Source organism: Amphiura filiformis, chromosome 17, assembly GCF_039555335.1.
Source record: "Amphiura filiformis chromosome 17, Afil_fr2py, whole genome shotgun sequence".
NCBI lineage: Eukaryota > Metazoa > Echinodermata > Ophiuroidea > Amphilepidida > Amphiuridae > Amphiura > Amphiura filiformis.
The window spans coordinates 21248016-21320104 of record NC_092644.1 but is presented as its reverse complement, the minus strand read 5'-3'; the positions used below and the strand labels follow the sequence as shown (position 1 = coordinate 21320104).

General features: G+C 38.8%; 3 protein-coding genes across 3 annotated transcripts; all 3 read left to right on the top strand.

Annotated features, from left to right (window-relative positions):
• The first annotated feature begins 249 nt into the window (after positions 1-249).
• LOC140137464 (uncharacterized) lies at positions 250-20247 on the top strand. The gene is made up of 5 exons (XM_072159156.1): positions 250-471; positions 12061-12723; positions 13253-13354; positions 14814-14972; positions 16821-20247. Exons 2-5 carry the CDS (start codon positions 12355-12357, stop codon positions 17442-17444), a joined length of 1254 nt encoding a protein of 417 aa, XP_072015257.1. The 5' UTR covers positions 250-471; positions 12061-12354; the 3' UTR covers positions 17445-20247.
• Positions 20248-38157: 17910 nt separating this feature from the next.
• LOC140137463 (G-protein coupled receptor moody-like) lies at positions 38158-41606 on the top strand. The gene is given in 2 exon segments (XM_072159155.1): positions 38158-39404; positions 39407-41606. Coding segments are annotated over 2 exon segments (1143 nt in total). The 5' UTR covers positions 38158-38497; the 3' UTR covers positions 39643-41606.
• Positions 41607-56331: 14725 nt separating this feature from the next.
• Positions 56332-67771, top strand: LOC140137469 (uncharacterized). Its single transcript, XM_072159165.1, has 4 exons — positions 56332-56498; positions 64093-64278; positions 66309-66459; positions 67280-67771. The coding sequence occupies exons 1-4, from the start codon at positions 56417-56419 to the stop codon at positions 67356-67358; spliced, it is 498 nt and encodes a 165-aa protein (XP_072015266.1). The 5' UTR covers positions 56332-56416; the 3' UTR covers positions 67359-67771.
• The last annotated feature ends 4318 nt before the right edge of the window (positions 67772-72089 follow it).

The window sequence follows — 72089 nt, the reverse complement described above, 5'->3', positions numbered from 1 at the left end:
GACCTAGATGTATGTTGCGAGCGCAGTGAGCAGGAAAATTAGCATATTTAAGCGTTTCCAGTATCATTTTCCTAAGGCTTTTAGAGCGTTTTATTAAAAAGCGCCCCATGAATGTGTGCCAATTGCTTGCCCCCCCCTCTCGGCTGGCCAAAATTGCTTGCCCCCCCCCTTTCGGCCAATTTTACCCGCCCCCAGGGCTCATAATTATTGCACAGCCCCTTATGATAATTTATTTATAATCATCTCCAGTTTAAACTCCGCAGGAGTATTTAGGAGGTTATATCAATCAAGATCCAAGATCATCATTTTTTGAGCCTTGTGAAATCTCGCCGAAAAATATTTAGTGGTGTGCGCCCGTAAAGGGCTCATTTCATACAGCTGTGAATAGCAGTGTCCACAGGCGAATAATTTTTATCTGTGTGGAAAAAACGGGGGAAAGCAGTATATTTTAACAGATTTGTTCCATATATTGTAAGTAAGAAGTAATTAAAATTGAAAATGAAATCTTACTTCATAGGAAATCAATGGTTTCATGGATAATGTGCAATTAAGAGTACAGGAACTTGCAAGTTGCATGCTTGAGCATGTTGAGTAAGCTTAAAAATGGAACATGTACTACAGCCACAGTGACGACTGACAGTCTGTGCATTTATAAAGACTTTATAAGTGGTGCATATTTTTCTGTTTCTGTAAGGACACTACACAACACTCCTAATTAGTTGGAGCCAAACGTATAGGATTATATATATACATATAATTGTTTTGTCAAAATCCGAGATTTTGAATAAAAATAAAACGCAGGAACCGTCGTTTTATTTCCGGGAAGGGGGGGGGGGTAGGGTGCATCTATAGCCCCCCTATTTTTAAAATGTTAACCCTGATTTTTGTCCATAGTATAAATGTGTTCCACTATTAAAATAAATACCTCACACAAAATTTCATTGAAATCGGACCTCGTCCTAGGGGGCTATGGGGCCACCGGCCATCAGAACATTTATGATAAGCTATATCACAATTTCATAAGGCAGCTATTTTGCTTCATATACTTTGTGTGGCTAATTATAGCTGTCATATTCTCAATACTGTAAAGTGCATCAATTTAAAGATTTTAGACCATTTCCAAAACATTTGCATATTTTGTTTGTAAATGGCAGCTATGTTTGCAGTCTTGATTGCTGTATCAAGTAATAGCTGCCTTATGTAAAAGAGTTTTTCAATCCTAAAATGCTATTTTCAGCACTCACTATTACATTCATTAAGAAGTTCAGTGCTTCTTGAGGAGTCTGGTTTAATCATCAGTGTTAGATTTGTGCTTTCGGAGATTTGGTTCGTTCTTGTGGCTTAATTCAACAACTTGTAGTGTATTTTGGTAGTGCTTTTCCGTTCTTGCTGCATCCAAGAAGTCCGCTAAGCTTTACACGCGTTCTGCACAGTCGTTGATAACATTGATGGCTCCAATGTTGGCAAAGGATTCTTGATATGCTGGAGAATTTGCCATGTATTAACATCTTCAGTGAGAAAGTGTTTATTTGCAGGATGTGGATAGTGAACCATGAGTCCTCATTGACCAAGTCTCCAAGAGATGTTGCAGCGATGATGTTGGTTGGACACTCAGGCTTTCCAAAGGCTAATCCAATCCGCTTCTAATCTTAGGTGCTAAGATGTCTATTGCAGGTTTAACTGCAAGGAGTTTATCAGCGAGTGCACGTCGCTCATCTGTGGGCACTCTATCACTAAACAGTGCAAGGGGCACCATCTCTCCTGTCAAGTACCATAAGTGACGCTTCAAAGCTTTAATTGCACTTGAAGAAATGACTGGATTCACAGCCTCATAGTCATACATAAGCAACTTGTGAAACAGATTGAGGTCATGCCATATGGGGCATCAGCACCTGAAGTGCAGGTCAACCACCATAAACTTTAGATCAGAGTGGCGAAGATAACAAATTCTCTCACTTTCGGCACTTGATGGGTGGCTGTTATGGTACCTTGTGGCAGCTGTGAAATTTGGGCTTCAAGCAAACAGATCTTTACTGAGTAGAATAGCTTTGCCATCCACCTGGCTTTGTGGAGATCTCCAGGTTGCTTGGATTTATTTGACATTACTGCATCATCGCTTCCTAAGAAGAGGATGTACAGCTCGACAAACTCAAGATAATCATCTCTCTGCTCTGAATGTCATTTATATGTTTGTTGACCTTTGACCTTATTTGGTTGACCTTTGACCTTTGTTGACATTGAACTCTGTTGACCTTTGACCCTCATCTGAATATCCAAGAAACAAATCCCACAGCAGAGTGTTAAAGTTAAGTTTCATATGGCCCTCATCTTTCCATTTATACATTACATGCATTATATAGGGTGTTTTTAGAGTGCAAAGTTCACTTTACTACACGTTTCAATGGACAAGCCCATTTTCGGACTTCAAGTCTGTGGTGGCCCCATAAGACAAACTCGAATTCAATCAAATTTGGTAGGGATTAGTTTTAGGACAAGTGGAACATGTTAAGGCTATGGACAAATATAATGCAAACTATGGGGGCTATAGATGCACCCTAGGGGGGGGGCACTCCCACTCATGTTGGAGGTGACATTTATGTAGGGCTGTTAAGACCCCTTTTTTCAGCATCGCTGTCACCCAAAAACCCCATATTTTTTTACGAACACATGCTCTGTCACCCGAAGAGCACCTATTTTTCCATTTGATCTGTCACCCAAAGACCATTACTTGTTGAGTTCAAATTGAACAGCAACTTTCATCACTGATTTTGTTACTTATTTTGAAAAACAAAGATATTTGAAGCCATTTAGAATTAGAAATTTGATGTTCAAGGTTTCTGTGGCGATGTTTCGGCTCTCACCCAAAAGTTCCATTTAAAAGAAGGTCATGTTCTCACCCAATGAACGACCCCATTTTAGGCGAACACATACGCGATGTTCATAACACAGTATGTACATGGCGTGCAGGATGGTGATCTACACAACAAAGGATTGAACTGTAACACGACCGAAGGAGATACGTATTGGCGACATTGGAGCTGTTGGTAAATTCTTCTGTTCAGGGTTCGCAGGTTTTTGCCGCAGGTGGAAAAAACCGCGGTTTTAACCGTGGTTTTAACCACTTGGCAAAAACAGTTTTTGCCGGCAAAAATGGCAAAAACTAAAAAAGTGATTTAGTTCAGTTTTTTCATCTCAAAACAAATAATTAAGTTACAAAAATAAGTTCCCGAGTGTAACAAGGCCAGATTTTGTAATTATAAGCAATCAAGAAATTAAAGGCATGCGTTTTCATTGTTCAAGTGCAGTTAACCGAAATGTGGCATGTATCAAATTATAAAACTTTTTCATTTTAAGGACTTAAATGAGACAAAAAATATGTTGAATGATTCGTTAAAAGTTGTGTGTTACTGTTTATGAGCTTTCTGTGTCACTTTTTAATATTTGGGTGACTATATGTGAGTTTTTGCCATTTTTGCCGGTTTAAACCAGGCAAAAACTGGCAAAAACAGTTTTTGCCAGGTTTTTGCCACTTCGCCGTCAAAAACAGGTTTTTGCCGGCAAAAACCGAACCCTGCTTCTGTGCTTTGCATTTGTTGTTCGGCTTAAAATTAAAAGGGGATATTTCTGACAGTAAAAGTAGGGATGACCAATGAACCATCAACTTGATTTAGAACACTCCCATAGACATGCAGGGAGCTCAGCTTGCACAAATATTTCTAAATTGAGCTCATTCTTTTATTTTTCAATATTTTTCTGTAAAAATTGGGGAAGTTAATGCCAATTATATTTTGCAAATTACAGCAACATAACTTATTTCGTTTTCCTGTAAGTGCGAGTCAAAATTGGTTCATCGCCACAATGCGCTTAATTGCCAGTGGCTGAGTTCAGCACTGCTCAAGAATGGCACAAAATATTCAGATCAATAAGATCAGATGAATCCCCTCTCAGAAGTGAGAGGGACATACACAAGCGCACGATACTTACCTCCCACGACCTGATCTATGCACAAAACGAAGTTTGGGACCACAAGAAACCCCTGTACCACAGAAAAGGTTTTGGCACCCCGGGAGAACGGGGATGACAACGCCCAGGTGTTGGTATCGCCCAACACTAACGAGATATCGCCCTCACCAACACACGCTTTCTTGCGACCCTCTCACGTGAGAACACATGACTTTCTTGAGGGGTGGAACGCATAAAATGCGGGAAGGGCTCAGGTCGTGGGAGGTAAGTATCGTGCGCTTGTGTATGTCCCTCTCACTTCTGAGAGGGGAATACACTGCGCACCCTCTACTTACCTCCCACGACCTGATCTATGCACAGAATACCACTGAGAGCTAGGAGGTGGAAGAAAGTCGTGAGAGGTAAGGAGGGCACGCAGTGCCAACTCCGCTCAACCACAACAAAAAAACACCAACCCAAGGCTCGCCTAACGTCCTCAACCCGATCCCTGGCAGCCTGCAAGCAGTGCTGAAGTACCTACAGCTGAACGACTTGCGAGGACGTCCTCAAGGTAGGACGACTGGAAGGTGGTGGGGCTCTTCCAGCCTGCTGCGCCGAGCACCTCCCTTAAGGACGCCCCAGAATGGAAGGCCCAAGAGGCCGCTTGGGAACGAGTGTTGTGACACCTGACTGTGACAGTGTCTGGGGACCCGTCATCCGTTAAAGATGTTTTTGATGGGCGGAACGGATGACGGAGGCAACCCAGTGGCAAATGGTGCTTTTAGTGGCCGGCCTAAATAGCCTGGCCGGTGTGATAAAAAGCTGCCTGATGCCCCTCCCCCCTGATCTGCTCGGTACGCTTTAGGTACGATCTAAGGGCCCTAACGGGGCATGACGGTTTCTGCGCCTGTCCCGCGACCAGGACCAGATCAGGGAGGAACACCGGGGTAGAGAAGGACATGATCTGGTTCTTAACCAAAAATCCGGTCCTAGGCAGAATAGAGACAACCCCGTAGGTGAAGCGTAGATGGGGCTCGTCGATCGACAGAGCATGAATATCAGAGCAACGACGGCCGCAGGCCACTGCCACTAAGAACACTGTCTTTAGTGTCAGGTCCTGCAGCGAGAGATTCTCGAAGGGCTCAAAAATCTCCGCTAGATATCGCAACACCCACGGGAGGTCCCACTCCGGAACCAGGAGTGGACTGGGCCTCTCCGCGAATATGCCCTTAATGAGGGCGGAGAGGGCTGGACCCGAGGAGATGGTCATGCCTCCCCAAAGCCGTGATGGACCGTGGCTATGACCGTCCTGTACGCTTGGGCGGTCCGAGACATACAACCGCCGTGGAAAACTTCTGTAAGGAAGTTCGCGTCTTAGTCTACAGGGACAGAATGGGGGTCGATTTCTCGACCGGCCCACCTCCTGTAGAACCGGCAAAGTCGCGAATCGTAAGACTCTCGAGTCATCTGTCGCCTTGCCTTCGCGGGGAGCGTGGCAGCTGACTCAGAAAATCCCGCCGCCTGATACGCCAGACAGTGAGATGGAGGTTGTTGATCACTTCCATCTGACCTGTTGGCGTGGCGGAACGGACAGAAGATCCCTACGGCGAGGGAGGCTGACTGGCTCCCCCACTAGGAGGTGCAGGAGGCGGGGGAACCACCACTGCTTGGGCCAGAGAGGAGCGATTAGGAGGAAACAGCCTGCAGTGCGGGCTACCTTCTCCAGCACCAGAGGAGTCCGAGCAATGGGAGGAAAGGCGTGAACCGAATCGCCCTCCCAGCTCTCCCCCGCATGGCGTCTCTGCCTTTATCGCCTGGGGTCTTGACCCCAGGAGAAGTAGGTCGGAAGTTGATGGTTCCGATGAGACGCAAACAGGTCGACATGCGGGCGATCTGGAAGATGGAACGGCAGACTGCTGGATGAAGATGCCAATCTTCTGACGCTCCTCTCTGGGCTAAGCGCGTGGAGGACTGAAGTCCCCCTCGGGACAGTGATTCGCCAGGGTGTTGTCTACCCCGGCCAGATGCTCCGCACGGAGGGAAATATCCCTCCGTTGACACCACAGGAGGAGGGACACCGTCTCCATGCAAAGGCTGAGACTTCTGGTGCCTTCCACCCTGTTGATGTAGGACACAACTGTCATGCTGTCGCATCTGACCAGGATGAACAGGCCGTGAATCCGCCGGCCCAGCTGGCGGAGGGCGAGGAAAATGGCCCACAGCTCTAGGAGATTGATGTGTCTCCGAGCTTGAGTCCTCGACCACCGCCCGGAGGCTCAAAGGATGGTGCCACGTTCGATACCGCCCGAGGAAGTACACCTGTATCTTCCTCGTGCGTAGCCGGCAGCCTGGAACCAGATCTATAAGGCTGGCTATCAGCCCTAGAAGGCGAAGCCACGACCGAGCCTGGACCGATGCTGCCTGCCTGATCTGCAGAGTGCAGAGCCGAACGTCGGCGATCCTCGAGCCAATAGGAGAAACCCGGCCCCTGGCGAAGTCCATAGTCGCCCCCAGGAACTGAGGCGACTTGGATGGGGAGAAGACTTCTGGTGGTTTATGATAACCCCAGTGACTCGACCAGCCTGTACACCCCCCGAACATCATGGCGCAGACACTGCAGAGATGGGACTACCAACAACCAGTCGTCTAGGTAGACGAAGATCGTGATCCCCTTCATCCGGAGAAACTCTGCCACCGACTTGACCAGTCGAGTGAATGTCCGGGGGCCGTGGAGAGGTCAAAGGGGAGGACCCGGAACTGAAAGGCGGTACCGTCGAACACAAAGCGAAACCATTTCTGGTCTGACTCACAGATTGGTACGTGGAGGTATGCATCTTTCAGATCTAGGATGACTCCCCACCAGCCTGGCTGAAGGACAGATAACACCGCCCGCAGCATCTCCATCCGGAAACGCGGGGCCTTGATGTAGGCATTCAGGGGCTTCAAGCTGAGGATTGGGCACCACTCTCCGGATTTCGGTGTGGTAAGGAAGAACGTGGAGTAGTGGCCTGGGAAGAGGTCTGATGGCTCTTTTTGTTGGGATAGCTTCGATCTCCTCCACCAAGGCCTCCCTCTGTAAGGGATCCAGCGGAGACAGGGTGACTCGAACCCCCCGGAACCGAGGGGCGGAAGGTGAACTCGATCTGGTAGCCTAGGGACACTGTATCTAGGACCCATCGGTCTGCGGTCACCCCCGCCAAGCCCTGGCAAATGCCAGGAGACGACCGCGAACAGTGAACGGTCGGGTCCCGGAAGGGAGTCAGAACCGGTGTCCCCGACCACGTCCGCCATAGGCGGATGGGTCGTCACGACCGGCACCGTCACTCTTGCCTCGCCCTCCCTTGCGAGCCGTGGAACCATTGAGGTCGACCGCACAGGGGAGGACACCTGAGCAGGGCTTCGCCCGGGCACTCAACCCGACCGCAACAGGGGCCGTCGAGGAGTGGCCGCTCGGGCGCGAGCCAGCCCATTGCTCAGGGGGTGCCGGGGCTGCACACCCACCTACGGCACTCGATCCGGACGCCGTAGCGCTCAGGGAGCCGCCGTGAGGGTATGAGCAACCAGCTGCTGTTGAGGCACCTGGATATAGGTCGGGTTGGCTGTCAGAATTTTGGGCCGAAACTGCTTGGGCGCTAATGTGGCCGATGCCTTTGGTTAGCTGGCCTCCTTAGCCGCCTTCCGTTTGGTACGCTCATCCTCGGCCAGCCTGGGCAAGGCGCCGCCGAATAGATCGGTACCAAACGGAACAGACCTCAGCTCTCTTTTATCAGAAAAGTTGAGCGCATGGGCAACCAAGGCTCGGCGCGCCAAGACAGAACGGGTCGAGATAGGAGCGAAGTGCTCTGCCGAGAGATGATTGAGGTCTGCCAACACATGGACTGCCCTCAGTGTCGCCTCAAGAGACAAAGACATTTCCAGCAAGCTCCGTGCTAGATGAGCGCTGGCGAGCTGTTGGCCATTGGAAATGCGGAGCCCGTCCCTGGCGAGAGACGCCAGTGACCGTAGCTCCTCATCCCGAGCCCTATCCCAGGGAGGCACCGTGTCTTTGGTCCAGCCTGCCTGGGGGCTCCCTCAACTCCTGAGGGGAGGGAGCTCTCCGGGCGACACTTGGTCCCCTTATCCCGCTCCATCTGGTGATAGGCCGCCTCCGGACAGAGGGGGGTTTCTAAGACCGCCACATCCTCTGTAACGTGGGGGAACGCCCGTGCCAGCCACGGGAGGCGGTCTACCTCACCCTTATCCTGTATGGACGTGGTGAGTGATTTGATGTCACGTGATAAAGGGATGAAGGGCATTGACTGGGGGTTGATGGCTTAGTTGGCTTTGCCGCATACCTTAAGTCGGAAGCCAGTTGCGGGGGCGTCTCAAACCCCAATCGCATCTTAGCGTCCGATAGGACGTCTGCGAGAAAAGGAGCCGAGACGCAGGCGTAAGGAGCCTCTACCGCAACTGGTCCTCCTCGGAGCCCTGAGTCGGTGCTGGGAATGAGTAAGGGTCCCCAGCCTCGACACTGATCATAACTCCACTGGTACCGTCCAGGTGGAGCCGGATCGGGCTGAGGAACCCCTCCCCACCGAGTTGGCTCCTGAGTGGGGCCACGCTCAGGAATGTAAGGAGAAAGCTTGAGTTTCTGCAGCGAACGCCGAGCCAGCTAAGCTCGGGGGAAGATGTAGGATCTGAGCCTCGAGCCTGATGGAAGGAAGGACCGGGTCATACTGCCGGGCGGAGGAAAGCGACGAGGGCCTGAGATCAAACGCGAGAGAGAGAGTAGGATCGACCCTGTTAGTCGGCCACGGTGAACGTGTCTGGCCAAGGTGCTTGGCTCTGCAAGGATTAACCGACCGAGTAGGGTTGCTGGGAAGCTCCGAGAGAGACCGAGAAGGACGCTGAGTGACTGACAGGGTTGTGATGAACCCCAACGGGGATATCAGAACCGTCAGTCTGTCCTGGGGGAGTTGAAAAATCCCGAGAAGGCTCTACCTCTGTCTGAGAACCATCCTGAAAGCTCATCATAGCTAGCATCTATGCTAATCGCATCGGACTGCGGATCCGGGCCCGTTGAGGGCAAACCTGGACCCACTGGTCGGGTTACCGCCGAGGGCACCTGGCCGGGATATTTGCCTAACAAACCAATAAGTTGGTTCATGCGGTATAACGCTGACGGGTCCGGAAGCGATGAGATGAGTGTTGACAGGGCCTCAGCCTGAGATGCCGAGCACTGACTGCTCTGGGATCTCGAATGCTCAACCATCGGGGAGCAGCTAGGACAGAGGAGAGATCCGATACCCGCTCTGGCCAGGAGCCGAAGCGTAAGGAATCTGAGCGGCTGACCGGTGGACCGTAGCTGCCACCGGAGGTCGCTCTACCGTCCTGGACGGACGGGAGGCCTTCCGACGGTCGAGCCATGGAACCATTGAGGTCGACCGCACACGGGGAGGAGGCCTGAGCAGCGCCCACGCCCGGGGCACTCAACCCGACCGCAACAGGTGCAGTCGAGGAGTGGCCGCTCAGGCGCGCGCCAGGCCATTACTCAGGGGTGCCGGGCTGCACACCCACAGACGGCACTCGACCCGGACGCCAGTGGCGCTCAGGGAGGACGCCTGAGTGGCGTCCACGCCTGGGCACTCAACCCGACCGCAACAGGTGCAGTCGAGGTGGCCGCTGGGCGCGAGCCAGGCCATTGCTCAGGGGTGCCGGGCTGTACTACATCCACCTACGGCAATCGACCCGGACGCCCGTGAGCGCTCAGGGAGCCGTGAGGTACGAGCCACCCAGCAACAGAGAGAGAGAGACCGTCTCTCTCATACCTGGTCTCCTGGAGCTACCTGCAATGGAGAAAGGATAAGAAAACATGTTAACCCCTCTCGTCTCCGAAGAGACTGAAGGGAGGGAGCCCCGGCGTAAGAGGAGAGGGCTAAGCAAGAGGGCCAACCTGCAATGGGGCCACAGTCTCCCCAAAGGGGAGGACCCCCTCCTCAACCGCCAGAGAACCCAAAACATGAGAAAGCGCACGGGATCCAAAAAAAAAGTGAACACAAGATCCCCTACTACTGAAAGGTGCGCATGGGAACAGTTTTGACATATGCCCCCGCACTATTAAGCGAAAAAAAACGCGAATTTTAAGCTTACTGCATGTGTGAAGAAAAATGAGTCAAAACACCGACTACGAAAGCCAAAGTAGCCGGGACAGAAGGGGAAATCGCCAAGAAAAAATCCCGGCGACCTCCCTGTGGAATTACCAGGGGAGCCGAGTGAGAACCTATGATTATTTTACTGGGGCGGTCTCACGTCGGCCACAGAGACTACGAGAAACTAGCAAGAAAAAAACATCACAAAATTAATGGGAAAAAATCTTGCTAAAGTTACAGAAAATACCACCGAAGTGATAACTGATACTTGCGTAACCGTTACTCGGAAATAAGCCTCACGCTGCTACGATATTTCTCAACAGAAATTGGAGCTCTTCGTAAACACGTCCTTGTTGGTCGCAAGAAACGAATTGGTGAGGGCGATATCTCGTTAGTGTTGGGCGATACCAACACCTGGGCGTTGTCGTCCCCGTTCTCCGGGGTGCCAAAACCTTTTCTGTGGTACAGGGGTTTCTTGTGGTCCCAAACTTCGTTTTGTGCATAGATCAGGTCGTGGGAGGTAAGTAGTGGGTGCGCAGTGTATAACCTTGGCCTAATTTGGCATACCTCTATCATACCCTCTACCTCTGTAAAAAGGTTAAAAAAATTGAACAAGTACATCTCGAGTTACAAATTAAATCACCAGCTTCCCTTTGGAATTTTCATACTCCTTTCGAATCATGTTTTAAGAAGACACCTTTCTGAACATAAATGTGAAGTTTCGTGCTCATTCGATGTATTTTTTCACCTGATCTCAACCCTAAACGTTTTCTTATATTTAGGCCTATACCATCTACAACTTACTGCTGGCTATACCTTGTCTAGGACTTTCAAAAGAAGTACCTAAATGTGCAACCATAACTGTTTCAAAATAGCCCACGAAAGTCATGCAGGTAACTCCGAGGTCATGCATTGAATTGGTTTGAATGAGGAATACTACGGGAACCAGCCCCTTTTGTTAGAAGTCACACATGAGTGAAGTGGATAACCTCTAATGACATTGTGAATGAGTCAATGAGCTTCAATCAATGGCACTTAAGATTTTGTTTGCATTTATATACCTACTAATTGGTCATATTAAACCCAATAACAATTAACATTGAAATTTTTGGCTGTGAAAAAAAAGTTCACCTGGACTTAGTGCAATTTTGATTTTGATATAAAATTGGATCGGTTGAGCCCATATTTATTGTTTCGAGCTATGAGTTTTAAAATATTGGGCGAGACGTGAGTCGAGTCCAATATTTTACAACTCATAGCGAGACCAATAAATATTGGGCGTAAGACAGCCAATTTTATCATTATTATGTTTTGGATCCAATATTATCACAACTTGGATCCATCAAAACATAATAATGTGCCATATCGGCCATCTTGGATGATTTTTGGCAAATATGTTCTCTAAATGCATGATTTCAATGCATGATTTCAATGCCTTGGTTTGAAAAAATAATTTATGACATTGACTAGTAAAGTGCCATTTCATAAGAAACCCTTTGATACTTTCACAATATGCTTGTTTCATGTTTGCATATATGTTAAAATAAAGAAATATATAAAGGTAAATATATGCTTATGCCAATTTTGCTCCAAATTGCTATTTTTGGACTTTGTCATTTTATTTTGTTCCAATGACCGGTCAGAATGGGAAACTTTGAAAATTCATAATTCGAAAAAAGTTTTCGACAGATTTTGACCATTTAACCACCAAAATACTTCTGTTGATGAGTTCTATCCGGGTTCTATCCATAAAACAATCTCTTGTAGCAATAGGAGCAACATGAAATTTTGATGGTTATCCCTAGTAAAAGCTAACATTTTATGTCAAGGAAATCCTAATCTATTTTGTATGAAAATGTTATAATAATAATAATGGCTTTAATATTTATTGTGATTATATTTTAATAAATATTAAAGCCATGATCATTAATTTCTATTTCATTTCAAAGTGTAGTAATTTATATTTTATTTAAACTTTTATTCCATGCAGATTATGCTCATTCAGTAAATTAACTTCGTCAAGTTCGCCCAGGGATCCTCTGCCATGCAGATTAATCTATTTTGACCTTAAGGTATATTGCCTCAGCGATATTATAAAGTGCATACGGATTGGATTGATCATGGATAAAAAATTTATTGGCTTAACTTTGTTGGACAATAGAATAACTATTGCAACACATTGAGGTTACCAGTATCACTACAAGTTTAATGTATCCACTTTGTGAAGTCAAATTAATCATCTTCCTTCAGTGTTATTAGTCGCCGAGTAAATTACGAGCACATCATGCCCTTGTGCCGGGTTTATGGCTGTGATGTACAGAGCGGCAAGGGCATTACCTTGCATAGATTCCCATATCTAACTGATCTAGAGCGGGCAAGGCATTGGCTTGTTTTGTGTAAGATAGAAGTCGGAGACATAAGGAAGTACAATTTCAAGAACCGTGTGATTTGTGGCAGACACTTTGCTGATGATGCATATAAGAATGATATGCAGAGCAGACTCCTTCATGAGCAGTATCCAGACAGGTACGATGGACGGCCGAGAAAGATTCTGAAACCGGATGCAATGCCAACATTGTTTTTGCCAGGTCATGATCAGCCAAAAGAACGGCTTTCATCAATAAATAGACAGCGCCGTAATGAAAGAAAGAGGGTGAGTGTGCTTGGCAAAATATTCCATAAACCATATTATCATACCACTAAGGGAAACATCAAAGAATACCAAAATGCACATAGTTTGGTATATGCAGGAATTTAATGATGACCCCCAAAAAAAAAAAAAATCTACCAAACTTAACCAAGTTTTTTTAGCTTCCTTTTATGGTCCTATAACACATTCAAAATGTTAACAAAAAATAATTCCCGGCACTCAAGCCATATTCAAGGTCAAAGGTTATGGAAAATCAAATTTCAAAGTTGCTCAAATCTGGTTTTAAAACAAGCACACCTTATTATTCCTCTCATTTCAAGGATTCAGAAAAAGTATAGTTTGACATACCTGCGACATACCGTTCTTGAGTTATAAACAAAAAGGTAAAATCGTGGGGGTGGTCAGTTTTTTTTGTCATAGTCTACAAGGGCCAAAAATTAAAAGTGTCCCAATTTCAACAAAATTGCTCTCAAATTGCTTGTTGCATTTTACAAAAGTAATTAGGATTGTCTATTTTTCCTAATTGTTACAGCTTCTTGCTGAGGCCACAGGACCAATCAGTGGAGATGACAGTGACCTCACAAAGGATCAGTCATTACCAAAGAAAACAAGCAGTCATAGACATCATGGAAAGGTAAATATTATTTGTGTGCTCAACTAAACCCTACAAAATGTACTGCATTTATGTAATTGTAATGTATAAAAATCTAAATGTGTTGATGATGTGTTTTATTTGCATACATGATCAATGCATCAAGAGGAGAAAAGGGTCTGGTATGTTCGTTGTACATGTACAGCAATTAAGTTCCAGTCATATTTTTCTTGGTAATAGAACGAATATACATGTAACAGAAGTGTGTATACATGTGATTGTGTAAAGTTTGTCATGCCTGGAACATGCTTACATATTGAATTCAGTATTTTGGATGTCTCAGAGTACCCACACACGGTAAACCAACAATCAACATTTGGTGCATCCATACCACCGAGCAACACTAGTAATACCAAGATGCACAATGCGCATGAAACCATGGTGCTGTGTACTTGCACTCTGATAAATAAGACCGCCTGTTGGCACTAATTTATTCCAAAAATACCTAAATTCTAAAAAAATATTATTAACCTCTCACAATTCGTGACAAATAACATGCCCTATATTGAAGTACGTCATACTAAATTGAGGAAATGTTCCAATTTTAGATTTCATAATGGCATGGTCTCAGTGACGGAGGGAGACAACATTTTTTCACACCTTCCTTTTATTTATATTGATTTCTGGTTGTTACAATACAAAGATGTATTGTTTTCTTTTCATACACTCTTAGATAGCGAGAACCAATCAGAGGAAGCGTTAGAAAAATCCAAACCATGCATTGATTGTGTATATTGTGCACTTGCACGCGCGTTCGCGTCGTGTAGGCTTGATTCATTTTTCGGGTGGGTTGATACATTTATATTTGGTTCTCTTCCAATATTTTTAGTGATAATTTCGTTATAAAAACATCAAAAATCACATGTTTTTTTATTCTCGTGTATGAAATAGGTTAATGAACGCGTATTACTTGTTGCTCGAGAAATTAGACAAAATAATGCAGTTGCGCTGATGTTGATGCGTCTAATGTACTCCCCCCTTCGGGGCTCGTGTATTAGACGCATCAACATCAGCGCGCGTGCATTATTTCTGTCTAATATCTCTCTCAACAAGTAATACGCGTTCATTAACCTATAATTGGCATATATATTACGTTTGACAGTGACTGTATAAACAGGTATTGTTGGTTTTAATATTTCCCTGTGCTTCAAGTTCATATACAACCCACTGGCTGGGGAGGATTTGCAGTTACGAAGTGCTGCATAAGTTGCTCATGTCATTTGTACAGGAGTGTAAATCTTCAGGAAATTTCCTGATTTCAGGAAATTATGCTTGGATCTTCCCTGTACAAAGTACAAATTTTCAGGAAATGTTAAAGCAGTTTCAGGAAATTATGTCAATGCTTGTTTTCATCCCTGATTTGTAACACTAGCAATATCAGCATAATTTAATCCCTAAAAAAATTGGTTGACATGAGACATTTTCCCCCGTTATTTTACAGCTACCTGCATCAGCATCAAATCACCACAGTCCTAGTCACTCCCATGATGGTGAATCATCAAGCAGTTCTCTTCATGATCAGCAACCAAGTCCTATTCATGCTGTTGATATTGATGCCACATCAAGTGTACAATCCTTTGCATCTGTGTCTGCCGTTGAGGTGATTATCATTACTTTTTTCTTTTCTAAATGAACAGTTGCTTTTGTTTAGTTTGTTCTCAGTTTACTTGGATTTTATACAGTCAAAGTTAAAATTTTGCTTCGAAATTTTTTGGAAGCCGCCATATTGGATTCATTACTTCCGGGGTCACATTGCATTGTGGGAGATCTCCCAGTGCGTGGCACCGGGAGATTTTGCTATATTGCAGGCACGTTGTTGGAAACTTTAAAAAAATCGCATCACAATATTGACAATTACATTGTGATATCATCGTTCATGATAACGCACATACTTACCGCCCGCATGCTTCAGAACCTACCGTATGAAGTTTTTATTATTTATACAAAACATGAATCTAAAACTAAAATTTCAAGTTCTGAACTATTCCAATTGAAGCTGTAGTGTACAAAGCAGAAATTTGATGATCCTCAACATCATTCAAGCAGCACGACCTTTGTATCGAGCTGCTCATTAAGCATTCATGAATCAAATCAGGTGGTCTTATTTTGTCGGAATGTATAAACAGGTAAACAGGTTCTAGAACACTATGCATAATGTATAAATAAGATTGCGTATACGGCAAATATGTGTCTTACACAGAAATTAAGTATTTCGTAGGGGTCATTTTGTAATTCAACTGAGAAATTGTAGAAATGCAAAACCTTTAATTTTGCTTTCAGAGACATGCTGAAAATAATTGAACCATTTGTAAATTATGCAAAGAAGGCACATCTTCACATGAACGTCTCTTATATGAAACAAATCTACATGCATTTTTTAAAAATTCTGCTCCAAAATTTATGATTTTAACTTTTGGGCATCCTTCTTGAGACATTTTACCCGGTACGCCACTGAATGTACAAAATATCACCATTTTTATCCCCGTGGCTTTAGCCATGAGGGGGATATTGCGATAGTGTATTCCTTCTCTATGTATGTATTGTGTATGTTCCATTTTGGTTAGGTTTTGCTTTTTGCCTATTTTCTCAGAGACTAGATGTCGCACATTCCTCAAACTTGGTGGGTGGGTGCATCTTGACCTGAGACAGAACAAGTTTGTATTGGTTAGTGGGTCAAGGTCACCTGAGGTCATCCAGCTGTCATCTGAGGTTAAATTAGTAAAAATTGTCATATGGGCATGAAACTTGGTGGGTATAGTCAACATTTAAAGCCAAATTTTTGGAAGGTCATTTTGGGGTCACCAGGGTTCATCAGGGGTCATCTGAGGTCAAATTAGTAAAAACTGTCGGATGGGCATGACACTTGGTGGGTACAGTCAACATTTAGTGCCAAATTTTTGGAAGGTCATTTCAGGGTCAACAGGGGTCATCTGAGGGCAAATTAGTAAAAACTGTCGGATGGCCATGAAACTTGGTGGGTACAGTCAACATTTAGTGCCAAATTTGTGGAAGGTCATTTCAGGGTCAACAGGGATCATCTGAGGTCAAATTAGTAAAAAACTGTCGGATGGCCATGAAACTTGGTGGGTACAGTCTACATTTAGAGCTAAATTTTTGTAAGGTCATTTCAGGGTCACCAGGGGTCATCTGAGGTCAAATTAGTAAAAACTGTTGGATGGGCATGAAACTTGGTTGGTATAGTCAGGGTACAATTTACATTTAGAGCCAAATTTGTTTTTAGTTTGTATGGGAGATGTTCAAAGTTAGTCCAGGGTGGGTGTGGGTGTAGTCCAACTGGTGGTGGGTGGGTGGAGTAGGTATGGGTACTAATTGGTTGCATTTTACTGACCACCCAGGGGGATCGTGTGGTTCGTGAACCGCTACTTTTTTTTTATAATGGAGAATACTTACATTAAAGCATTCATCTCTTTTCCTTTTCTGATTACAGGTTGAATTATATACTGTAAAAGCCACCCCCGGGAGAGCCACAATGAAGAATTTAAATACGTTTCGATGTCTATACTGCCACCGCTACTTTCATGACTGGGACTACTTCCAGAGACATAAACAAAGACACAAGTCTGTGTTCCCCAAAGGAGCACTATCGTTAAACAAAAAGCAAAAACATCCAAAGCAAGTAGAGACATCTAAACATATATGCTCATATTGCCCAGTTAGTCTTGATGATGAGCATAGCTTGCAGATTCATCTGAACTCTGAGCATTACTGCATGTTTTGTCAGTTTCATCTTCCAAGTGATGAACTGAAGTCCCATATGAATGAGCACCATAGATGTAAATTCTGTCAGAATCTATTCAGAATTTCAAGTTTGAGAAATCACATATTGTCTGAACACAAATGTAAGTGTTGTAAGCTCCATGTTGATACATGGATACCGAACATGCCAATACATTTTGCATCTAAACATAAACAACGCTATGATTATGCCTACAATGCACGTCAATGTTCAACATGCAAAATGGTGTTTTCCACCAAATGTACCCGAAATTTGCACCATGTGAAATGGCATAATGCTGATTTTAAGCATACCAAGATTGCAACATTGAAATAAGTAATATAAAAGATCTGTTGGATTATGAGTTGCAATCTTTGCATTGCGTGCTGTGTGGAGCAAAATTTAAATCACAGGAACAGGTCAAAACACATTGGATAGAGAGGGAGAAATCAGGTGGTGTGCCAGAATATAATGGTGCAATTGCTTTCACAGATTTGAAAAGCCATGTCAGATTAAACCATTTTATGGATATAAAGCAGTTGTATTGTTCAGAGAGCCAGATGCCGCATCTTAGCACTACTACATGTAAAAATTGCAATTGTCAGTTGAACACTAGTGCACTATCAAAGACTCACAGGTCCAGCAAAGTCCGTTGTCCTTATTGCAGAGACACTTTTGATTGTAATTTTTCCTTATTCCAGCACATTGAATTGGAACACTCATGCAAGATTTGCCACATGCGTATTTCCACGGAAGCCACGACATACCACCTTGAATCGGAACACTATTGTTCACTTTGTGGAATCTCTTACAATAAATTGCAATGTCACATGACTACACAACACCAGTGCCCATTCTGTATTGAACAAGATGAGGTTTTTGCTGACTATGAAACTTTATTTGATCATGTCAAAATATCACACAGGTGTACCTACTGCTCAAAATTGTTTCCGTCAGACACATTAAAACATCACCTTGAGTTTGACCATTGCTGCAGGTTTTGTAATCAGTATTTTTCCATCAAAGACTTTGAGACTCATCGCGCTACAGTGCATCCATGCCCGTATTGCAGTGAAAAACGTTGCATATGAGAAATTATCGGCTCATTTAGAATTGGCTCACAAGTGCTCTTACTGCAGTGAAATGTACAATGCAGAACAGATGAAATTGCATGTCGCTGAAGTGCATACATGTAAATGTAAAATCTGTCTTTGTCATTTTAGCAAAGATGAATTTAGGGAGCACATTAATTCAAAGCATAAATGCCCATGCTGCGACAATCTCCTCAAATACAATGACTTTGAACAGCATGTTAACTCAAAACACAGGTGCGCTTATTGTCAGTTATTCTTTCAAAATGTGTCTGGCCATATTGCAAAGTGTCACAAGTGCCCAGTGTGTGAGAATATGTTTATTGAAAAAAGACATGTAATAGCACATGTCAATAGTACGCATGAGCAAGATTTTCGAGGTGAAGGTGCTATTAATATGATGGAGAAGATCCGAAGACTCCAAGCACGCCAATGCAAAGACTGCTTTAGAGTATTCGATTCTGAGTGCAAATGAACTTCCATCGCCTGACGTTGCATAGGTACATACGCTCCATAGATCTATTGGGATCATGGAAATGTGCAACTTGTGAAACCGTTTTTGAAATGGAGGCAAAATATCTTGCATTAAACGAAATCAAACGTCATGAGTGCATGAAAGGACACTGTGCTTTCAGCAAGACTTGTAAATTAGTAGCTTCAGATCCAGTTCAACATCTATCAGAAAGAGAGTCAGCAAGAGAGCCTCTTCCAAAGCCAGCAATGTTAATCAAGTGCAAGCACTGCCAACATGATTTCTTAGACATAGCATCCCATCTAAAGCAGAAGCATGCATGGCCATGTCCACATTGTCATTTGACTTTCCCGGTGGCTCAAGAATTGAAGCAACACAAAGATATTACTCACATGTGTATAATTTGTGACAAGGAAGTGTCTTGCAAAGAGGAGCATATGCAAAAGGGGCACAAATCTATGATTGATCATAGAGAGAACACACTATCTCTCAGGTGCAGCTTTTGTAACAAATGTTTTTCAAATGAAGCCTTTATGGACCACTTTTTGTCAAACCACAAGTGTCATTTCTGCAACAGTTACCATACATCTGAGATGTTACCAGTACATGTGATGTCCAAACATCAATGTGTCTTCTGTGAGCGTGCATTTGAGGATTTGTTTATGCACTTGGCCTCTGAACACAAATGTTGGTATTGTACTCAATACTTCCAGACTAAAGAACTTCTCTTAGCTCATGTGAATTCAGATCACATGTGCTATTACTGTTGTTTAAATCTTACAGGCAAAAATGAGAGCATTAATGTAACAGTGGAGGACTCGGAAGCATTATACAAGTGTTCACATTGTCATTCTTATTTTCCGAACCCTGATCAGTTCTATGAACTCAACAACATCAGTATGTGCCTTTTGTGTTGAAATGCTCGGTCATTTTCCATCACATCCTCAGGTAGGTAGGAGTAAATGTGTGGAAAGAAGTGAATTTTACCTACAAGAAAAAGGCAAAAGAAACAGTCCAAACAAAGAAACAGCTCAGGATCTTAATTGTAAGATGTCAGTACAGCTATCATTCAGTCAATATCCACTAGGAGGACTCTTGATTCATGATCCAGCATTCCAATCAGTCAATGAGCAACCTGTAATAGCCAGAACTCTTGAGACTTCACACCAGTCAGTCACATTAGTTCTTGAGAATTCTGTGAACCAATAATTGAATCTGCAACCAGCAGGCAGGTTTTTAATGATGTCCAAGAAAGAAGCACAGTCTCCAATTCACCAAGTTCTTCAAAACCAAAAGCAAAGTTTGTCCAGAGAAAATCCAGAATAACCCCAGTTCAACAAACTCCAGTGTATCAAACAGTCACAATTAGCAGATGAGTTCTTCCAGAAGGCTAATCAGCAAACTAGATTGTAGGTTCATACCTACAATGCCCAAGAGAGAAGCTCAAGCAATTAATTAGCAGTCTCCAATTGTTCTTCAAAACCAACAGCAGAGTCTAAAGCAGCAATCAGTCTGTCAGGAACAACAGAATCAACAAGCATTCAAAGAGAAGACAGCAGGGGGAGTAGCAAGTGCCTAGGGGGCCCAAATCAGCCCTTATTTCATTTTCGCTTTTGCTCGGCCCCTGAACCCTCAGGGCCCATGGACTTCATCTACCTAATAGCTACATCCTGGAAGACAGCAGCAGTGAATCCATTGCACCAAACAGTAGATCAGAAACAGGGAGTGGACAATGTGAGGGAAAGCGTCAAAAATGTTCAGGATTGCAAACGAATAATAATTTAACAAATTATTGTTTATTGCAAAGAGTCCTTCACATTGAGATGGGATCATTGGAGTTGCTGGCCCATTGGGAAATTGGGCAAAATATTATGTCATGTAAATAGAGTATAACGAGCGATGGAGAGGAGACAAGTGATGATGATGACAATTGATGATCTGACAAAGTACATTTTTAAAAGAGACAAATTAACAACCCATCCTCAATAAACAAAGAAAAGTAATTCAAAATTCAAGACTGTGGTAGTTCTTTTTGGAAGATTATTGCTTGGGTCCTATGCTCCTGAATGATGTTTGTTTGTTCGTTTGAAACCTTCCCTGTGGAATGATACACTTCGGTCCTGATTTGAAAGGCTCAAGTTATTATGCTCAAGCCAGTCCTAAAAACCTGTACAGTTATACAGAATGGGTTGTAAGTATTGTGCATTTTTACAGAAAAGCATCCAAATTTGGCCCAAATGTAGCTTTTGAATCTTCTTGAGTTATAAACGAAAAGGTCAAAAGCCATATTTTCGGCTCCACAGGGGTTATCATCACGTCACAAAATTATTCTTGAGTTTTTCTAAAATGGTCTTAAGGGGTGGCGTATGAACGTTTGGACAGTACTTTTTTTGTGAGACATGAGAGCATATCGGACATATCGAATTCTGCATACGAAGAATGTCCTGATATCAAATGATTTTGGTCTTTTGTAATTCGCGTCAAAAAATACTGTCGAAACTTTCATACCAGAGCCCTTATTTTCTTGTAAAACATTTCAAATTCAAAATTTATTATTACATCTTGGCTTGGCTGTTTCATTACCTATGTAAGGGGAAGAAGGTAGTCAACGCCGTTATATAGACATATTTTACTATCTTTCCTATGACTCAAGTGTGAACATTTGTGTTAAATTTTTAAGTTATGCCTTTTCCAGATTTCCAATTTTCAGTCTTCATAATACTTTTACCTTCAATATGTTTAAGTTTGTTTGATTTCATAATGTATGCAAACTGCTGAAGTATTTTAAATTCTGTAAAATGTAAGAACTATTTTTTAACACTTGAGTACTACTTCTACTGCACACTTCAATTAAATAAAATTTATATGGTACTTTAAATTTGACTTGCTATTTTAATATAAACTGGTCCCAAAAAGTAACTTACCAGGTAAGAAATTCGTCTGTCAAGTTCAAACGACAAATCGTATTATACTGAATAGCATATGAGTGGAAGCGGTGTACATTTACGCCGAGTTTGACACCTCATTTGTCGCAAACAGATCAAAACTTTTGAAGTTATGCTCATTTGAACAAGCCTACTATCAAATTTGAAAGTTGCAGGTCCGCCCCAATGAATTCACACAATAAACAGACACATGAAAGGATGATTGAATAAGGACAATTGTCATTGAACTTTGATCATTCTTCATCCTCACAAGAAGCAATAGGAAAGTTAGTCATGCAAAGAAGAAGAGGAGAGCACTGATTACACCTGTATACTGCCAACCATCTCAAGTGGTATGAGTGCAACTTTCATTCCAGTGGATAGGTTCGGTTAAATAAGCATAACTTCAAAAATACTCATCCGTTTGCAACAAATGAGGTGTCAAAATTCGCGTAAATTAACACTGCTTCCACTCATATCCCATTTAGTGTAACACAATTTGTCGTTTGAATTTGACAGACAAATTTCTTACCTGGTAAGTTTCTTTTTTGGAGCAGTTTACCAAGCTGTAATGATGTCATTGGGTCATAAAAAATAAAACAATATTGCGTATGAAATATGACATTTCTGGTTTTATCTTTTTACTTGTTTAATGTTTATGCACGTTCTATAAAGTTCTACTGTAATGTTACTGGTTTCGCGATAAGTTGTTTTTTGACCAAGTACATGAGAATTTCCCGTAAGTAAAGTATACAAGCATTATAAAGTATAGGAGTTTTTCAACAGACTAACTGTTTTGTTGAAATCATTCGTACAATTTTTACACACAAAATGGTAGATATATAGATAGATAACAATCTTTATTCAGGGTATTTCATTCAGTTTACAAAAACTGGTCTCCCATGAGACCCTGATAATTAATTAAATAATACAAGATCTTAACAGTTTTACATATCAAGAGATAAATTACATAATACAAAAAAGCAAAATTTAAAAATGTTTACATACATGTACATGTAGGTAATATTTACAAATGAAGATGATAATATGTATTTTATAAGACATGAATCTTAACAAACAGGTAGTGAAATTTAGCACTAACAGAGGTGGAAAGGTGTGAATTACACCAGGCACAAAAAGAAACTTGTCAGTTATATTCATCCTTGCTGTTCAATAACTTGATAATTTTGGATTATTCTGAAATATACATTTTGTTAATTGGACTTTTCATTCTCATTTGACACCCTGTTCGTGAATATTGAGCAAGAATTGACCAAGATATGCGCCTCCAAACTCTCAAACCCCAAAATGAAAAGTTGCAACTTTTATAGGTGCATGATCATCACAAATTTTTCATACTTAATTCGATACTTAATTGTTGTTGAAAGAGCTTTTTTTTTTTAATTTTTCCGTACCAAGTATATTAAAGACCCGTTCAGTGATCCCAGCACAAGTGTATAAAAATTAAAATTGTTTATAAATTGCTTAAAAGTGACGGATAAGTTATTCAAATTGGCATTTGGTATTTTTGAAATGACAAATTTGGCAAAACACAAAGAAAACAGCAGTACTGACGAAGTTGAAGCCCCATTGAAATACATGTAGCTAATTTAGATACTGTCAGTATCTATGCTCTGTGCATCTTATGCACTAAATGAGCATTAGACATAACAGTAAAATTTGGATGCTGGTGTAATTTTGTCAAGTTAAGATGCATTTTTATTACCGGTCATCTTGCTGTTTGGTTATGTATTTCATCTTTTTATACCCGCATGCGAAGCATGGACGGGTATATTGCCATTCTGTGGTTTCTTCTCCTTCTCCTCCTCCTCCTCCTTCTCCTATCAAACACATCATTCTGTCACGGCTAGCGCTAAAACTACAAGGGCCCTACCGCGTAGATGTGCCTTTTGCCCATCTCGACCCCAGAGGTCAAAGGTCACGGGCCCCAGGGGCCCAAATGTAAAAACACAAACCATGCTGTTTCTTATCAGATGAAGCAGCCTCAGGGCCGTGTGTTGGTACACTGATAGCCCTAGGGGTACTATATAAATACAAGTATACATGAGCCCCATATGTTATATATTATGGGCCCCAGGGCCCCAAATGTTAAAAATAAGGGGCAACAGATTGACAAGGCTAGCTCTAAAGCTACAAGGGCACTAGGGCTCATATGTGGCACACGTATAAACCCTAAATTGTAGATGTGCCTTTTGCCCATTTTGGCCCCATATGTACAAGGCTAGAGGCCCCAGGGGCCTAAATGTTAAAACAAAGGGCCGGCCGTTTCTCAGCAAATAAAGTAGCTACATGGTTCAGATTTGGTACACAGATAGGTCTTTAGTATTATATTGTCATATATAACCCCCATATGTCACATAATATGGGCCCCAGGGCCCCAAAAGCTAAAACATAGGGCGGCCGTTACTCAGTAAATAAAGCAGCTACAATGCCCAGCTTGAGTTTTCTGATAGTACTTGAGAATTATACTTCAACATATGTACATGAGCCCCATAAGTCAAATATTATGGGCCCCAGGGCCCCAAATGTTAAAACAAAGGGCCGGCCGTTTCTCATCAAATAAAGCAACTTCAGGGCTCAGAGTTTGTACACAGATTGCACCTGAGAATTATATAGTACATATGAGCCCCATATGTCACATAATATGGGTCCAGGGCCCCAAACACTAAAACATAGGTCCGGCCGTTACTCAGTAAATAAAGCAGCTACAGTGCCCAGCTTGAGTCTACTGATAGCACTTGAGAATTATATGTACATGGGCCTCATAAGTCAAATATTATGAGCCCCAGGGCCCCAAATGTTAAAACAAAGTTTCTCATCAAAGAAAGCAGCTTCCGGGCTCAGAATTTGTACACAGATAGCACCTGAGAATTATATTGTCACTAACACCCACACACTCATCCACCCCACACACGTAGGACTAAACAGACAGATCGTATTATATGTGACCGTACAGCACGAATGAGCCGTAAATGTCCTCAATTGTATTCTGAGTTACAGTGTAAAATGGGCATGAAGGTCATATTCATAGGTATTTCAATTTGGTGCTACGTGTATCTCATTAAATGAGGTACACGTAGCACCAAATTGAGGTACCTATGAATACGACCTTCATGCCCATTTTACACTGTAACTCAGAATACAATTGAGGACATTTACGGCTCATTCGTGCTGTACGGTCACATATCATAATTGGAAATACCAGCATGAAGCGTTAAGGCTGTTCCAGTTAAATTACATACCCATTGACTGTTCCATTTAATTTACATACTCCCTCTGAAATGTCCCCAAAAAAGGCTGTTCCGTTTAATTTACATACTCCCTCTGAAAATGGCTGTTCCATTTAATTTACAGACTCCCTCTGGAATAGTTTCCCCTAATCATATTGCATAGCCTCACTGTGAGTAAGAGAGACTGACAACAGCAACCTATGGAGAGAAAGAGAGACGACTCCCCTGGGAGGGGACTTTTTACAATTTCTTTATTTTAAGTGCTACGACAGTGCAACCTACATTCAATTAAAGCTTGTGACTTGGACTTTTTACACATTTTCTTCCCAATTGGGCGACTTTTTACAATTTCTTTATTTTAAGTCCTCAGCAAATAAGGACTGTAAGTTTGGGTACACCGATAACATGCGGGTATAGCCGTATTTGTGTACAAATATATAGCCTTCTAGTTGTGTACCTCCTTCTCCATCAAACACATCATTCTGTCAAGGCTAGCTCTAAAACTACAAAGGCCCTGGGGCCCATATGTGGTACACTTATGGGCCCTACCCCGTAGAAGTGCCTTTTGCCCATCTTGGCCCCAGAGGTCAAAGGTCACGGGCCCCAGGGGCCCAAATGTGAAAATACAAAGCACCATTTCTCATCAAATCACTGTGAGTAAGAGAGACTGACAACAGCAACCTATGGGGAGTAAGAGAGACGACTCCCTGGGAGGGACTTTTTACAATTTCTTTATTTTAAGTGCTACGACAGTGCAACCTACATTCAATTAAAGCTTGTGACTTGGACTTTCACTTTTTACACATACAATTTCTTTATTTTAAGTCCTCGGCAAATAAGGACTGTAAGTTTGGGTACACCGATAACATGCGGGTATAGCCGTATTTGTGTACAAATATATAGCCTTCTAGTTTCCTCTCTCTCTCCTTTTTCCCTTTTTTTCCTTCGCTAGGGGGCGGGGGCCCAAATAGCGCTAGGGGGCGCAGGGTCTGAGGGGCGGGGCCCAAATAGGCAATTTTGCCAGGGGGCAATGCCCCCTGCCCCCGGCAGCTATGCCACTGGAAATGCAAAATGGATGAAGAGTCATGTGTTCTGTGTTTCTATGGAATAGGGAGTAGACCATGTCAGAAGCAGAGGCAGGCAATATACGTGTTTCTACTGGGGAACGGTTCGCGGGTAATGTGGTTTAGTTTAGAGTGTTACCGGTTAATGTGCTCAGGGGACACAGATCGGTTCAGAGTGATGCGGTGTGGACACCCGGCAACCGTGATCCACCTCATGAGGTAGACCATGTGGTGTGACACCCGGTATTTTTATCAGTGGAAACACAACGGTTAACGGTTGCTGGGTGTTGAATATGTACATTTTATGTGTCACATCGTGGGGTCAGGACAATATTTTCAGTACTTCCGGTACACACCACAACCCTTATTTTAAGCATCAGCAGAAACGTGCAGGTTGTTGCCTGAGTCGGATTGTGGGTTACCAGGTAATACCGGGTAAAAGTACAGAGTGCTCAGTGCACGCAGAATGTAGACGATGGATGAATGGCATCAGAGGATATGATAGCGTTATGTAGTAGAGGATAGCGCAGGATAGAGTGAAATGAAAAATGGATGAAGAGGCATGTGTTCTGTTTATTGGAATAGGGAGTAATGTAGACGATGGATAGATGACATCAGATGATAGGATAGCGTTACGTAGAAGAGGACAGCACAGGATAGAATAAATGGAAAATGGATGATTAAACCTTCCTTCTGCAGTGGAGTGAAATATAACCAAATAGGGAAACCTACTGCTTTCATGACTGTAAGATGCTATATATATGCTGTAGATATTTCAGTTGAAACTACTTATGCTAATTATATGATTGCATACACTCTCGGAAAAAAATGTTCCAGTAGAAAAAGTTTTTTAAGCTGTCCTGTATGTAGATCCCTATATAGCTCTACAAATAACTAAAAATGTTCTGCAAAGGCAAGAAAGAACCATTGTCATGACTTATGTAGATAATGATAGACATAAAATAGTTTTGTATGGCCGTGTGTCCTGAACTCGCCACCCTTAGCGTTACATGACAAATATTATGAATTTTTACACCAACCGGGTTTCTAATTTAGATTATCTCGACAATCATCAACCCTAAACTAGCAAAAGTATACATTTTTGGAAAGCTGAAGGCATAAGCAATTCAAATATATACATTTCAACTCATTATACAGGGTGACCTGCAAGATATACAGGGTGGAATAAAAAAGATTTTGATAAAAATGGGTCGCTCAATGCATTGCTTATTACCAACTTACAGTAATAAACTGGAAGTAAACAACATTCATTTGGTTAGAGGATATGGAGAGCCAACTGACTTTGGAAGAAACCAAAATCACAGCTGTTTGGTAATCTCGGAATATAGGGTGTCCCAAAGTATGTTAGATTTTTTACAATTCAACATATTTTGAACCTAAACATTTTCCCCCTAACCCATACAGAAAAAATATGTCCATATTTAGATCCCTCGTTAAATTTCCCTTCAGAAAATCTATACTTTGACTATGATAGGATAAGTAATTAAAATTTTACAGTAACTTTTAGATTTTGAAGACATCTGCATTACTTACTACAGTGTTTAATATGACAACGGGTAGTTTTGTATGGAAAAGTTTGTATTTTCTAGACTAAACCAATCATAAATGATTAAAAACAATTAGTAGAATTGTTTAGCTGTAAGGCCATGAGTCTTTTAGATGCTAAATAGAGTCCAAATCCAATTTACAGCCTTTACAGAAGCAGATTACGCACTAAAAATACCAATCCCATAGAGTTTGTGTGTACCACATCCCCCACCACCGCCACCCTGCCCATTCTGAATTCTATAAAGCACAGTGTCAGTATTAAAAAAGTTCAAGTATTTCTTTTTACAGAGTTGAAAGTGCATTTTATTTAGCAATAAATGAGACCACAAGCATGACAATAACTTCTTGCTTGACAGAGATATCATCATTTGTTTGGAGTCGACTTTGGCAAAATGTAACGTCGCCACCTTTGTTTGGTGGCGAGCTCAAGACACACGACCGTATGGCTTTTGCCATAGAACGTTTCTAAGAGTGTATTGTAGATAGTTCAGTCAATGTTACATAGGTATTGATTAGACCACTTGACATCATTGTTTATCAACAAAGATGAGGGACTGGTCTATCGAAATGATAGAACGAACCACTAAACTGAGCGATTTAAAATGCACGTGCCCTGAGCAAACTACGATGCGTACGCACACTGCAGGGCAAAGAACAATGGAAATTGCCATAATTCGCAATACTGCCGGGCAATGACGTCACATGTCTTACATACAATTACGCATACTTAATCCTTATCAGATGCTATTTTTTCTAGAGAGTTCAGCCGTTTGTATCTTTGTTTAATACTATACGCGACGGGGGCCGATACAAGTTACCCAGAGTGTACGACCGGGTTTTGGGGTCAAGTGTCCAAAAGGTCACTGATCCCAAACTTGGGTTGCCAGTCTCCAGATGAAGGTCAAAGTTGTGACCGAAAATTTGAGGTACGTCTTAAATTTGTGTTGAGATCATAAGTTTAAATTTACAATTATACTATACAAGATGTTATCAACTGTAGATATTCCAATAAATATTTAATCATACCTGATGAATGACAACCTTCACAAATGCAGACAATTCAGTAAAAGTTTATTTAACGCAAGATGCTAAACTATAGATAGATCGACGAACGTTACATGTTTTAGTCGCTAACCTTAGAAAATTCTTGCTAACCTTAAAGAAATTGACATTATTGGTTGACTACAAATTCCAAGTTATTATTTCCAAGATATTTCTGTGAATGTCAAATTAATGAATCTTTATTAAGCACAATAATTATGTTATCTACAGTCACTGAAAACTTAAACTAGTCAGGCAGTTGATTGACTAACTTAAAGCTAGTCAAACAGGTTAGTCCAGCCCGCCTGACCAACCTAACATTAGTCAAGCCCGTAGCTCAAGCTAGTCCAGCCTGCTGGACTAGCTTGCAATTTTGATAAGCTAGTCAAGCCTGCTTGACTAACATGTAATGCGGTGCTTGACTAGCTTACAATATCGATGGCTTGACTAACTTGAAGAATACAAGCAGGAAATTGCTTTGAAATGGCTACCCCATTATACGTAGTTGTCTAGAAATAGTTAAATAATATTATCGGAATGGAAAGTTTAGGATTGACAACTTGACATTGTTAACAACACTACTGTTTATATTTGTAAAAGCTTTTTAATGTAATTTAGTGATATTTTGGATATTCACATGCGATTACAGAGTTTAAAATCTAAACATCTAAACATGATAAGTACTAATATTATGTTCCATGATTTGAAAGTGCCTCCGTGGTCTAGTGGTGAGTGTATAGGGTTTGTAATCTCCAGGTCCGAGTTCAATTCCCAATGAAACGCAAAACTATGACAATAAATCCCACCAGACAAGATATACATCCACATTTGTCTCTTTTTTTTTCAATTTTTTACCAGTAATGTGGTTTGCAGCACGCTAGTCAAGCAAGCTAGTCAAGCAGCTACCTGACTAGCTTAGAACTGCTTGACTAACGTTAGGTTAGTCAAGATGGACACCATCTGGACTAACTTAAAGTTAGTCATAAACTAGTCGAGCGACTAACCTAACGTTAGTCAAGCAGGCTTGACTAACGTCCAAGCTAGTCAAGCAAGTTAGTCGAGCCGACTCGACTAACGTCAAGTTGGTCAAGCACGTTAGTCAAGCAGGCTTGACTAACCTTACGTTAGTCCAGATGGGCACCATCTGGACTACCTTTACGTTAGTCAAGCTGACCAATTAAAGTTTTCAGTGTAGGTACTTCATAGCAAAGGCTGCATCTTTATTGACAAATTAGGAATAGTAGCTAATCGTTTGCACCATCTAGGAAAACTTTGCCGGCGGCATCATCTAGGATGTGTGTGGTTGCCTTTGAAGCACAGAATGTTGTGCATCTTCAAATGCCTTGCTGTTTGGGCCCCGGGTTTGGGCCCAGCCAATCTAATCTTGCTTGATATTGTACCCGGGCATTGTACACCTTAGTACGTGAAAGCTGCGATACGCCACTGCCACCACCAGTCTACAACTGACATTCAACTATACTGGGCCAAAAAAGTATCCTTACACTTGGAAAATTAATCACAATTTCACAACTGAACCATATTTGGGTAGATTTGTTTTTTAATAGATGCACTATCTAATCCGGCACATTATGACACCCCATTGAATCCAATGTGACTCCAAGAGGCAAAGTTACAAGCATTTGATTAGGCTTTTAAAATTGACAAAAGATTTTGACAAAGTGATAAACTGGCCTATTTAAAACTCCACGGACAAGACATCTAGTTTTTGAGAGTGGTGAATGGCTAATGTGTGCGTGCCTGTAATTTAAAACAAAAGGAACAAATGAAGACTGAAACAAAGGAGCTGACAAATAAAATGAAAGTTATGAAAAGTACAGAGAGGTAAAAACTGAAATAAAAACAAAACTGCTTTAAATAAAGCTTCATTGAAGAAACTGTGTTGTCTCTTTGTTGCGCTTGTTGGAATCTTTTTGCGCCTTGTATCATGTGTATATAGGCCAGTTTCTTACTTTGAAAACTGGACCTTCGTCTATTCAATTGCTTGTAACTTTACTTCTTGAGTTCACATTGGCTTCAATGTAGTGTCATAATGTGCAGGATTAGATTATTTTTTCAAGTGTAAGGATATTTTTTGGAGCAGTATATATTGCTGTACAAGAACTGATGCCTCCTAAGGGTATGAGACCTTTTTTATGTACCACGTTGAACGTCTAACAAGCTTCATCCAATTGCTGATAATATTGGCCGTGATTTTAAACTATCTGAATCATCCAGTGGCGCAGATTTCTTTTTGACATTGGGGATGGGATTTGTAAAAACATTCTGAAGTAGAGAGAATGTAGTCCCTTGGTACAAATGGGCGCGAAGCTGTGCAATTTGTAACCTGGTCAAATATGCTATTAATCCTGGGGGGGTCGCTCCCATTGTGGTCTGTACACCATCCGCGATAATGAAAACGCGTAAAAAGGGTCGTTTTTCGTGGGTAGGCACGATACGCGCGTATCGCGTTTAGGGTGTCAAAAACATGAAAAATTTGAAAAAAGGGTAGCAAAATTGCAATTGCTAAATACGCGGAAATGAAATTTAGGGTATGAAATTTGATGTTAGGAATGAAATCCCTGTTTAGGGTATCGTTTTAGCCAAGGGTTAAATCCTTGTTTAGGGTGCTTTTCAAAAGTTGATTATCGCGGATGGTGTACAGGCCACAATGGGAGTGACCCCCGGGCTATTAATGTGGTAAAAACAACAAAAACATACGCGGGGTCAACATGGGGATGGGGGATGATTGTACGGACCCTGTGGTACGGACCATGACAAATGGCGTAAAACATAAATCAACCGTGTATTTATTGTGTTTGAATACGTACATTTGATTACCAGGACCGTGCATGTCAACTTTATACACATACGCGGCGTCAACATGAGGGGGGGGGGTGGGGGTGGGGGTATGTGATTGTCTGGACCATGACAAATGGCGTAAAACATAAATCAACCGTGTATTTCTTGTGTTTGAATACGTACCTTTGAATACCAGGACCGTGCATGTCAACTTTATACACATACGCGGCGTCAACATGAGGGGGAGGTATGTGATTGTCTGGACCATGACAAATGGCGTAAAACATAAATCAACCATTAATTAAAACATAACTTTGGCAATATTCACTCGTTTTCGATCGTTGAAACGGCAAAACATACTTTCTTTTCCTTACAAATCGAATAGAAATACAAATTTCACCACAAAAAGTAAAATAAAGTAATTCATACCAATACCAGTAGGCTATAATCTTTTGTGTACACAAAGCCGATCTCCGAATCAAATGCTAGCCTATCGGCTGGCGAAAAGAATTTTGAAGGCACCAGTAACAAATGATAAAATCAAATTTTCGTATTATACATACGTATGGAGTCGCAGTTTGTTTCACAAACTAAAAGATAAAGCACCAACAATATTTAACAAATATCAGTTAAATAATCTTGTCACAGTGTATTGTGAAATACAATCCTCAAAAGAATTAAAGAATCAGATGAAAAATTATCAGCATTTTTGCAAACAAAGGATATGATGATAATATTATTGATTCTTGTGCTTGATCTTTCATTACATCACTTGTTCCTTAAGGGCTGGGGTATGAACGTTTGGACAGTATTTATTGTGGGACATTAGAGCACATCAGACATATCAAATTGCATTCTGAATACGAAGAATGTCATTCTGATATCAAATAATTTTGATTTTTGAAATTCGCAATTTAATACACAGTTTATGGCAAATCATTAAAAATTGATATTTTTGATATTTAACAGTACTTGAAGTAAACTTTCTAAATCTGATGATTTGTACTTAAAGTGTATGTAGATGGGATGAAAAGCCGACGATCAATTGAAAATTTTGACCTTTCGTATTGAAGATATGGATTTTTTTCCCAAAACACCCAAAAAAATTAGGTCTTTTTGGGATAAAAATCCATATCTTCAATATGAAAGGTCAAAATTTTCAATTGACCGTCGGCTTTTCCTCCCTGCTACATACACTTTAAGAATATATCATTAGATTTATATAATTTACTTCGAGGACTGTTATATATCAAAAATTTGAAAAATATCAAATTTTATAATTTGTCATAACATTTGTATTATATTGTGATTTTCAAAAATGAAAATTATTTGATATCAGAAAGACATGCTTCGTATTCAGAATGCAATTCGATAGGTCTGAGGTGCTCTCATGTCCCACAAAAAATACTGTCGAAACGCAATAAACGCTCATTTTAGATCCCTTAAGCTGCAGACAAAATTCATTCATCACAAATATCCGCCATCACCCACATCGTGATGGGAGGGAGGCAAATGGATGCCAAAATGTATATGACGTGTGTTTGGGTTTATACGTCACATTGGTGGGTATAAGATACCCTCAATGTATCCCAGGGGTGGGGAAAATCATTAATGTAACCGCACAAAAGATGAACACCCGCGGCCCCTCCTCGTTTCTCTGAGGGTAGGGGTCATAATCGTGATCAATAAATGGTACGTACCATAGAGTATTCATTTATGCATTACGTTGCACTATTAAGGGAGCTCAATTATGACCCCTACCCTAAGATATGTGAGGAGGGGGCCGGGAGATCATCGTTTGTGGAGTTTCATTAATGATTTTCCCCACCCCCGGGGATACATTGTTGGACATTTTATACCCACTAATGTGACGTATAGAAACAAACATACATCACGTACACAACCCCATCTCAATATGTGATTTGACCTTGACCATAGTGACGTTTGTAAAATGGCTTCAAAATCGAAATTTTAGCCTCCATTTCCCCCTCCCCTGGGTGATAGCGGATGTTTGTAATCAGTGAATTTTGTCTACAACGTAGGGAACAAGTGATGTAATGAAAGACCAAGTACAATTATCAATAATATTATCATCATATCTAAAAATGCTGATTATATTCATCTAATCCTTTAATTCTTTTGAGGAGTGTACGTACCGTAGTACTCAATCGTGCTTGAGTCAAATAACAATGTCCATATTTTGTTAATTTCTCCGTATCGGTAGGTGTGCAATCTAACTGCTTAGTCATCAACTACTTCTTCGTCACTATCAATATCTGAGTTTTCAACTTCTATCTGAACATCCCGAGTCATCTTTGGTATTTTCTCCTTCGCGTGTAGCGCTAGTATCCTGTATCCTATAAGTTTAACATAGGTTATCTTAGGAAGAGAAAGTATGACATCATACACCGCCAGAAGCCACTCCGGTAATAACTGTACTTGGTTGTTCTGCAATAGATAAAGCTTTTCGATAGAAGGGTGAGCGCCCAACACCCTGATACCAATCGGCGTATAGATGCCATCTGTAAGCTTTAGAGAGGTAAGCTTCTTCAGGTGTTTGGCAATGAGGCTAATGTTCTTATCTGTAATAGTCTGGCCGTATAGTTCCAATATTTGCAGTTGTGCCAATGTCGAAGTCATCAGAGCAAATGTTTGACACGAGAGCGCCCGTATTCCAATCAATGATAGACATTTTAAATCTTGCCATTTGTCAGTAATAGCGCACAAAAACCAGTCAAGGTTGAGCCACTCTTCGCTGTAGTTTGGATCTATGGTCGACATTCTAAAGGATGTGATTTTAGTTAAATTGTAGAGTGATATCAACGCTGTATTTAGTTGGCTACTATTATGGTTGGCCTCACCAGCTACTTCCATGTTGAGAAAGCTCAGTTGAAAAAGTTCAGTTACTTTTGAAGCAGATAGTGCCATGCAGACTTCTGGTGTTAGAATTATGCCATGTAGTATGAGACGCCGAAGATTGGGACACTTTGCAAAGCACTTCATCAGATTTTCCAATTGTTTTTCACCATATTTAGCAAAACTAAACCACGAAACTTCACATACCTTGATGGTTTTAGGCAGGGGCATTATTTCAGGAAAAGACAAATATATGTCTGAAGTATCTGCCGTATCTAGCTCTGTATCTGCCGGATCATTCGCCGATAAGAAGGAAATAGTTTCCAGATTACCACAATTTTTCTTTAGATGCGTTAGGATATCATTGCTTACAACCTTAAGATAAATAGATTTCAATGAGCCACTGGTGTACTTCTTCAGGAAATCCAGGACAGATTCTTTGTCGTCTGGAAACATCCAAGTTTTACTGTGTCGGCTAGATTTCAACCTCTTCCTTGTTAATTGTTGTTGTTGCCAGAAATCAACATGGGTCCACATTTGAGGATTGGACAGTACTCTATAACATCTCTTGGAAACTCTGTGAAATAGAATAAGTAATAAAACAGAAAATGTAACATTTTATTGACCACTCACCTTTCTAATATTGCAGGTTAGTCAATTATGAGAGTGGGGATTTTACAGAACGACCAATAAAACATCAAGGCCGCAGGGGCCGTAAGTCCGAGGCCGGCTACTCCCATACTAAACACTCCAAGAAGGGCCCCAATATAACGGCCCGCAGGGCAAGAAAGGAAGATTAACCTTAAAATAACATTGATCAACAGTAACTTTAATGTAATTTGACATTAATTTAATATTAATATTTTAATCGAAGAGGCAGGAGAAGCGCGTCCGGCAAGACCCGCAGAGCTGGCATAGTAATTGTTCGCAGGCAATCCAACCCAAACCTCCACGTGGTGTCGGATGGGTAACGCTAACTTGGGCAATGGGGAATGGCCGTGGAAGCGAAGATTTCGGCATAGTCGGAGACCATGTATAGTTTTGGCCACGGACTCTGAGAAGACTCCGTTTGATTTTTGAAATAAGTGCAAGGAAATGACAGGAAATTAACGCACAAGCATCCGAGAGGAATTAACGTAAAGGCAACCGTATGGAAACATACAGCATAGCATAACCAAAGTGCAGTGAAGCATATAAAGTATTCATGGTATTGTATGGAAACAAGGGTATTGTTCACGAGATAATTGTACAGCTGGTGGTGCACATAGCCATAGCAGCTGAAAGCACCAACCCTCTTCAAACAAACAAAGCAGGAGAAGCGCCATTTGCACGCTTACTAGCGGCTTTACCTTCACCTTATATACAAGCGAAAATGACGAATGCAAGACAACGAAATTAATTTACTTTGCTCTATCATTAACTTTCTGAGGCATGTGGGATAGGCCTATGCTCAAAAGGAAAAATCTACACAATGTCATGTTGAAACGAAAATTATTACAACGATGTACCTCTGTCTGGTAAGTGTTCACGCGCCATCCATCCTACAGATACACATCCCTACCATACCTACCCCATGGTCATAATACTTTCATATGTATGAGGAATGAGACATTGATAGATGCACCCCTGTCTGGTATGTATCACCCGCCATCCCTAAAGATACACACCCCTATGTACCTACCTCATGACCATAAGACGTTCATATATAGAGTGAGGAATGAGAAAATGATAATGAGAGTATTATCAGTGAGGATGTCAAAATGACATCCCGACGATGTACCCCTGTCTGGTAAGTGTCACCCGCCCCTCCCTACAGATACACACCCCTATGTACCTACCTCATGACCATAAGACGTTCATATAGAGTGAGGAATGAGAAGATGATAATGAGAGCATCATCAGTGATGATGTCAATATGGCATTCAGACGATGACGTAATCGCTTGACCCATTTTCCAAACGCAGTCTATTCCGATCTGATGAAAAATATTAAATATAGTACTAATGAATTTAGAAACCTGCTTGCATCCTAAACTAAATTTATGATATGCCTGAGACATAATGTTAGTACGTCTAGTTAACTTGCGATTTCCACACGCATGTTTCAAACACCCGTGCATCTATATATTCAAAATCACTCTCATGTGACGGGATTTTGAAACGTACATTTGGAAATCGCAAGCTCACTATTATAAACACATCCACGTATGTAAAGTAGATGGTTTAATGGATACAGTTAATCAGTGTTTAATGTCATTGTCACTTTTGGATTTTTTAAAAGTTTGTTTTCCAGATTCGTTAATTGTAGGGCATTTGACCCCACGAGTTTCATGTGACATGTAGGGGCATGGTCAATGATCATTGTGACCAAGTTAGGTCAAAATCGATGTAAGCATGTGAGTGTGAGTAGAGTAATTATAATGGTTGACAGAAGAAAGAAGAAGAAGAAGATTACAGGTTCTTTCTTCTTCTTCTTCTTCTTCTTCACATTATTGGTTGACTACAAATTCCAAGTTATTATTTCCAAGATATTTCTGTGAATTTCAAATTAATGAATCTTTATTAAGCACAATATGCTATCTACAGTAGGTACCTCAGAAAACATGGCAAAGGCTGCATCTTTAATGACAAATTAAGAATAGTAGCTAATCGTTTGCACCATCTAGGAAAACCTTGCATCATCTAGGATGTCTGTGGTTGCCTGTGAAGCACAGAATGTTGTGCATCTTCAAATGCCTTGCTGTTTGGGCCCAGCCAATCTAAAATCTTGCTTGATATTGTACCCGGGCATTGTACACCTTAGTACGTAAAAGACTGCGATACGCTACTGCCACTACCAGTCTACTGAAATTCAACTATACTGCACCAAAAAAGTATCCTTACACTTGGAAAAATAATCACAATTTTACAACTGAACCATATTTGGGTAGATTTGTTTTTTAATAGATGTACTATCTAATCCGGCACATCATGACACCCCATTTAATCCAATGTGACTTCAAGAGGCAAAGATACAAGCATTTGAGTAGAAGAAGGTCCGGTTTTAAAAGTGACAAACTGGCCTATTTAAAACTCCACGGACTAGACATCTGGTTTTTGAGAGTGGTGAATGGCTAATGTGTGCGTGCCGGTAATTTAAAACAAAAGGAACAAAAGAAAACTGAAACAAAGGAGCTGACAAATAAAATGAAAGTTATGAAAAGTACAGAGAGATAAAAACTGAAATAAAAACAAAACTGCTTTAAATAAAGCTGCTTTAAAGAAACTCTGTTGTCTCATTTGTTGCGCTTGTTGGAATCTTTTTGCGCCGTGTATCATGTGTATAGGCCAGTTTGTCACTTTTAAAACTAGACTTTCGTCTATTCAATTGCTTGTAACTGTACTTCTTGAGTTCACATTGGCTTCAATGTAGTGTCATAATGGGTAGGATTAGATTGTGATTATTTTTCCAAGTGTAAGGATACTTTTTGGCGCAGTATATAATTATTTGCTGTACAAGAACTGATGCCTCCTGATGTAAAAACATTCTGGAGTAGAGAGAATGTAGTCCCTTGGTACAAATGGGAGCGAAGCTGTGCAATTTGTAACCTGATCAAATATGCTGTTAATGTGGTCAAAAAACACATACGCGGCGTCAACATAAAGGTGGTGTGTATGTGATTGTCTGGACCATAACAAATGGCGTAAAACATAAATCAACCGTGTATTTAATTGTGTTTGAATATGTACCTTTGAATACCAGGACCGTGCATGTCAACTTTATACACAATAATTTAACCATATGTGAAGTTCAATTGCACTTCCTGACACAAGAGATTGTAGATTAATATGCCCGGGTGAAGTCACAGTTACAGTGACCAGCTGGTGACCAAGGTTATGGTTTTTATACTTCCTGGTCGTGTTGCTTTAACTATAAATACATAAAATAATAAAATAGATGTGACTCGTGAATCAACCAGACTTGTTTGATTAATCTGGTGTTTTTTCAAAAGTTAACCACTTTATGTTCTACTTAACTGTAACGTCTAAATCAACAAGACGTGAGTCTTAAATTGTCTGTGTGAATGACTTCTACAAAGCTTGTTTCTTGAACACCTGTGGAAATCCAGTTCCAACGATTAACTCAATCCGGGCTATACTATAGGCTACTTAATGCATAATTAGATAATTTATTGAACATCGGGATCGGCAAGAACCAAGCTCCTGTAAACTGTTGTAATCATATTTGGCACAGTCAGGTTTTTATGAGCTGGATTGTGGATGGTTACAGAACCTGCTCAAGTCCAAATGTTACCAGAAAGATTTCTCGGTTAACTCAGTAAAATGGTTTCTACGGAAGGAACAATGAGCTCCTCTGTTTTTACGATCGACATTCCAATGGATAACCACACGGACCACTTCCACAGCGTGTATAGTTATGAAGAACGTATATTCTTTGCAACAACGCTTATTGTCATATCCATCACTGGTATTATCGGCAATTCAGCCACTATTGCAGCAGTGGTGCTATCAAAGAAACTACGTGATGAAACCAACGTGTTTGTAGTCTGTTTGGCTGTATCTGACTTGATCACATGCTTAGCGATATCATTAAGTATTTTTACACTCTTGAATAAGGCAGGATGGCCGTGGCCTGAACATGAATGGCTCTGTTCCGCTTCTGCTACCTTGGCGTATGGAGGTACCGGTTCCAGTGAGATATGTTTAGCAGCTATTGCCATTAATCGTCTAATTTTAATAAAGTGGCCACTTACTATCTATCACAAGGTGTTTAGGAAAGGTCCGATGATAGCGATGGTTATATTCATATTACTCGGACCAAGTATTATTCTTGTGGCTTTTCCATTATTTGGGATCGGCGGCCTGGGCTACGATGAAAAACACAATGTCTGCGCAGATGTTGATTATCATCCGCATGCCAGGACTTATGAACTAATTCAGCATGCAATTCTTTATCCCATATCATTTGTAACTATTGTCATATGTTATTTGCTCATTTTTTGTCATATTCGGCGCCGGTTTGGAAGACAGCGCCAGACGGAGTTAACAAGACTCGACAGTTTGGACTGTTTAGCAGGGTGTGAAGCATCAGTCACGTTAAATGTGGTAAAACATTCGTCCAATAACTCTGGTATACCTCCTCCAACACCAACATCTCCAAGGCTTGAACATATTGATAAAATACAATATGAAATAACAAAAATCTCTTCACGGCATTCTGTGTATTCTTCCTTTGTGTGACACCGTATGCCTTAATTCTTCTCACACCGAGGACCTTTCATCAAGGACGCGCCCTTCTCTATTGTGCCCTACCGGTTGTTTTTGCGGCATGCGTAAATCCTATAATCTATGCTTTGAGGCATCCTCAGTTTAGAGCGGTGTTTGGACCAATGGCAAGATGCAGATACCGAGACATTCCAGAGCCATCAGGTTCTCTACGACGCTTGGTCTACGACGATCAAGTTTGAAAATTAGTGAAACATAATCATGTTTATGAAATGTATGCATGCCTGGTCGTGCGTAGATAAGCTTTTAAAAGGTCTTCCGCGCTTACCGAGTCTTCCGCGCTCACCGAGTCTTCCGCGCTCTTTGATACGCAAATCTAAGAGGAAATATTATTTTACCAAGTTTGAGCGTTCTAAAAATAATATGAAACAAACATGGAAAACAATCAATAATATCATTGGCCGTGGTAAAACAAGACAAGCTCAAAAGAAATTTAGAAGTGACAACGGCAATACTATTACCAATCCCATGATATTTCCAACCTTTTTAACGATTTCTTTGTAAATGTAGGTCCTAATCTAGCATCACAAATTCACAAATCAGCATCTAGCAGTATGTATATGAAGCCAGTTGTTGAAATGGAAATCATTAAAAATATTGATAAATTTAATCAAAATAAAAGTGCTGGTCATGATAATATTGGAAATTTTATTATAAAAAGAGTTGCAAAGGAAATTGTTCAGCCGCTTGCCTCAATCTTTAATCTCTCCATTTCAACCGGTGTTGTGCCACAAAAAGTAAAAATAGCAAAGGTACTACCAATCTATAAAAAAGCAGATTCTGAAGTATTTTCTAATTATCGCCCAATTTCGGTACTACCTTGTTTCTCGAAGATACTTGAAAGACTAGTGTTTAACAGATGTATTGCGTATATAGATAGTAATAAAATACTAAATGATAAGCAGTTTGGTTTTCGAAACAACCATTCTACATACATGGCCATAACTCAACTAGTTGACAAAGTTAACTATGCCGTTGAAAGAAATGAAACCACAATTGGAATTTTCTTAGACCTTTCCAAAGCCTTTGACACTATCGACCATAACATATTAATTCATAAATTGGAACACTATGGTTTTCGTGGTATCGTACTTCAGTGGTTCACTAATTATTTAAGCAACAGAAAACAATATGTACATTACAACTCTTGTGAATCAGAACTTAAAGATATTATTTGCGGTGTACCTCAAGGTTCTATACTGGGTCCCTTATTATTCATTCTCTATGTAAACGATATTATCAACACATCAGATGTATTAGACTTTATATTATTCGCAGATGACACTACTATTCTGTACTCACATAAAGATATTGAAAGTAAATATCAATTAATTAATAATGAATTGAAATAAATTAGTAATTGGTTCAAGTCGAACAAACTATCGGTAAATGCAAGTAAAACAAATTACATGGTTTTGGGTACACCACATATGACATCAAAAATAAACTCAACTGTGTGGGATGTATCTCCTGAGATCATTTTAGATGAGACAGTTCTGGAACGGGTTACTAATACAAAATTCCTGGGTGTGATTATTGATGAATGTTTGACGTGGAAATACCATATAAACTGTATAGCAAAAACCATCTCGCGAAATATTGGAGTTATGAACAAACTTAAATTTTATGTACCTGATCGTATCCTGTATTCTCTATATTGTACTCTTGTTTTACCTTATTTGAATTACTGAATATTGATTTGGGGGGATACGTGTAAAACATATACTTGGATAAAATTATGAAATTACAGAAATGGGCTGTGAGGACAATAGCAAATAGTCATTATAGAAGCCACACTGCTCCCTTATTTCCCAAATACAATATTTTAACTCTTGCAGACACCTACAAACTTGAATTGGGGGTATTTATGTACAAGTACAGTAATAATGAATTACCGGGCGTATTTGATGGCTTCTTTACACTACGTTCCAATATTCATAATTACCAAACGAGAAACGCAGACAAATTCAACTTAATGAAGAACAACAAAACATTTACTGACCATGCCATTCGTACTGCTGGTCCAATATTATGGAATTCAGTGCCAAATTCAATAAAAACGGCAAATTCATTGAAACATTTCCGTAAGATATATAAATGTGACTTGATCTCAAAATATGATTAATTCTTGAGCATTGTGTTTCTCGTTTGTTTGTTATGCTTTGTTTTGTTTTTTACTTTTTTTGATGGTAACATTTCTTTGTTAAGGGGATGAATTCCTCTGGCCTTACTGGCCTTCTGGTCATCCCCTCCATAATTCGTTTGTTTGATATTGCCTTTGTTTTTTTAAATTTATACTTGTGTGATTTCATGTGAATTATGGGAAAATAAAATATCTTGTATCTTGTATCTTGTATCACCGAGTTTCGATTTCTCAATGGCAACTTGATAGGCCCACCGGGGTGGTGTTTCTTTAGATATTTCTTGGTGTTTCTAGAAAACAGAGTCATAAATCTGGGAAAGTTCACAGGTTTAAGGTGGGGCTAGTCACCGTGTAGAGTGATTACAACACTTGTCAGGCAACAATTTCTCCTCCATGTGAACTGACTTACCTTGACATGAACAATCATAGGTATTTATATCATTGGTGCGCTTTTCACCATAGAACCAATGCGCTTACAATAATGCATAAACAAGATTAAAAAAACCCCACAAACATGTATGTTGGCATTGTGTGTGGGCACTCAATGGTCTTCATGTGTTCGACCACCGCAGATAGGTTGGAAGTGTTTCTAGTCTCCCACCTATACTTTATCGTATGATAGGAAATGCGATATACCGCGTCGGATTGTCAGTTCATAGTTTTACAGGTCACGGCTACCAAAACTGGGCTCAGGGTTCAATGGGAAGCTTGAATGTGGAAGGCGCGTGGCAGCAATGCCGTAACTGTTGCCGAGGGTGGCGGGGGGGAACTCACATAGTAAAGGCATACGGAGGATGTGCCGCTCCAATTGGTAGGGTTTCCACAAAATTCCTTAGACATGGGTCTGTTTTGAAGAACAAAATCCTTAGAACATGTAGACATGAGTTTTCCTTTTTAAATTGTCCGTGCTATGTGTGAAAAACATGTTGCTTTTACTATTTTCAAGCTCAAATGCTTAGATATAGATCCTTATTTCCTGAAAATTCTTAGATATGAGTCCCTATTTTCGGCAAGAAGAAGAAGAAGAAGAAGAAGAAGAAGAAGAAGAAGAAGAAGAAGAAGAAGAAGAAGAAGAAGAAGAAGAAGAAGAAGAAGAAGAAGACGAAGAAGAAGAAGAAGAAGAAGAAGAAGAAGAAGAAGAAGAAGAAGAAGAAGAAGAAGAAGAAGAAACACTTACCCCCATCGTTACTCGATTATATCAAACTGATATCATTTACACCTGGTCTTTAAAAATAATTAATAAGTAGCGCAGCTCTTTTTGTAAGTTTAAGTAGCTTTAAGTGTTAATGTATTTATTGTCTGTTCTTGATCCGTGTCTGATGACCGGCGTCAGTATTGTATTCTCAGTCAGATATTGCCTTTTTGGCAACTTTATTGAGTGTCCTGGTAGATATAGGAGTTTCCCATTTAGCAGATTCATTCGTGAATTTGATATGCGGGTTGATTAGATCTTGTTAATGTCGATTGTGAATTCCTCTATATGGGCTTGCCTTGATCGATGAACTACGAAAGTGTCATCCACAAAGCGAAACCACAAATCACAGTAGCAGTTCAGTGTTATTACAAGCTTTTCAAACCACCATTCCATTGACAGATTACAAAGTGGGGGACTGATCGGAAGTCCAATTGCGCAGCCATTTTTTGATGTTTGTATTTTTGACCTCTGACCTTTAAAGTACATGAATGTAAAGTAAAGGGTGATTTCTTGCTTTGCATTAAGGGGCTGTCATTTTTCAAAAACGAGGGTTTCCAAATATGTGGCCCCAACAAACACAAAATATTTTTAAACGTTTTAAACAGGTTACATTTGGGGCTTTTAGTTTTGGTAAAAAAGTTTTAATATAAACAATGTCGGATTATATAAAGGTCATGAAAACGTTTTAAAACGTTCTGTATGTATTAAAATGTAATTGAAAAATATTTGCTGCAAACATTTTTGCCAAATATTTTGTCAACACTTAAATAACAAGATGTTAGAATGTTTGCAGTAAGTTATCAAAAATGTTTTTGAATGTTATGAAAACGTTTTATACCCTTTAAATAACCCGACATTTAAACGTTTTCTGGCAACCTTTTTTTCAACCTTTTGTAAATGATGTCGAAAACATTTGTTTGCTGGGGCGGTCGTGTTTCTCCAACAAAAATAGAGAGGGTCATAAAATTATCAAAATACAGACTTGGCATTAGGTCTGAAATAATTTTTTCGAAAAATTCAACGACTGGTCTGGACCAACATTCTGTAGGCGTTTTGGGGGAAAAAGTTATATCTTCAATACGAAAGGTCAAAATTTTAAAATGATCGTCGGCATTTGCTCCCAGCTGCATACACTTTAAGTAAATATCATTAGATATATAAATTTTACTTCGAGGACTTCGAGTTTTTTAATAATTTGCCATAAAATTTGTACTATATCGCGAATTTCAAAATTATTTGATATCAGAAGGACATTCTTCGCATTCAGAATGTCATTCGATATGTCCGATGTGCTCTCATGCCCCACAAAAAATACTGTGCAAACGTTGCTATCCGAGCCCTTAACTGTAAAAAAACATGGCATATCATTGTGATATTCTGAATAGCTATTTAAATTTCGTAAATCTTTATCACGCATTATATACCTCATATATAGATTCCTCTCATCTGATTGGTTAAAAGTGGAGTCATTAAAATAGCTGTGCCCCCTTTTTCTATCAAGATGACGTCATACAACAACTGTGCCCCGGGCACAGTTGATTCTATGCCCGGAAAATAATTGGATATTCGTAACCCCGAATACACAGATCGCTCGTATACATTGCGCACCCACTATACGGCCGGCGTTGATTACGAGTGTTGAGACTATCGCGGTCACAGTTCGCAATGAATTTGACCTCTCCTTGCTTGACGACGATCTTTCACCGGCCGTAGTGAGTGCAGTGATTGTTTACAAAATGTTACATGTCAAGGATTTATACCTGCCAAATGTCACTTTTTAGACAAATTACTACGACCTGGACACTCGGCAGTGTGTGATGTTAGCACAGAAACGGTAGGGTTGTTTTAGATTATGACATCGGTAGATATCGGTCCAAATTCTGCACCCTTGCTCTTGCATGCACTGTCATGCTGTGTGCATTTAAGCCTAAAGGCCTATGCAGTTAAAAGCTTGTAGGCCTTGTCAGTCAGGAAATCTTTTAACCAATCAAATGAGAAGAATCTATATTATTCGGTATATAAAACAAATATTGACTGCTTAATATTCGGGGCACAGTTTAAAATTATAGGCCCTCGGTGATGTCAAAACCATGACTATGCCCTCAGCTTCGCTTCGGGCATAGTCATGGTTTTGACATCACCTCGGGCCTATAATTTTAACTGTGCCCCTCATAGCAGTCAATATTTGTATACTAACAGATAGTTTTCATCTTGGCTTCCATTCGGATTATCTGCGTCAAATGGAATTGTGCACTCACCTCCTTGCTGGATGTCAGAAGCCCAGTAGTTTCTTGTCTTAACTTTGTATCAGAACGCTCAGAAGTATTAGTAATGCTTGTAGCAGAATTAAACACAGATGATACCAAAAATAAATATTCCCAATAAGTCAGTTTATATTCCTATGCCATATGATGACGCATGCAGAGAGATAACAAACAGTCTTTATATGAGATTTGTATCATGGAATGACGCCATGAGCAAATTTGAGGAGACAGGTCATACTGTTAAATTGTCACTCATAATGTTTGCTTTGAACAATTATCTGAAATGTTTTAGTAAGCGAGCGATAACGAAAAGAAAGTATTGCACAATAAAATATAAGCATTTTCAAATCTATTTTAATGCAAACTACGTAAATAAATACGATTAATGTTTTAAATGTATTTATTTGCATTCAGCAGTTTTATCTTTGGCATTAACGCAGGAAGATATTGCTTTTTTAAATGTCTTTCCAAGTCTTTTTATATAATATTTTATATTCATTTGTATACGAAAGACCAGGTTTACATTCCCATGAGATACTAGGGTGATGGTACAGATGGCTTGTTATCTGTTATTGAACCTTTATCTTTATTCTATGATTCCAATCAAAATATTTTTTTTCAATTTGAACAAGTAAATTCCACATACAAAATGACCCCCTTCATACCTGATGACTTTAACACACTACTACACCAAGATTTTGATTGAAAAAACGTGTGCAAAACGAGGGAAAATTATCCGAAAAAAAAGCGCGCATTTGTATCATAAAATTATCCTGTCGCCAAAAGGTGCTGAATACTACAACAATGTTTCCCATCCCCACCCCACCCCCATGTCAAAAATAAATTCACGACACAAGGAAAGGGCAACTGAGGGCATAGGTAGCAGAATTTGATATATGGGTTGATGTTTTTGATGCAAGTTGTAAATCCATCTACGTGGGCTTGATCGATGAACTACGAAAGTGTCTTTCACATAGCAGATCGAACCACAATGTAGGGGGCCGAGTATAGTTCAGTGTTATTCCAAGCGTTTCCATTAACAGATTACAAAGCAGGGAACTGAACGGAAGTCCCATTAAGGCCAAAAAAAGTAGGTCTCAGACACATCTACTATACTAAAATAACCAGCGAAGTGTGTGTCTGTGTGTCTGTCTGTCCGGCTATGCGTTTCGCCGCGCTAAGACGCATCAATCCGATATTTCGGATATGGATAGGTATCGGGAAAAGCCTGTTGACCGGGTGGATTTCGAAGGGCCCCCTCGAGGTCAAAGGTCATCTAGGGGGGAAAATGTAAATGATTCCCTCAAATGGATAGCATGAAGCAGTCAAGTGCATAAGTCAATGCATAGAAAGAAGTCCACCTGTCCAAGCTGTCAAAAATTTCACAACACCTGTGAACAGTGAATACCACAATGTCTACCCAGAATTCATTGCTGCAAATTCTTTTTGAATTTCAAACTTTGTCTGATCGGGCTTAAAGTTGGTGGGTGGAATCCTTGATACGAGGGGAATATATGTGCGAAGCAAAATCAAGGTCAACCGAGGTCAAAGGTCAATTTTAAAAAGCTAAATTTAAACTTCGCCCGATGGGGCTCAAACTTGGTTGGTAGAATCCTTGATACAAGGGGAATGTATGCACGAAATTAAATAATGGACAACCGAGGTCAAAGGTTAATACGGAGGGTTCAAATTTCAAACTTTGTCCGATTAAGCTTAAATTTGGTGGGTGGCATCCTTTGTATGAGCGTAACATGTAAAAATATAATCGAGGTCCCGAGGTCAAAGGTCATCCAGGGGCTAAATTTTAAACTTTGCCCTATTTGGCCTAAACTTGGTGAAAGTAATTCTCCATATCACTGGAGGTCACTCGAGGTCAAAGGTCATATGGGGTCAAACATTAGAGTATGTCCAATTGGTATAAAGAATCCTCAATATGACAGGAACATGTCAAAATGTTAAAAGGGTCATCAGGGGTTGCCATCAGTTACTCTCACAGCTACGGGTGAACTAGTTTGATAAAAAATCTAAGTGCTATGCGATTTGTTATTCTTTTTTAAGAAAATGAGCTATGCGATATGCGATATTTATTTTTTTTTAGTCAAGGCACAATATTTATGTACTTTTTAATATTCAAATACAGAAACATGTGTGGTGGTGCATTTTACAATAATACACGTTCTGAGTAGCATTAAACAACTAAAAACGATAAAACCAGAAATGTCACATTTCATACGCAATATTGTTTTATTTTCTTATGACCTAGAGATATCATTACAGCTTGGTATATTAAAATAGCAAGTCTAATTTAAAGTACCATATGAACATGAATTTTATTCAACTGAAGTGTGCAGTTGAAGTAGTACTAAAGTGTCAAAAAATAGTTCTTACATAAAATTTATAACTTCAGCAGTTTGCATACATTACAAAATCAGCGCGTATTGTACCACCATGCTTAGTCTTGTGGTTAGATTTTATTGATAAACAAGTATGATTGACAGTGTGTGAGTCCTGGGGTAAAGTTCTGCTTAAAAGTGAAAGTCCATAGTCGGTTTTTCGGATAATAAACTGGCAGATTCTAAAATTAGAATTGTTCAGTATTGAAGTGTCATTATAATTATGCCATTATGATATGTTGCATTCAATAATATAAGCCTACGTAGGGCCTATACTTTACTTTTACTGTCACAAATATAATTATATAGCCTAAACTTTTTCATAACCATTTTATACTAGTATTTTGATGTAGGCCTACTAAATATCAGTATAATTTCGAGTTCAACTGAATGCGTTCATCATGATTAATAACATTTTTATTTATCAAAAATCGACTATGGCATAGTCTACAGGAAAGGCTTCAAACGAACAAACAAACATCATTCAGGAACATAGGACCCAAGCAATAATCTTCCAAAAAGAACTACCACAGTCTTGAATTTTGAACTACTTTTCTTTGTTTATTGAGGATGGGTTGTTAATTTGTCTCTTTTTAAAATGTACTTTGTCAGATTATCAATTGTCATCATCATCATCACTTGTCTTCTCTCCATCGCTCGTTACGCTCTATTTACATGACATAATATTTTGCCCAATTTCCCAATGGGCCAGCAACTCCCATCTCAATGTGAAGGACTCTTTGCAATAAACAATACGAGGGTTGACAAATAGAAGGCCTTAACTCACTTTTGGCCATTTTGAGATTTTGGTACCAAAATAATCTGTAATACCACAGATTCTTAAAATCATAAAGCCTTAACTCAATTCAACTTCCTATTGCATCTATAGCACAATAATACATGGTCACATCTCAATGCAAAAATATTATTTTACTCATTTTTCTCCAAAAGGCACTTTTTGAGTTTAGGCCTTCTGTTTGTCAACCCTCGAATAATTCTTTTAATTATTCGTTTGCAATCCTTAACATTTTTAATGCTTTCCCTCACACATTGTCCACTCCCTGTTAGTGATCTACTGTTTGGTGCGATGGATTCCAGGGTGTAGTTATTGTGTAGATGAAGTCCATGGGCCCTGCAAAAGCAAAAATGAAATAAGGGCTGATTTGCTCCCCCCCCCCCCTCCCGGCACTTGCTACGCCCCTGCTGTCTTCTATTTGAATACTTGTCGATTATTATGTTGTTCCTGAGAGACTGATTGCTGCTTTAGACTCTGCTGTTGGTTTTTGGAGACTTTTAAGTAATTGCGTGGGTCCATCAAAGCCAAAATTGAGGCTATTGAGCAATTATTTCCCACGCCTAAAACCAAAAGAGAACTCGTGAGATTTCTGGGTATGACTGGATATTACAGAAATTTTCGGACATAGCATCACCTCTGACTGATTTGTTGAAAAACGAATACCAGATACATATGGACAGAGCAATGTGAGAATGACAAGATCAAGCCAATTCTGATGAGTTCGCCTGCGCTATCAGTACCTGATTTTCAGAAGCAGTTAAAACTGACAGTTGATGCTAGTGATATATGCTGTGGTGGTGTTCTCATGCAAAAGGGTGAAGATCAAATTGATCACCCTATAATGTTACTACTGTTTATTTATTTATTTTATTTATTCGTTATTTATCCAGGAAATTCCATCAATACAAATGTACTGGTCTCCCTGGAAGACCTGATTAAAATTATATATATACATAATACATGAACATGATAATAACAAAATAAGAAATATAATATATTATACAAAATGAAAGAACCAAACATGCATGATTCAAAACAAAATGCAGCAATATTGAGCTCAAAATATAAATACAAAACTTACAGCAGACCAATTGCATTTTTGAATCCACCCAAACTCATTGAATTAAAATTGATACGAAGATTTGGAGGAAGATTGTTCCAAGCAACTGAAGATCTGTAAAGGAAAGTTTTCTTTCCAGAAGAGGTTTTCCATATTGGAACAACCAAACTGTTTTGAGACTGACCCCTAGTACATTTGGAATGTGTAGAATGAGTGAAAGTAAAATGAGATGAAAGATAATTAGGAGCAATTTGTGTGAGACATTTAAAAGTTAAAATAAGTAATTGATGCTCCCATCTACAGCCAAGTTTAACCCAGTCTAGGTCCCTCATCATATTGTCTACTGAAGTTCTAATGTCTGCAGAGAGCAAAACTCGGGCTAGCCTATTATGCAAAATTTGGAGCTCATTTTTGTGACAGGCACTGAAATTGGACCAAACAGAACTGCAGTAGTCAAAATGAGGAAAGACAAGGGCTTGCGAAAGCATTTTGACAGTTTTCCATGGAAGGTATTGCTTTACTCTACGAATAACTCCTATACGCTTGGATATGTTAGAAGATAAATAATTTACATGTTCATTCCATGATAGATGTGAATCAAAGGTAACTCCTAAATATTTAAACTTTTCCACTCTTTCAATTTGTTCATTTCCATAGACAAGAGAAACATTGTTAAACTTATGAAGAGCTTGTCTTGTTCCAAATAACATCAGTTTAGTTTTCTTTATGTTAAGAGTTAAATTGTTGGCCTGGAACCAATCAGCAATGTTATTCAGGTTAGCATTAAGATCATTTTGCAGAATATTGGGATCAGATGAACTAAGTAAAAGAGTTGTATCATCAGCATACATTACACACTTACAGTTAGAATTTACAGACTCAGGCAGAGAGTTAACAAATACAATGAATAATAACGGTCCCAAGATTGAACCTTGAGGAACACCGATACCAATTTCCTTAAAATCTGAAAGGGTAGAGTTTATATTTACTGCCTGAGATCTACTACTAAGATACGAGTGAAACCAATTAATTGCATTTCCTTTAATACCATATGATTTAAGTTTAGAAATAAGAAGGTCATGGTTCACCGTGTCAAATGCCTTCTTTAAATCTAAGAAAATTGAACCTGTAACTTTACCATTGTTTATATTATTGAGAATATGATCTGTTACATCTAAAAGAGCAGTATTAGTACTGTGATTCTTCCTAAAACCTGATTGACATGGATTCAAAATATTATTACATGTGAGATAATTATACAATTGATCATGTACAGCACGTTCCAAAATCTTTGAAATACAGGGAAGAACTGAAATGGGCCTAAAGTTGCTGACATAATTTTTATCACCACTCTTGAATATAGGAGTAACCTTTGCTTTCTTCCATTCACTTGGGAAGGTAGATGTGAACATGGAAAGGTTACAAATATATGCAAGGGGGTGACAAATTACTGGTGCAGCTATCTTCAAGAGCTTAATACTGAAGTTATCAATACCTGAAGACTTATTGTTTGCAAAGTTACAAATTTGATCAAAGATGAAATCTGGAGTTATGATATCAAATTGAAAATCTTCATACATGTAATCCCCAGTATTAGACAAAACATTATTACAATCATCATTATTAAACTTATCAGCCAACGTATTACCAATAGAAGTAAAATAACTATTAAACTGATTGGCTGTTTCAGCATCATTACAAGTAAAACCATCCTTAGTCTGAACATTAGTAGCAGAAGACTTATTTTTAGGAATCAATTTCCTTATAGTACCCCATAATTTCTTTGAATCATTAATATTATTATTGATAGCATCATTGCAATAGTTCTTCTTTAATGTTTTATTAAGTTTATTTACATCATTTCTTAATTTTCTAGCCATTGCCCAATCATGAGGATTATTGGATTTATGTGCTTTTGAATAGTAATGATCCCTATCTTTAGAAAGCTTTATATATTCACTTGTAATCCACTCAGGAAGTGATCCCTTTATCCTTTTTTCTTTCACAGGACAATGCAAATTGCAAATTTGGTCAAACATGACTTGAAAACTTTTATAGGCATTGTCCATATCATTACACATAAGTATCTTATCCCAATTAGTTTTCTTAACTGTGTCAATAAATTTGTGCTCATTGAAGTTTTTAAAACATCTAGATTTTATGATCTTAGGAGGTACCTTTACTTTTTTATTTTTACGAATTAAGTATGTAAGAGAGTGATCAGAAAGTCCTAGGCTGTGAACACCAGATGAATATACCTTATCAGGTTTTGATACAAAAATTAAGTCTAGTTTAGATTTAGTTGTCTCAGTTATTCTAGTATAATCATTGATAAGCTGAAGCATATTACAATGTGAAGAAAGATTATTAATTTTACGTGAGTTTATTTTCTTACTTATGTCTAAATTAAAATCTCCTACTACAACAACATCATCATAAAGGGAGGTATTATTTTGAAAGATTGAATCCAACTTGTCCAAGTATTCAGCTTTAGAATCAGGTGGCCTATAAACAGTACCCAGAAGGATAGGCTTGGTATGAGGCAAATTTAGCTCTATCCATAAAGCTTCAACATCATATGAACAATTATGCAAATTGGAATTTTCTTTAAAAATAATACCATCTTTAACATAACATAACATACCACCATGTTGCATATGGGTTCTATCAAGCCTACTTATGTTATAACCATCAATTTGTATCTCATTATCACTAATATTTTTATCCAACCAAGTTTCAGTGAGGCATAACACATCAAAATTGTTGTCATTAAGTAAAATTCTTATATGATCTACTTTGTAGCGAAGACTTTGAATATTAACATGTCCTATTTTAAAACCTTTTGATAAAGAACAATTAAAATCAATAAATCTAACCTTGAAGGGAAGCTCATCATTGGCTATTCTGAAAAAAACAATTGTCACAAAACCAGTTACATGTGTAATCAGAATTGTTTTCAATACATTTCACATGAAAGTGAAGATCACAGTTTTTACATACTTTATAATCACAGGTCTTAATTTTACAAACACATTTACCACACACATTTAAATTCTGTGAATTCCTCATAAAATATTCACCAAAAGGAATTTGATTATTGCAATTTTTAAAGAAGCAGCAAGCACAGACCCAGTTATTGCATGAATCTACCTGGGAACTATCAATACAATGAATGTGAAAGTCAAGTGTGCAATTACTACATGTTACAAAATTAATCTTCTTTTTCTTAACAATTTTACTATGACATGTACCACAAGATGACTTATTACCTGTACATGCAGACCCATACATGTATTGATTGGGTTTAATTTTTCCAAACCCACTTGAGTTCAAGTCTCTATTATTATCATCAAAACTTGTTGAAACATTATCAATATTACATTCACTTTGCATATATATTATACAATCAGGATTCAATGTATGCTCAACATTGAATATATTATCAGAAACTTTACCTTTTGCAGTATCCTTTGTTTTGTACATGGAATTAATATTATTTACTTCACAGTCTGATTTCTGTTGACATGAAAATCCCTAATAAACTGTATATAGTTCTGTGCAAGAATAGTCAATCCTTGTTTCCTAAGATGGAGCTTGTCATCGGCTAAGTCTTTGAGTGAAATGTTATTATTATCAATATATGTCCATCCATTGCTATGGCATAGAATTGCCAGTCTCTTGTTGAAGTCGGTAATCCATACATTTCGAGAGCGAAGTTCTTGACGAGTAAGAGATGAGATTGCAACATGAATTCCCACAGGAATATTGCACACAATGTCACACAGTAGATGTATACACTCAGAAGGTATACGAGAGTTTACATTATTAGTCCCACAGTGAATAATGATAGAAAAAGGCTTGTATTCCTCGATGAATGTTGGAAGTAATTTAGACCAGATAGTGAGGGTAGTCCCTGGAATGCACCTGTTGATGACTTTGAATCTTCGAGACATCCTGCGACCAGAAAGATCTTTGGGAATCGAATCCCCAACAATCAGAATTGTTCTCTTCTGGGGTGACTGAGGGGGAGCCGAGGCTGTCAGAGGGGGTGCAGGTGTTGCAGATGATGGAGGTGGTGATGATGGTGGTTTAGCTTTCACTGTTTTGGTCGCTGTAGGTTTCTTGGGTTTCTTCTGATCTTTTCTAATCCATGGAAGGGGCAGAGGGGGAAGATCAGATTCAACACAATCTGCTAAGGATACATCTTCAACTTCAAGAACACTAAATGGGTTGCTGGTAGGTATGGTTGGAATATCAAAAGTTGTCACATTAAGTTGTACATGAGTTGGTTCAGGAATATCTATCATAATATGTTGAGTGGTAGGGGTTGATGTTACAGGAGTTGAAATGGTTTCACAAATTGGAGATGAGGCATGACTAGTCTGAGTTCCTGTTGTATTGAGTTCACGCTGATGAGTAGTCTGAGTTGATGTTGTCATGGTAACAAGCTGCTGATCAGTTTGGGTGCCAACTGACTTACATATCTCTGCTGATATCTAACAGGTGTGGAAGTAACAGGTACACCTGCTGCGAATGAAATTTCATCATCAGAGTCACAAGTTGCAGAGACATTTGATACATTGCTGGTGTGAGTGTCCAGTAAGTTACTAATGTGGCTTTGAAGAACAGAGGATACCCATGTAGAATGCTGGATTCCTTGCACAGACATAGTGTTCCTTGTAGGATAGCAAGTGATGGTGACAGCAAGTTCACAGCATCTAAAGATGAGACCATGTTGCTTGCCCTTGTCTTCTGGTGATGGATACAGTGATGTCAGTTCTCTTATAACAGAGTCAAAATATTCTGGGTTAATTGATACAGTGGTTGAAATAGACTTGGGTTCAATAATCCATTTTGAATCTCCAAAAATGTCATCTTGAGAAAAACAGCAAAAGATAAGTTTGCCAGGGTTCTATGCATAATACTCCATGCTGAGTGCATTGTCTGATGAAAGGAAGATGCCATTGTCAATCAATAACCAATTGTTACTCCTTGTAAATTTGGATCAATACAGGATGTAGCTGGTAGACATAAAGACAACTTAATATGTAGAATATATATGAAGACAGCACAGAATTTCAAACTAAATTCATTAAAATCTCCACAAATATATCAAAATCAGCAATAAAAATTATATGTAGAGATTCCTGGTGATAAGTCCAAGATGATGATATAAAATTTAACAGCAACACAATAGATTTTCAGCAACAATAAGTCAATCAAATGAGAGCTCAGGATATGTGTGTGTACACCTCTTGAGCACCTCAACGTGAAAAGAAGAAGTTTAACAAGCACCATAGAAGTAGGAGTGTCTTGCATTGCTTTTAGCATTGCAACATTTTGATGTATCACAGTGTGCCCTGTGCTTTTGTCTTCACAGATCATAATCCACTCACATTCATCCACAGGATGCAGAACAAAATCAAAGATTGGTGATATGGAGTTTGACAGTACAAGAATACAACTTGGACATCAAGCATATCAAAGGAAAAGATATGTTATTGACCGATGCTTTGTCCAGAATTGAATAAGACAAACAAAATTTCCTTTAAAAAGGAACAAGAGTGACAAGTAGTCACTGTATGTACATAGTGTAAAAAGTAATATTAGTTTATGAAGATATGTTTTATAATTGAGAGCTAAGAAGGGGGAGTGTTATGTGCCCCCGAAATATTCAATAATAATAGTAATATTAAATATAATATTCATTAAAAGTTGTAAAGTAAAATGTATTTTGTCATCAAACATTAAGTTTCACTTGTTTTGATGTTTATCTTCATTTGCTTGAATTTGGAATATTCTGGAAATTCATAGAATATTCTAGAATGCTAATGATTAAAGTGAACTACAACTTCATATCTAGTTACATGTAGAAATTCCTGGAAACATTTGGATATTACTATAATGATCATGAAGCTTCTGGAACATTAAGTGGTGGGGCTATTACAGTAACCATATATATATACTAATGAAATCTGATTGGTTTGTGTTGATATAATGTGCTATATTTAAAACTAATGTATACAGATTAATGATTGTCATTGCATAATGGTGATCTAATGTAATATGCCATAAATAGTTAAGATTATTCTAGAATGGTAAGAAATTATATAATTATAAAGCCTGGATAGACTAGAGTTACAAGAAGGAACTCTATGCAATTTATGTTGGGGTGTGTTGGTACAAGAGTTACCATTATTAAGAGAAGTCTTCAAACTTCGGTTTACCGTTCGTTCTTCTGTGTGTTGTAGAGAAGAAAATACGCCAAAGGGCGGTAGTAGAGCCAATAGCTTGATTTTTGTCGACTCAAAGAAGCGGCAGACCTAAATATCTCCATCAACGAACTGTGGTATTTTGCTGGACTAACATAGTGTATTATATGTCTGTCAATTGGAGCAGAAAGCTTACTCAAGAGATCGTCGAGAGAGGAGTCTTTGCCCGGAGTCATTGGTTAACATGGAAGAACATTTGGAGAACACTATAATCAAAGCCGCTAGGATAGTGAAAATATAGTAGTCAGGACATTGGACTGAGACTGTGGTAAACCAGGGGTTTACCTCAGATAGACAGGAACTTGGGCATTGCCGGATCCTAGATCAAGATATTATTATTATTATTATTATTATTATTATTATTATTATTATTATTATTATTATTATTATTATTATTATTGTTAGTGTTATTGTTATTATTATTATTATTATTATTATTATTATTATTATTATTATTATTATTATAATTATTATTATGGATTTATAGATAAGACACTTTGGTCATAAATCACATCATAATATCCACCAACCATGCAAGGAAATGATGACTCTGTTGAATGGAATATTTTATTAATTCAGTTTATTTGTAATCTGACGCTTGTTGAAACCAGCGCTCGATAGTGCGTTTATATTTTCACGTGATTCGCTACAAGACGTATTTCTATTGGTTCGTTTTTCTCTGTACAAATATAATTATTGACTTGGTTTTGGCGATGTTCACCATCTGTCAATTGCACACAGTTGTAAATGAACATTTCAATCTATCGGCAAGCACCTGTATAATCATCACATTGTATACTCTTCCAATCAGTCAAGAACAATACTTGTTTATTATGAAGATCACACTATTTGCCCTAATAATTTCGGCTGGAATCTTGACATCTTGCAATGTCAATGCAAAGTACAGGAAACAAGGTAAGAATATGCCTACTTTCTTTTCATTTTTAATCAACGTTTTTAAATTGGTTTTTTTTTTTTTCATGTCAAGCATATCTTGGCATTAACAGCTGACATCTAGGAGCTGACGTTTACGAAACTTCGACCAGGCGCAAGTGACCTGGTGAAGGGGTCGGGGAGTTGTCGCCATAGATAGCTGGTCGGGGCATTTTTATAGGAAAGGCAGGTGCATCCAACAATCGTGCTAATTACCCTGATCGAAACGGACTGTAACGATGTAACGAGGCCCTTTATCACGGGTCATCATTCTGTCCCGCCTTTACTAGATGAGCCACGGACAGAGCGGAATTAGATTTCTTTAAGGTTACACAAAGAAACGTATAAAAAACGTATAAAAGACGTATAAAGTAGTTCTCTAAAACAGAATTTTCTCAGTAATCAACATTAGGAAACGAATTTGGAGAAAACCGTTCGTTAATAAAATACTATGCTGAGCCACCAGCATGGTTGTCTCACGCTCCAGAAATTTCAGATGATTGAGCTCAGTAATACATCAAAGAATGTCTTCCAATTCATGAAAACAAATAGATAATCAGCTTATCGGATTAAAAGCTTAGAGGGAAGGTCTTGCTGCTCAGCGAGTGTTTGTTATTATAAGTTTTCTCCAAATCCATTCTCTAATGAATATCGCAGCGAGTGAAATATTGGTGCATTGGATGTAGCTTAACATTATTTTTGTGCGTTTACACAAAGTTTTAGAATAAATTTGAAAATCCTTCGTTAAAATCCTTTTTACGCACCATGTTCACAAGATAGAAAATGCGTTCCATGACGTTTTTTTCAAATGTGCGCCCCGTATAAAACCACGCCGAGTGAATGTTTTCTTCTTTTTTGTATTGTACTACAAAAATCGATCAAAGAAATAATGCTGCCATGGGGAAGAACCAAATACAGTACCGATTAAAATTTAAAAGCCCGTTTTGGGGAACATTTTCGAGAATCTTGCTTGATAAAAAACTGTTTTGTTACATTATCGATATCTTGATTGTGGAACATTAAGTTTGACATCTAACTACCTACATTATTTCTCAACTGTCTGTCGATTACGCTACCATTTGATTTTCATTCCAAATTAGAGCTACTTTTGCAAAAAACGAGTTTTTTCGTCATCGATGCGTCCGACTTTGCGTGGGTAATGCGCTTGTTTATCATAACAGCCTGAATGCACTATTGCATATTAGTAAGTAACACGGCATTTGTAAGTGCTGCATATTATAGTCCGTTTGAGACCATCAATTTTCTTAAGCTCCTCTGTGGCGCAATCGATTAGCGCGCTTGACTCATACTCTTCTCGACTATTTAATAGTTTTGAGCTGGACGGCGACTAGTACGGGTTCGAGTCCCTGTGTGGTCCAGTTCTATTATTTTCTTCTTCTTTTTCAAAATCTTGCCTGTAACTTTGAAAAGTCATAATAATTTTTAATGTTCTTCTTTATTTTATAATTCAGAAAATAGTTCAAATCTAAATATCATACATATTTGAGATATCGTATATTTTAGATTATCTAAATTATCTGATACTTTGGATAATATCTAAATTATCTCATATTTTGGATAATTTAGATAACTGTTAAATATCTTATTACATCTTATTATCCATCACTTACCAGGTAAAAAGATCTAATCCCTAATATCCAAATATCACAAATATCTGCTATAGGACGGATATTTTAGATAATGTCTGAATATTATCAGATAATATTTTAAATAAACTGGCCTCAAAAAGAAACTTATAATTTGTCACAAGGTCATATCTTAAAATCCTCTTCATAATAATGAACAAAAATTGCACACCGGATTACTTCAATACTCGACTCTAAACACATGTCAGTAACCAAGCAATTGTCCAACTGACACAACAGCAAAACATGGAACACCTTTCTGGACCAAAATTCACATCCCAACATATTTCTTCTGTTGGGTTCCAATTATTCGCCTGTGAATGTGGTCCCGGAAGCTGTTCCGTGTCAGTGCATTCGCAGTTGTCCAACTGACACAACAGCAAAATGCATTGACATGGAACACATTTCTGGACCAAAATTCACATCCCAACAGATTTCTTTTGTTGGGTTCCAATTATTCGCCTGTGAATGTGGTCCCGGAAGCTGTTCCGTGTCAGTGCATTTTACTGTTGTGTCAGTTGGACAACTGCTTGGTTACTGACATATGTTTAGAGTAGAGTATTAAAGTTATTCTGTGTGTAATTTTTGTTCATGTACAGACGACTAATTGGAACCCAACAAAAGAAATCTGTTGGGATGTGAATGTTGGTCCAGGAAGGTGTTCCATGTTAGTTGTGTCAGTTGGACAACTGCTTGGTTACTGACATGTGTTTAGAGTAGATTATTGAAGTAATCCTGTGTGCAATTTTTGTTCATTTATATGGAGAGGATTTTAAGATATGACCTTGTGAAAAATTATAAGTTTCTTTTTGAGGTCAGTTTACTTCAACAATAAAATAGTTAATTATCAGATACATTCACTATTATATTATAGAACACACAAACATATCAAAATTATCTGTAACAAAATACTACAACCCCGCACCTAACGCCGCGCCCTTTATCACGAGTCTGCATCACGAGGTATCACGAGTCTGCATCATAGAATAAAAATCCTATTAAATCCATTATCGTTGAATTACCAATATGGGTCCATATGACAGTATGATAGAAATGTTTAAATGGCCTTGAATTTTATGTTCTCTTTACTTTCTGTTTATATTATACGTACCAGTATTTTAAACAGTTTAAAAGTATTCGCTTCACCAAATTTCTACAGGCCTACGATTTATTAATTGAACTAAAGTTATTCAAGATAAAAACAATTAAATGAAAGTACAAGTATTTAAAACAATATAACAATAACCACTTCATCAAATTACTATGACTGAAACAGGAAGATATATAAATAACAACTTTAAAGTTGTAAAATTGGATTATTTGAACATGTTGAATGGGGTGGGCGTTCGCATAATACATTGGCTGAGAGGAGTTTTACTAAAAAAATTCTATAAAGGTCTACTATTGAACAGGAAAACCTGTAGTTATTTAAAATTAATCAAAATTATTTGATATCAGAAGGAAATTCCTCATATTCTGAATGCAATTTGGTGTGTCTGATGTGCTATCAGAACCCACACAAAATATTGTGCAAAGGTGTGTTACAGAGCCCTTAAGCCAAATATAAAATTCAAATTATATTTTTGTCTCACTCACTATTAAACATATTTTTGTCGCCATGTTTAGCACATGTTTAGATTATAAATGTTTAGATATAAAGCATCAACCTGCACATAATCAAGTCAAGTCAAGTCAAGTCAAGTCAAGTCAAGTCAAGTCAAGTCAAACTTGATTAAATCCACATGAGTGCTCATACAACACATATAAGTTTTTTTGAATACCACTTTTTAGTTTGTGATTTTATACAGGTTAATGTTTGATATCTAAACATGTCGCTTAGCTAAAGGGTAGTATTTAGAGTGTTTTGGACGGGTATAAGTGTTTAGGGCGTGTTCATAAATACTTTTGTGTGTGGGTGACTGGGTGTGTGGGGGCGGGGTGGTGTTGGGGTGGGGGGTGGAATCTCGGTGGAAAAAATGGAATCTCGGATATCAACATTTTTTGATCCCCCTAAAAAAGAGGGATCCCTTTTTATGGCCTAAATTTTTTTTGGATCCCACCTTTACACCCAAATTGTAAAGTGCCCAAATATTTTTGATTTGAAGCATGAGAGTACACAATTGAATACATGAATACAAAACCCACCCAAGTCCATGGGAAGTGATTTTGAGAGAAAAACCTGTGTATCATTTTAATTCCGTCAGTTATATTTACCTGGTCAATATGATAAGTTTTACGTGCAAATGAGTGGATTAACCTGTATTAGGTATGACGATTGGCATTTCAGGGACTTCGTGGGGTTCATTTTAAATTTTGGACTTGGGTGGTTTTTTGAATCATATACAAAGACAACAATGTTAGAATGAGATTACCACTAGTAAGATAATACAAAATAAAGCACAAAGGTATGTATAATGTTGATAAGCATTCTGCCATGTAATATAAACCACACACTTTCTTTTATTAAACCCATTTTTTTTCAAAAGTCACTCTCTAGCAATGAATGTGTTACAAGTGAACTTTTATACATACTGGATTTCAATCAATGTGTTACAAGACTCAAATCATGGAATTGGGTGATTCTTTCATACATACTATTTTTCACATGCTCAATAGACACAGAGAATGAATTTGAGTTGTTCTTTCCAACATTATGACATGCCTATGTATAGCAACAATTTCCCATGCGTAACTCAATTTGGCCAAAGTATGGACTTGGGTGGGTTTTGTATTCATATATTCAATTGAAAAATAATTAATATTCATGCGCGTGGAAAAATTTGGATGTGCGTACCTTGCCTTACATGGTACCCTCAATTTAATCTCAATTTTTTTGATCCCCCCTATTAAGGACTGAATTTTTGTTGACTCCCCCTCTTTAGGACCCAAATTGTTTTGGATCCCCCATATTTTCCAACCTCCACCAAAGTATTTATGAACACTCCCTTTGGATGCATTTAGATATAAATTCAAAGTGTGATAACTTCTAAACCAAAGGGACGGTGTTAATTTTTATTTTGGATTTATGATGTGTAGGAGAATATGACTCAAAATATGAAATCTTTTTCTGAAAAGGTGCATGTAGATAATAATCAAATTTTGGCTCAATACTAACGTATTTAAAAAGTGTTACAGCTAGGGATTCAAAGTGAGTATACGTGGGTATAACCATAGTTTCAAAACTAATGCATTGTCGTTAATTAGATTGTCAATGTATGAAAATGAAAATAAGATAAACACGATTTCGCAATCCCTCTGTATCTATGGGCAAATTGATTGCCGATTTCTTCAAACTCGATGCCCAAGTGTGAAATTTAATTCACAAAAATGAGTTGTCCTGATCATACAATAATTTGTGAGTGGACGCGGCGAATCAGCCGTAAACTCGGCAAATTGTATTCTGAGTTAAAGTGTAAAATGTATGTGAAGGTCGTATTCATAGGTGTATCAATTCGTTGCGACAAGTATCTTATCAAACGCTGTTTAAATCAATCAATAATACTACATGCACTGCTGAAGAGGATAATAAGCTTCTATCTATTTCTATAGAATAGTTCTTGAGAGGATATTTCTAAACCTCGTTGACTTGGGGATGATTTGAAATGACCGCCAATTATGACTGTTAGATATTTATTACCAGAAATGTAGAAAAAGAGACACATGTAGAACCGATAAAAAATACAATTTTGTCGAAGGAACAGATTTCAACAAATCATAACCCCGCTTTTGGATATCGTTTGAAGTCAAATGATATACCATTGTAAAGCTTATGGCATATATTTTCTAAACACGAAATAAAACAAAATTGACCGGGCCGACTTTACGGCTGATTCGCCGCGTCCAGTCACATTTGATCGAGCTAAAATGAAATCGATTGCTTATAAATGCGAAAAAGAAACTGTGATTTGTTGCGACCACTCGATTTCGCGCGAAAAAGAACTATCTTGTATTAGATCGATCGCACAAGTTGCGAAATTGACCGGGAAAGCATTTATTTATTTACTTATTTATTTGTTTATGTATTTATTACCATCCTCTGAACCACAGATTACAATACAATTTACTTATTGATTTGTTTATTTATTTATTGCCATCCTCTGAACCACAGATTACAATTTACTTATTTATTTGTTTATTTATGTATTACCATCCTCTGAACCACAGATTACAATTTACTTATTTATTTGTTTATTTATTTATTACCATCCTCTGAACCACAGATTACAATACAATTTACTTATTTATTTGTTTATGTATTTATTACCATCCTCTGAACCACAGATTAAAATACAATTTACTTATTTATTTGAATATTTACTTATTACCATCCTCTGAACCACAGATTAAAATACAATTTACTTATTTGTTTATTTATTTATTGCCATCCTCTGAACCACAGATTACAATACAATTTACTTATTTATTTGTTTATTTATACTACAAAAGTAAATTTCGACAAATTGACAGAAAAAAAAACCTGTAAGAAAAAGTAACAGCCGTGACTATGTAACTGCTTTGTATTTATTGTGTTCAATCTAATGTAAGTTTGGGCCTTACGTTCTAAACTACCCCCGCGACTGTCAAGGTAAACCGAATTTATTACAGTATCATATTCCATAAAAATAATAATGAGATTTGATGGAAAGAATGGTACGATATTGCTCTTGTATTTTACTGTTTTTAGTCAAAATTGAAGCTATTATTTTCGGGAACCATATGCCCATATTTGAGCATAGTCATGAATACAGCAGTATTATAGTATAACCATGATAACTGGTAAATTTGCTTGATAATATCACACATAATTACAGCTTGCATGTTAAAATCCTTAAATGTTTTCGATATTTTGAATACCTAGTAGAATTCTATGTGTTATTATGAATTTCTTAGATCATGGAAACAAACCTTGAGCAACTCACCTATAAAAATTTTAAGCATTCGGTAAATCGGCAGAGTACTTGGAATGCTTTAACTTCCATTGTTAATTTCTTTTGTATAATCAAACAACCAGACTACACTCAGAACAATGGTAATGTTTTTTTTTTTTTAATCTTGCATTAATTCCTTTTATAAACCACGACAGGTTGTTTCAGGGATTTATGGACAAAACACTGTGTCGCATGTGAAATATTATTGATATTCAATGTTGCTCATTCTTAACCAGACGTGCATTCTGTTGGAACATGGCTCGTATTTGAAGTAACAATCTATACTGATGCAAAGCAGCGAAAATTTAAATACTATGGCCTACTTTGAGTTTTTAGAAATACCATCGAAATATGTCGCAAGGTTTCGTGAAACCTACGTTATCATGGTTATCCCGATATGTTAACACGTACTTTAGTCGTTACAAACACTGAAAGTGTCCTTAAATATACTGTTTATCATGCAAGTTATATGATTGTAATGTTTTCAGGTCCACATGATTTATGTATTTGAGAAAGAACTCCTAGGAAATTCGAAAATTCAGACCGTATCTTTAAGAAATGTAACATACGTTACCATAAAGTGCAGGATTAAAACAAAAAGGTGACTATAAACTGTTGAGCAAATTATAGCCGCAGGTGTACTTGATAAACTTTATTAATATTATTTCATTAACGCATTTCCAACATACTTGTCGGGCATTTTGAGGCAATCAATTCCCCTTATATCGTCATATTTTCCAGAATCAAATTTAGAAGGACTGCGTTTGATTTATGAATAAAAAGGAGTAGTTTAGCAATACTTTATTTTTTTTGCCGGTTTTTCCGCCGGTTCCGTCCGGTTGGGCCCGTTTTTATTTTTCTAAACAATGGAATGTGGTTCAACCGCCGGCGGCCCCGTACATTAATTGGCGTCCACGAGTGACAAGCAAATCAAATATGTATATTATGTCGGAGTCAATATGTTTACTCTTTGATTCTAACACATTGGTATGAATATTACAGGTAATCACTGGTTTGAAGACGGAACGGTGCCTAATGACAAGGAAGATAAAAAGCTGTATGTTGATGAAGGGAAAAAAGAATATGAAGAGCTTTTTAAGGATCACGATGCTGCAGCGATAGCGGAGAAATACACAGACGATTGTGTGTATATGCATCAAGACAAAGGGATCCTACGAGGTAGAGACGGTAAGTTGCACATGGTGTTGTTTATGTTGCCCAGCACGTACTCGGCAAAATCAGAGTAAAAAGAAAGTTTTAAAAAATCTGAAAAGTTCATCAGTTTCCTTTTGCGCAGAAGGTTTCTGGGAAGGTTTAAAGTCAGTGAATTGAAAATCAACATTACTGTTTGAGTTTTGATTACACCATGCGTTTGAACTAGCTAGCTAGCAAGCAAGCAAGCAAGTAAACAAGCAAGCAAGCATTAAGCAAGCAAGCAAGCAATCAAGCAAGCAAGCAAACAAGCAAGTAAGCAAGCAAGTAAGCAAGCATTAAGCAAGCAAGCAAGCAAAAAACCAACCAAACAACCAACCAAACAACTAATTAAGAAATAATAGACAATACACACCTTCTTTATCTATGATCGTGTAACGGGGCGTAAATAGCTTATGCTCTTTATTCTTCTCCCCCTTCTCCGTCTTCTTCTTCTCCTTCTTCTTCTGTATTCGCTTCTAGCTCGCTTTAAATTAAACGCTCTAAAATGGCCTAGGAAAACACTACAGAAACGCTCAAATATGCATATTTTCCTGCTTGCTGCGCTCGCAAAATGTATCTAGACCATTTGAGAGTTGCAAATTGGGATCTCAAAAATTTGGCATCTGCAAAGAGCGAGGGGGGCAAAGATTTGTTGGCAGGCCGAGAGAGCAGGGGGAAGGCGATTTTGGGTGGGCAGAGAGGGGAGCAAGCGATTTTCGGCGAGTCGTTTGGAAATTTTACCCCGGGGGGGGGGGGTCATAACTATTGCATAGCCCCTTATATTATTATTCAGTTAGCATCCTGGACAACCGATTCTTTTGTTATGCAAGGCTCACTCAGTCATTTAATGAGGCAATACAAACGATCGAATTTGGTGTTGAAATGAGCTAAATTTTTAGTTGCACCTTTTCGATGTAAAATTAATTTTCTCGGCCAAATGAAAAGCAATCATTTTCATTTTTTCAGTAAATGTCAGGAAAAAATGTAGTGCTTGATACTGTATTTTTTTTTCAAATTCTAGTGTTAAACTTAGGCGTGAAATTTAGTCATTTAGTGTAAGATTTTCGATTTTGATAGGCTAAAACTGTGCCAGCGAGCCTTTTTTTTGGATCAACCTTTTAGCTTTTCAAAGTAAGATAGTTCGCTAATGAAGGATTTTTCCCAACTTTCTAATGCACATCATCGTGAGCGATATATCATAGTTTTGTCAGAATTTGCGTTTTCATTTCACCATTTTTACTGCCGGCTGACCATTTTTCAAAATCAACGCGTGAAATCTAAGGCTAATACTAGCATTGTGGATCGATATCCCTGGGTTTAATAGGAATACCGGCATGGCTACAGTGTTGCTAGAACTTCAATATAGCAAAAGAAATTCCCAGGCCTATAGCGCTCCTACTGATCATGTTTAACCAGAACACTCAATTGGGGATTTGGGCTACCAAATCGCTGGTCGGGCAATTTGCTTTCAATGGAAAATTGACCTGGATAAACAACAAAGGAAATATCGACTATTTCTGCTGGTTGCTCTCGATAAAAAGTACTGAGTTAGACATTTTCGGAGCATGAAGGGAAAAAGGGTAAAACAAAAACGGAAATTCTGACAAAACTATAACATATAGACCCACACGATGTGCCTTACAGGGGTGGGAAATATCTTTCTTTAGCAAACTATATTAGTTTGAGACGCTAAAACATGAATTCCGTAAAAAGCTCGCGGGCGAATTCAAGGCCTATAAAAATCAAAAATATCACACTAAAAGACACAATTTGATGCTTAATTTTAACACCAGGATTTAAAAAAAAAATGTATATCCAAGCACCAAGTTTTTAACTGACATTACTGAAGAAAAAAATTATTGCTTTGTATTTGACCGAGAAAATTAATTTCATAGCAAAAAGGTGTATCTCTGAATTGTGCTGATTTTAACATGTATCGATCGACTTTTAGCACGACTAAGCATTTCTAAAGAATCGGTTGTCCAGGTGGCTGACTGTATTGCCTATTTTATATTATGTTTTAGCTGTTCGAGAAGCATATAAAGAAATGTTTGTTTCCGGGATAGATAGCGTGAAGATACAGGTTTATCTTGAACTGCTGGACAATGGTAACATGCAAGGCACTGCAGTCGCGGAATATTTGGACAAAGACAACAACAGCATGGGTGTGTCTAGGTAAGTCATCCCCGACCCTCTCCAAACAGGCCAGTCCCATCCTAACACTTCCTCTAGCATGTCTAGGTTTCATTATCATGCAGGTATCGGACTTCGAAACTTTTTTGCAAGAAAACGCACACGGCACATTGTTGCATTTTTACATGTGCATATAATGCCTACTGTGAACATTCTAGGAAAATTGAAACGGCCATTTTAAAGATTTTTGTTGTTGTCATTTTAGTATTAAAGAATACTGAGCGTTAAGCTTCGTGACGGGCACGACTTCCATAAGACATGTTTAAATATAATTGATGAAACCAACCAGCGTTTGAGAGTCCAATAAGCCCTGCGTAGCATAGCACTTGGACTTTTGGGTCCGTATGCACAAAAGAGTTAGACTGGGTCTAAAGTTAGACCTGGTCTAAGTGGAATTTAATACCAGGAGAAAGGACATTTTCCTTTACATTTTCTTAAGTTCTTTTGTATTATTTTTGAACTTTGCATTTAAATCTTTAAAATTTGCTAGCTACTTTAGGAAGGAAATAAGAGTAAAGGTCCATTCCTGGTGGAACTAAATTCTGCTTAGACCAGGTCTAACTTTAGACCCGGTCTAACTCTTTTGTGCATACGGACCTAAGTGTTCCAGATACCCTACATGTCATTCATGATCATACTGCTTTCCTGCAAGTATTGTAAGAGCGTAGCCATATTAAAAATATTTATCGGTGTAGGATGCTTTAGTGAATTTTGTTTAGATTAAATTATACCAGTTAATGAGGGTAAAATATTCTTGGACACGGCCATTAATATTTAGTTTTTCTTTGATTGTATTGTTCAGAATCTTCGCTATTATGAAGCACGTGGAAGGTGGATATAAAACGCATTTGAAGGCTGAATTCACTGAATATGCTGAATAAATACTGCGACAACGTTGAATTGTTCAGGCTTTTCAGTAATACAATATATCAGTCTAAACATCTTTTAAAACTAGTAGTTCATAAAAAGTAGTTAAATTGATTTGCTATTTAGATGTTTATTGAATTAAACATAAAATAGGGACACATGCAAATGAGCTAGCTTTTTTCAAGGACTCGGACTTGAACTCTGAAGCTAAGGACTTGGACTCGGACTTGCACTCGGACATCAAGGACTCGGGGACTCGGCTTCGAGTCCTCCTCGAGTCCGGCAAAATAGGGTCTTTTTAGGTCTTTTATTTTCGTTCATTGTAAACTTCTTATGCTTGATCAATGATCACATCACGTGATTAATTTAAGTAATTTTGATTGCAAATCGATTTAACCAAAATAAAGATATTTAACAGTACTCGTCACACTCAGCATTGAGGTCAACTTGCGCTGCCCTTTGGGGCTTGGCAGCATATCGACCCGTGGCGCGCTTTGAGGAATCTGAATCAGGGGCTATTTTTGAAGAAAAAAGTCACTGCACGTTAGCACAAGTAAAATCTAAAAGATCGGCTAGCGGACACAAGCTTGAGGGAAGGGGTTGCTGGCAGAGAGGTTGTCTCCCTCAAGTTCTGTAAACTTTTACCGATCACGCGTTACAATCACGCATTTTACCGACCCATTTTGACGTTAAGGGCTGAGAGCAGAGAGCACATCGCTCAGACATACAAAATTGCATTCTGAAAACGAGGAATAGCCTTAACTGATATCAAATAATTTTGAATTTTTGAAATTTGCGATATAATACAAATTTTATTACAAATTATATTAAAAATGACATTTTTGACATTAACAATCCCCAAAGTTAAGTTACTCAATCTAATGATATGCACTTAAAGTTGAAAATTGATTCATGTCTGGTTCACTAATGTATTTCACTAATTCATTTCATTTATAATTACCTACAGCTCCATGAAAGTACACACTAGGATCATAAACGTTATTAAGTTTATGGTATTGATGGTATTGATATGCAAAAACGAATACAATCTCTGCAAAAATGAATAAAATGCGCACAGGTGCCTAAAATTGCACAAATTTATATCTGTAAAATATAATAATAATATAAAAATCCTTTTGATTTACTTAGAAAGGTAATATGATTCATTTAAAATGTCATTCCATTTAATTGAATTGTCATTTTTGAAAACTCCATAAGGCTGCGATCACATAGAAGTATACTATTCGGGTATACGGTGCACGTTTTGCAGGTGCACGCGTATCGCTCAAATCGAGCAAGGCAATTTCATAGTACCGGGTCACATAAGGCTACGATCGCATAGAAGTATACTATTCGGGTATACGATGCACGTTTTGCAGGTGCACGCGTATAGCTTAAATCGAGCAAGGTAATTTCATAGTACCGGGTCACATAAGAGTTATTCGAAAAGGCCGTATACCTGCGTATAGTATAGTATAGTGGGAATCGTGCGTGTTCGATTTTAGTGCAGCGTATACCGTCCTAATTTTTAAAACCTAAACCATATGTGACCCCTCGGCACAACTGAGCCCTGAAGTCGCCAATCATCATTTCTGAGATATTCAACCAAAATATTCTGCTTGAAATTAGCTTTAAAATGATGTATATCATGTCTATAGTACTTGACATTTAAGTAGTGAAAAACCAATAAAACAGTCAATAAATCCTTTGTTTCCTATTGTTTATTGTTAAGTTCGATGGAGCATATCTCAATAGTGGCACTGGCGACATCCGGGCTCAGTTGTGCCGAGGGGTCACATATGTGGGTAAATTCGTTTTTTAATAGATGCACTATCTAATTCTGCACATTATGACACCTCATTGAATGCAATGTGACCTCAAGAAGTAAAGTTACAAGCATTTGATAAGATGAAGAAAATGGGTAAACTGACATACTCGCTATTCGCTATACGAAATACGCTCGTTCGATCAGGCTGAGATCACATAGTATACGCCTATATGAGTTCAGCCTGATCGAATGAGCGTATTTCGTATAGTGAATACCGTATACCGTATACTTCTATATATGTGAACTCAGCCTTAAAGTACACAGAACCAGGGCCGGATTTACCATAGGGCCAGATGGGCCCCGGCCCAGGGCCCCCAAATTTTGGGGGCCCCCAAAATTGCCCTGTGCGTTGTGTATCTTCCATATTAGCCGAAAAACACCAGTTTTGGGCCAAAATAGTGTACAAAAATTGCAAAATGTTGCGCGCTTCGCGCGCACTGGCCTATTATATAGTCAAATTCAGCTTCAATTTGGGCTAAAGTAGTCTAAAATTGAATTTTTCGCGCGCTTCGCGCGCAAATGTCCTAGTAAAATCTAAAAACTTGGCCACTTGAGTGCACATGCCTTCCTCATGGTGCGTTTGAGGGCCTCGAAATTTTGGCCTGGCCCAGGGCCCCCCAAAAGGTAAATCCGGCCCTGCACAGAACCTCTTTATTAAATGTTGAATGAAATGAACACGTGTCCCTACCATTTTTTAACTTGTCGCACAGTAGCGTAAAGTTCTCACAATGTGAATGCAGAGAACATGTAAGAAAAGGAGGGAGAACAGAATTACATCCTTGAGATAATCCCGTAGGTAATCCTGTCGCACCTATTCATAGTCCTTTATTCTCACGTAGTTACACATCTACTTGAAAGTAGCCTTTGATCATGTTGATATGATGTGTGCTGCCGACCACGGTTGATGAATTTTCACTCCAGAATTGGAAATATTTCCAATGTTTCTATAGAGAATTCCTTGAAAATATGACACGTGTGTGTTAAGTAGCTGTTGCTCTGATGGGATACCACACGTGGATACTACAAGAAAGAAATGTAGTTTTGTAAAAATTCCCACAAAATCCGCCCAATTTGGAACATTATATTAATTATTTAGGGAGAGTGTTTTAGGATTTTGTTAGAAAAGGGATGATTGTTGATCATGTTTATTTTATTGTTTTATGTATTTTCCTGTCATTTCCTGCAAACCTAATAAAGATATTTTGATAATTGAAAATAGTCTGTATCATAAATCGTAGAGGTTGAAAGAGTCAACAAGCGTCAGAAATTATAATTTGCCATGGAACTTCGGTCATATTTTATTTGAAATATAACTGGATGTTAGAGTCTGCATGCATGGTATGCATAGTATGATGATATACAGACACTGACCTTTCCCTAAAACTAGTAAGCAGCAACTTGTGTATCACACCCATCATGGGTTCGAACCCCTTTGTTGTATTTTATAATAGCGTGATTACTTTTGAATGAGCGGCAGCACACATAATTTGTCTCTTTTTTCCTTTTTTTTTTTATCAGTAACGTGGTTTGCAGCACGCTAGTCAAGCAAGCTAGTCAAGCAGCTGGCTGACTAGCTTAGGACTGCTTGACTAACGTTAGGTTAGTCAAAATGGACACCATCTGGACTAACGTAAAGTTAGTCATAAACTAGTCGAGCGACTAACGTAAGGCTAGTCAAGCAGGCTTGACTAACGTCCAAGCTAGTCAGGCAGGTTAGTCAAGCCTGCTCGACTAACGTCAAAGTTAGTCAAGCACGTTAGTCAAGCAGGCTTGACTAGCCTTACGTTAGTCAAGATGGGCACCATCTGGACTAACTTTACGTTAGTCAAGCTGACCAATATAAGTTTTCAGTGAAGGTCTCTATTAATTGGGAATAACTTTAAAAAGGGGCGTTGCAAACTGCACTGTAAAAAGGAAAAAGGAAGGAGATAAAATTTGTATTATGCTTGTTGTGATTTTGTTGGTTGCACTTATATATAGGGATACGGGGCGTGTTTGCCTTTTTTTCAATCTCGCCTAGAGAGGGCAATTTTCATGTTAGAAGGCTATAGTTTTTACACTTTAAAGCCGTATCCTGTAGCTAAATACAGCAACGGCAGAAGAATCACGATGCAAGGGCTGACTTAGAAACACGGGGTTGAGGGGACTTGCCCCGAGGGCGGACACTCCCCGGTCTCCCCTATTTGACTTTGGTATGAAAAATATGTGTGAACCTGAATTGTAAAATGAAGTACATGTACTAGTGTGGTGCAGAAATAGGAATATTTGTTTTGCCCTTTTTGCACAATTTTTTTGGTGATTTCTATATCTGTGAGTCTTACCATGCTTGCTTACTGGTTCAGAATGTGGCAGGTGCCAGCATGGCACTCGTGAGTATTTTGAAATAAATGACCGCAAATTGACTCCAAAACTTTATACAGAGGTTAATGTATTTCAAATTATTTGTCTATGCCCATGGATCAGAAATATGTAATTATTTTCTCAATAGGACCTAAATTTCAGAAACTATGTGCCCAAGGTCAAGGGTCAATTTTCAGTTTGCATAGGGGTCAAATATTAGGGTTGCTTTCATTTTCGTGGAAGTTGTAACAAATTGCTTATATCTTTCAAAATGAATGCAGAACATAATAGTTTGCACTATCTACAATGTATACAATAATAAAATGTATACAATAATAAAAGTTAAAACCCCAAGGTTTCCTTTGATGCTATGACCTATGGGTCAGTCCATGTCAAAAGAGACTGAGTGTACACCCACCCTCTTGGATTATGCTCTCCTTTGGCTCAGGGGTACCTTTCATGGACCCCTAGGTGAGGTCACAAGAAAAAAATTCAAATTCAATTTCGTTTCCGAATGGCGGGCCATCTAAGTTTGGCGACCTTGACCAAAATTGGGAATTTAAGGTGTCCAAATGAC

Excerpts from the sequence above, each read along its gene's own strand:
- LOC140137464 (XM_072159156.1), top strand. The coding sequence starts at position 12,355 with ATGCCCTTGTGCCGGGTTTATGGCTGTGATGTACAGAGCGGCAAGGGC. Across the intron at positions 12,724-13,252 it reads GCCGTAATGAAAGAAAGAGG|CTTCTTGCTGAGGCCACAGG; the intron begins GTGAGTGTGCTT and ends TAATTGTTACAG. Across the intron at positions 14,973-16,820 it reads CATCTGTGTCTGCCGTTGAG|GTTGAATTATATACTGTAAA; the intron begins GTGATTATCATT and ends TTCTGATTACAG.
- LOC140137469 (XM_072159165.1), top strand. The coding sequence starts at position 56,417 with ATGAAGATCACACTATTTGCCCTAATAATTTCGGCTGGAATCTTGACA. Across the intron at positions 64,279-66,308 it reads GATCCTACGAGGTAGAGACG|CTGTTCGAGAAGCATATAAA; the intron begins GTAAGTTGCACA and ends ATTATGTTTTAG. Across the intron at positions 66,460-67,279 it reads AACAGCATGGGTGTGTCTAG|AATCTTCGCTATTATGAAGC; the intron begins GTAAGTCATCCC and ends TGTATTGTTCAG.